Source organism: Meles meles, chromosome 15, assembly GCF_922984935.1.
Source record: "Meles meles chromosome 15, mMelMel3.1 paternal haplotype, whole genome shotgun sequence".
Taxonomy (NCBI): Eukaryota; Metazoa; Chordata; class Mammalia; order Carnivora; family Mustelidae; genus Meles; species Meles meles.
Window position 1 is genome coordinate 27,739,345 of NC_060080.1, and position 72,089 is coordinate 27,811,433.

Consider the following 72,089-nt stretch of genomic DNA (forward strand, 5'->3'; position numbering starts at 1 on the left):
CAATCATCTAACTCTCTTGTCTTCTGTTGGCCCCACAACAGAGATTTTAGACTGAAACTGAACTTGAAATCCCTTAGCTTTCTTTGGTTGGTCCAAAGTGTTCAGGTCTGGGACTACCCTTAGCTCTGTGAATAACCATGCCAGGCAGTTCTAGAAAATTAAATTTCATATCATCCCTGTCCTGGCCTTGGATGTTGTAAGATCAGGTAGTGAAAGGACACGGTTCAGTGAAAACTTAATATGAATTCATTAGATTCCTCTCTGAGCCGCAAAGATTGAAAAGCCTAAGACAACTAGCTGTGAGGTAGCTCCACAGACTCTGAATAAGGAGGGATCACCATAGGTCATAGAAGTAAGTATTCTCTCAGGACAACTTTTCATTCACCGGCTGGTCTGAAAATAATTAGCCTCAAGTGCTTTGTGCACAAGAGCCATAAAAATGTTCATTCTGCAGTGTGCTTACTGTATTCGTCATTAACTTCCAGGCATTTCAGATCTTTTCATTATATGATCTTGAGATCAGTGTATTAAGTTGAGAAACAAGTTGAGAAAGATTTTCCTGAGTGGAATTAACTTTAGAATAAATTCTACTGTTCTAAAAATGGTAGCAATAGCATCGTTCGTGACTTAGGTCGCTGTGGTATTGTAAGACAGCTGACATCTGGGCTTCTTGTTGTGGGACAAAAGGTAAAACTTAATTTGTGTAAGATGCTACAGACAGGTTTATGAGACAGGCAGTCGATGCATACTTTACTGGTGGTGGTGTGAGATCTGAATGAAAATATGAATATGAATTGTGCACGGATGTCACAAAATAGTTTGCGTTTTGTCGTTGTTTAGGTGAGTTATTATGCTCCCACACAGAATTTCAGGAGCATGAAGTTTTGTTTAAAAGATGGCATGTGGGGCCCAATTTATTGGCTAGGTATTCAGAATATAAACATTTCACAGGTTCTTCTCTCACAAAATTAGGTCAATTAAAGCTAAAGATAAATAAAATTTTATAATACAGTGTAAAACACTGTGGTCGCTCCAAGGAGTGCTTCCTGGAGGAGACATAAGGTGTTTGTAATAAGTGCTAGAAAGTAAAGAGATGAGGAAGAGGGGAAACTATTCAGGGAGCAGAAGTAGTAAGTGGGAAAAAAAATCTAGAAGCTCAGTTGAAGAACCAAATGTAGTTCAGAATTATAAAAGCAAAGGATAGTAAGATGGAGAGGAGTCATCGGGTTTATCAGAAAGGACTGTGATGTCATGTTTATAACTTGAGATTTTATCCTGAAGGCAGTGAAATATCTCTGTAGAATTTTACACCAAGAAGTGTAATAATTATCATGTTAGGTAGGTCATTGGCAGAGGTGGGGTGAATAGTTTGAAGAAGGCAGAGCCAGAGTGAGAAAACCAATTAGAATACCACAGTGGTAGTCCAACTAAGAGATGGCAGAGGTGGGGAAGGTCAGACCGAATCAAGAAATAAGGAAACAAGGAAAGATTTCTTTACCAGCTATATGTCTGTGAGAGTTGGTAGATGCTGAGAGGGTAGCAGAAACTGAATGTAATAAAATCTCTCAATAGTATAAGTTTTAGGGGCACCTAGGTGGCTCAGTGGGTTAAAGCCTCTGCTTTCGGCTCAGGTTATGGTCCCAGCGTCCTGGGATCAAGCCCCACATCAGGCTCTCTGTTTGGCAGGGAGCCTGCTTCCCTCTCTCTCTGCCTGCCTCTCTGCCTACTTGTGATCTCTGTATGTTAAATAAATAAATAAAATGTTTAAAAAATAGTAGAAGTTTTAGGCTTATATTGTGGGTCATTAAAATTCCTACAAAGCATGGCCAAAGATGATATCCAAGAAAAGGAATACGTAAAAAGTTAGAGAACAAGAGATGATTTATTGAGATTATATTTTGAAAGAAATCACCAAAAGTTTGTAGTTAAAAAGGAACTCTTGGGCGACCAAGATGTCCATCAGTAGAGAAAAGGATAAACTGTAGTACATCCAGACAGTGGACTAATACTCAGCAATAAAAGGGAGTGAGCTGGCAGGCTATGAAAAGACACAAAGGAGACTTAACTGCGTACTGCTAAGTGAAAGAAGCCAGTTTGCGAAGCCCATATACGATATGATTCCAACAATGGAATGTAAAACAATGGAGACACTAAAAAAGATTACTGGTTCCCAGGGATTCAGAGGGAAAGGGAGAGAGATGAACAGATGGAAAACTGTACATTTTGGGGACAGTGAAACTATTCTCTTTGATCCTATAATGTTGGATGCGTGGCATCGTGCGTTTGTTTAAAACCCATAGAACCATACAGCACAGAAAGTAAACCTTAATGCAAACTATGGACATTAGTTTATAATAATGTATCGCTATTGGTTCATCATTTGTAACAAATATACCACACTAATGCAAGCCGTTAATGACAGGGGAAACTGTATGTGTGTGTGTGTGTGTGTGTGTGCGCGGTGGGAGTGCTATGTGGAACTCTGTTCTTCCTGTGCAGTTTTTCTGTAAACCTAAACTGCTTTATAAAATACAGTTTTGGGGGTGCCTGAGTGGCTCAGTGGGTTAAAGCCTCTGCCTTCGGCTCAGGTCATGATCTCAGGGTCCTGGGATCGAGCCCCGCATCGGGCTCTCTGCTCGGCAGGGAGCCTGCTTCCTCCTCTCTCTCTGCCTGCCTCTCTGCCTAGTTGTGATTTCTATATGTCAAATAAATAAAATATTTTTTAAAAAATAAAATACAGTTTTTTAGAACAAAACCCTCCCCTCCAAGTAAATCAGGTCAGAATAATATCAGTTCATAGAAACATTTTTATTCAAATAGGAAAGTCTTTGGTCACAGGCTCCTTGAACTATTCTCCAATAGAAGAGCTCCTAAATTTTCTTTTCCTTTTTTTTTTTAAACAAGAACAGAAACTCTGCTGAGCTTCATAGTTGAGTCCAGTCGTTCTCATCAGATCAAGAATAATATTCTGCAGAGAATTGGCTAATAAATGACTGCCTGTCACCGTGGGGTTTTCCTCTTGACTTATGAATTCTTTAGATTTGCAAAACTGTATTTAGGTCTCTCCTCTTCAGACCCTGCAGTTCTGTTGTCAAAATAATGCAAATATTTGTTATGCCTGTCATATGCAATGTGCATGGCTAGGTATTACCTTGGCTTCTGGTACTGTTTACCTCCCAAGACCAGAGAGACAAGTCAAGGGAGAAGGTGACATTTTCTCTATAAAGATCTCCTTCTACATAGGTATCATGTCAACTGCCTTATTTTTTTTTAAAGATTTTATTTATTTATTTGACAGGCAGAGATCACAAGTAGGCAGAGAGAGAGGAGAGAGAGGAGGAAGCAGGCTCCCTGCTGAGCGGGGCTCCATCCCAGAACCCTGGGATCACAACGTGAGCTGAAGGCAGAGGCTTTAACCCACAGAGCCACCCACGTGCCCCGTCCACTGCCTTATTGACTGTCTCTCACTTTGGTCCTCCATAGATGATTTTCAAGATTACTAGGTGATTTCTGACTTAAGTGCTTGCTTCAGTGACATAGCTGGTCATTGGAATATCACATTTATTTTTTTTACCTTTTAAATTTTTATTGTGTTATGTTAGTCACCATGAAATACATCGAGTATCACATTTAAAATAATGATATTATACACCTATATCTTAACATTGCTGCTTCAAGTCAGATTCTTAGTCAATGTAATTTTTTTTTAACTCAGTATTTTTGCCCAAACAAAGCTAGATTAAACACTTTATTTTCTTGGCTTAATTTTAAATGATATAGTTATTCCTTAAATGAACTATAATCTTAATGGAGAAAATGCTGAGACTGATCAAAAGGACTTCAGTTGGGGTCCTATGGTGATTCTATGTGAAGAATTCTAAAATGCTTTGAAAAATGGGAGCACTATTAAAATGCATTACATTTTCCTTTATTTGAAGGAAATGACACTCATTTTTATGTTACTGGGTTGGCTTGTTAAAATCATGCTCTTTTCATTCTATTCTTACCATAATAAAAAAAGTCATAAAAATCAAGAACTCCTAAGGGGGAAAACTGTTTTTCTCTAGCTACTTTTTTCACCTCATAAATGATGCCAGAAATCATAACAAAATGTTAAAAATAAAGCACACATTTAAATGTTTAAAAACTTAAAGAGGTATTGATATTAACATATCTATATTATTCGGGTATTTCTTAATGCCTCCAAGTAATTTGGTTTAATTCTGAAGACCCAAATATAAATTTCATTAAACTGCCATCATTTTTTAAGTTAATCATAAAATTATCAGATACTTAGCAGTATCGGAATTTCTCCAGATTTTTCACCAACATTGATTGATGACAATGCTTTATCTCTTTTGAAAATTTCTGCCTTAGGGAAGATGAAGCCTCACTGGACAGTTCACCCCTTCTCTCCCTCCAATTTTCCAATAAAAAGTAAATGTACTTACAAAAGGTCTTCTATCAAATCACATGTCCATAGTAAAAGCTTAGCTTTAAATTCCGTCTTCCACTTACAGTTGGTAGAGGATGGATCTAAGTGTGGCATAGGTCTCATGTTTTCTTCCTTTATGTCCTTAATCTGATTGGTTGGTTGGTTCTTAGGTATGGATTTGCCTGAACTCATCTCAGTAGAGTTGACAGATGTAGCAAATAAAGATACAGGCTGCACTGTTGAATTTGAATCAGCTATATCCCAAATATTGTACAGGATACACTTAAATTAAAAATTATTTATCTGCACTTTGAATTTAACTGAGCATTCTGTATTTATCTGGCAACCCTCTTCAGCACAGCCATGTTGGAAAAGTTTACTTGGTTCCATCACATTGAGAAAGACCATCCATACATTGTCATGGGATCTTTTGTAACCTGGGTAGGATCGTATGCTGGCTATACACAGGAGTAGTGTCATTGGCCTTCAAGGAGCTACAGTTTAGAGCAATTACTGAGATGGAAGAGGCCATCATGTGTAGATTTCATCATGAATATGATAGTCAAGGACGCTGTTTCTGAGTCATCATTTAAAGGGTGTTGCACTATGAAATCTGTATTCACCTATTTAAATCGGTGTGTTTTGCTTGAGGTGTGTATACGTTTTTGTGTGAGATGTGTCAGTGCACTAAGATTGAACTCCAGAACGTATGTTTTGCTTGTATGCACTCTTTATAATCCATGGAAACCATAAAGAACAGTGCTTTCTTCCTTCCCTTAGAAGTCTTGTATTGTTATAACCTGGCTGCCCTGTAAGAAGGAAATCCCAGGGGCATCTGGATGGCTCAGTGGGTTAAGTCTCTGTCTTCAGCTCAGGTCATGGTCTCAGGGTCCTGGGATCGAGCCCCACATCGGGCTCTCTGCTCTGCAGGGAGCCTGCTTCCTCCTCTCTCTCTGCCTGACTCTCTGCCTGCTTGTGATCTCTGTCAAATAAATAAATAAAATATTAAAAAAAAAGAAGGAAATCCCACCAAAGAGATTTTTAAAAGAATATTTATCAGCTCCAATTAATTAAAAATGACATCGATCTAGTGGGCACTTAGAAGTTGATTCCAATCCTGTAATTCACTTTAGATCTTTCTTAAAGCTTTTCTTTAAAAGTTCCTTAGTTTACCAGACATTTTCTAGAAAGGAATCAGTAAACTAAAGGCATTTACTGAGGATGCTTCCTTGATACATATCTCACAGATTAACAATCTCCCTGTCTCCTGATTATTCCTTTATAAATGAGTTACTTTATCAGGTAGGTCAAAATATATAAACATATAAACTGATGGATGTGTCTACTTCTTAGTAAACTAGAACTCCTTCCCCATACCCTCACTGTGATTTAGTTAGACTTTCTTCAGCAACCTTGTTTCATTTGGATGACATCACTGCAAGGCTGTTAATTTTTCCAGTTAGTTTGTTTCATTGTTTTTAGTTCTGGGGAATTCTTTACCCCAGTTCTGATTCAGCACATTTTAAATACATTTGATCAAACAAGTTTTGCATATCCAACTTGGTGGCAAGATCTCACTTCTGGTTTAGTTCAGAAGATCTAGTTTCCCCACCCTCTTTGTCCATAGGTTTCTGTGGAGAAGTTTCTGGTCTACATCAAAACATGTCATAATTTTTCTGCTAGGAAAATTAATCTGTTTACCAGATTAATCAGAACTCTTTATTTTTTTAACTCTTTATTGAAGCCTAATATGCATACAAAGAAAGTATATACCTCTCTCGCAAACACATATACACAAACCCACACAAAATAAATGAATTTTCATAAAATAAGCCTTACCAGCACCTCAGAGGTTTCCCCACCAAGGATATCTGCTGATCTTATTTTTAGCAGCATGGATGAGTTTTGCCTAAATTTGAATTTTATATAAATGAATGCACTCTCTGTATCCAGTATCTTCTCAATATTATGTGTGAATGAATCCACATTTTTGCATGGATTGTCATTTTTATTCATTGTCATTGCTGTATAATGTTGCATTTTGTGAATACATCACAATTTATACCTTTGATACCTGAAAGGCATCAAAAGGCATTTGGATAATGATGCCATGAAAATTATTTTGCATGTCTTTTGATGAATATCATACATTTCTTTTGATACATCTCAAAGATAGGACTTTTTGAATTCTGATTTAATTTTGTAACTTAACATATCTCCTTTATTAGGATTAATACTGCTGAGGCTCCTGAACTGATAACATGGTTGAAATTTTATAGCATATAAACCTTAAAAATTGGGCACCTGGGTGGCTCAGTGGGTTAAAGCCTCTGCCTTTGGCTCAGGTCATGGTCTCATGGTCTTGGAATCAAGCCTCACATCCAGCTCCCTGCTTAGCAGGGGGCCTGCTTCTCCCCTCCCCCTCTGCCTGCCTCTCTCTGCCTACTTGTGATCTCTGCCAAATAAATAAACAAACTCTTAAAAAAAAATAAACCTTTAAAATCCCACTGTAACTTTAGAGCTGACAAAAGAAAACCCACTCAGGGTAATGGGACAGACATAATGCTTGCGTCCACTGTGTTAGACCTGATCCAAGTCAGCTAAACTATAAAACAGTCATAACAACATTATTGCTATTTATTTCACAGATTTGGCCTGGGGATTAAACAATCATCTTTGTTCTTCTATTTTTATAAGTAAAAGCTTTAGCAGATATAAACATATAATATTAAGGTTCTGCAGCAGTATCTTTGGATATCAAATAGCTTAGAAAAAAAATAGATCTAGCTATAGATTTGAATATTCATCTTGTGAACATATTTACTCAAAAACCATTTATAGTCAAAATTTGAAGTCTACATATTGTCCTAAAATGTCAGCAGGAAGTACTTCTCTATAGCTTAGCGGTGAACTCAAGTCCAAATTTGGTAATTTCCATTCAAATAGCCCATTTATCTTGCTTGGAGCCAGTGTCCTTCTGACTTACCTGAAGTAGTTCTAGATAGAGAATTTACATAACTTACCTCTTGAAACAACCTTTCCAGCTGATCTGTTCATCAACATAGTACGTGTTCTTGAACGTCTTTCCTGCATCACACACTACCAACCCAGCATATCTTGCCCTCCGCATCTAACACCTGTAATGTTTCTGTTTGTTTTAACTTACCTCTTCCTATAACTTACCATAAACCTGATTCAATCAAAAGTTCATTTACAGGGGCACCTGGGTGGCTCAATCAGTTAAGGATCCAACTCTCAATTTCTGCTCAGGTCATGATCTCAGCATTGTGAGATAGAGCCATTGTTGGGCTCCTTGCTCAGCAGGGAGTCTGCTTGAGAGTCTCTCCCTCTGCCCCTCCCCCTTCTTGCTCTCTCTCCCCCTCTCTCTTTAAAATAAATAAATAAAATTGTTTTTAAATTTTGATTTAATGAAATTAATCAAGCAGAGAGAGTCAGTTATATGATTTCACTTGTGGAGCATAAGGAATAACACAGAGGACATGGGAAGATGGAGAGGAGAATTGAGTTGGGGGAAATCGGAGGGGGAGACAAACCATGAGAGACTGTGGACTCCAAGAAACAAACTGAAGGTTTTGGAGGGGAGGGGGTGGGCAGTTGGGTAAGTCCAGTGGTGGGTATTTATGGAGGGCACGTATTGCATGGAGCACTGGGTATGGTGCATAAACAATGAATTTTGGAACACTGAAAAAAATAAAAATTAAAAAAAAATTTTAAAAGAGGAAAAAATTGATTTATAGTTCTAATGTAAACTTAATTTTCAAGGAATTAAACGCCCACATAATTATTTCTAGCAGTCCAGTAGGGAATCCTTGTATGTGCTGACTTTTCTAGCTGTTGTTCATTCTCTGGTATCCACTGCGGTTTGTGGTGATACACTGTTGGAGGTATGCTAAGTAATTCTGCTCTATCAGATATTTTCCCCTTTTGTTTATTTCTTGGTTTTATATGTGTATACAATACAGTGCTCACTGCCATATTCAGATAACAGTCCAAAAGGGCTGGGTTGAGTGACAAATCCAAATAAGTAAATATAGATGCCATGCTGTAGGGTTTTTATCCACTCCAAGGGTTAAGTAAAGTTATCATGGCTTGGTTTCTTATTCCCTGAGGAAAATCATTTTCCAACGGGTCCTCAAAGCTTGATACAAATTACCTCTTGGGTGACCTTGACCATCAGTTCTTCGTGCATATTTAGGATTGTCAGAATCTCATTTAGTTTCACAAGTACCCTACCAGATACCCCATTTTAATCTTACGTTATCCCAAATGCCATGGTTGATTTCACCAAACTCCTTGACAGGCTTAAGACTATGCTGTTTTCCTGTTTGGGGCAGACAGATGTAATGAATATGGAAACATGAAGTGAGGGACTCCCTAATGTTTCATTCAGCTAAGTGTCTGCCTTCAGCTCAGGTCATTGTCCTAGGGTCCTGGGATTGAGTCCCACATCAGGCTCGTTGCTCAGCGGGGAGCTTGCTTTTGCCTCTGCCTGCCACTCCCCCTGCTTGTGTATACTCTCTCTTGCTCTGATAAATAAATAAATAATTTTTTTTTTAAGAAAACATGAAGTGAATAAAGGCATTACTTCTTTTTTGTAGAAAAGACACTTATCTGAGTGAAAAATTTCCAAAAGGTGCAAAATCAAAATTACAAACATAGCAAGAAGTGGGCACTCTAACTTACTGGTTCTCTTTTGAGTATCTCTTTCTTCTTTATCATCTTACTTCTTCCCGTTCCCAGAGCAAACCCTATTTTCTACCACTGGAATCCCTCCTCTGTGTCCATGCTCGGCTGTCTTGCCTTTCTCTCTCCATCACACGTGCGTGGCCAAACACGGGTTCTAGTGAAGCTCAGTTTCACTTCTTTAGTTAGCCCTGTAACAGCTTGTCAGAAAACAGCACAGAGCCAGGCAGACGAACCTCACCTTAAATGTATGATTTACCCATGATTCTTAAGTGGGACTCTTGCACCATCCAGCCATTCTACTGCATTTCCCTACTTAATGGTTCCCCCTCCGTTATTTATCTTATTCTCTTACTTCAAATCTCATCATCCCTTCCATCTAGTCTGACTTTCAGCTGGTTTTTCTCTCATTGAGAGCATAGCAGCCATCAGAGAAGCCCTTCATTTCTGCATCAATCCCTGTGTCTGCACCCACAGACCCTGTCCTCTTTCTTCCACAGTGGACGAACACTTCTCCTATATGAGGCCATCCCTTCCACTAGTGCCCGGGTACCTATCTGTTTTTTCCTAACCAAAGCTCTTGCTCCTGCAATTCTTCCTTCCCCCATGCATCATTTGCCCCAAGTCCCCCACAGGATCTTCATCATCAGGAGCAGCAGGTGCTGAGCTCACTGAGACAGTAGTCTGCACTCACAAACTTTACTTTCCCAACTTATTTTTCATGATCCCACTCCACTCAGGTACTTGTCCATGCATAAAACAGAAATCCATTGGTCAGGGTCACCAGTAATTTTATCCTTGTCACAGTTGGGGGTCAGTTCTCAGCCTTTACCTACCTTATACTTTAAGATGTTTTTTGACATGATTGAATCATCTAGAAACTTCTTCACTTGGCTTCAGCCTCCCACGTTGTCTTGATTTTCATAGATCTACCACAGAACTGCTTTGTAGTTCATAGTTGTGATATCACTCTCATTCTCCTGACCTATGCATGTTACAGTGCCCTGTGCATTGCATTCCCTCCTTCGATGATCTTATCCAGGTCTGCATCTGGCTCCTGATACAGTTCAGTTCTTAAGATGCTCCCAATTCTCTCCCTAGCCCAAATGCTACCCTGAACTTCAGGCTTGAGTAGAGTTAGCTCCACTTGGCTCACACCTCGCATGTCACCACTGATCTCTCTTCCTGCCCCTCAGCCTGTTTCTCCCTGAGCATTCCTTTTCTCAGCAAATTGCACCACTCCTAACCCTGATACTCATGGCAGAATTTTGCCTTTGTCCTTGCTTCCTCTCTTTTTCTGGTATCCCATAGCAACACATCTTATGTGTGTCACCTTCCAGATAGATCCAAAATCAGAGCAAGTCTGACAGGTTCCCTGCTACAGCATTGCCCAAGGTACATTCTCTCTTGCATAGACTTGTGCTGAAGTAGTCGCCCTGCTGCTTCTCCAAGACTTCAGTTTATTCCCCACACCTCAGCCTCCAAAATATAAACCATGATCTGTAACATCCTTGCTCAGAATTATTCCGTGGCTTCTCATCACACGTAATAAACTTCAGAGTCCTTTCCTTGTGCTGAAATGCCCTGCAAGGTCTGGCTCCTGAGACCATGATAGCTTCTTTCCCTGACTTTCTGCCCTTTGCTCATACACCTGCAGCAAAACTGGCCTTGTTACTACTTCTCGAACAGGCTAAACAAGTTCTTCTCCTAGGGCATATACACCTTGTATTCACTCAGTCTAGAGCACATAAATTGCCCCCTCATTTTGTTCAGGTTTTAGTCTAAAAATACCTTCTCAGAAAATAAAATTACTTTTCTTACCAGCATATCTCAAATAGCTGCTCCCTTTCGTCTGCATCCCTTTATTCTGGCTATTTTTCATCCAAAAACATGTGTATATTCATAGGGCTTTTCTTCTCTGGTTATTTTTCACCCATCTTAGCCACTAGATTATACAATATATATGGACAGTACTGTATCTTATTTACCAATCTATCTCTAGCATATACAAATATTATCTGACATGTGGTATTTATTTTTTATTTATTAAATACATGTATTTATTAAATATTTATTATTATTAATAATTATTAAATTTTATTAAATTTTTATTTATTAATTTTTTAAATTTATTTATTAAATATTTATTAAATACATGTATGAACGACCACATTGGAATGAAAGAAATAATCATTCATCTGGGAATGTTCATGGTCTTATCACAACCCCCAGAAGCTAACACAATAAATCCCATTTTTGCAAGGACAGTTCTCTCTCTCCACTTTGGAAAGAGAAAGGGTGTTTCTTTTGTTTTGTTTTGTTTTCTTACTGAAATCAGTTTAAATAATCTACTTCAAAAATAGGTTCAGGAAGAATCTGGGTTCTGGAGTGATATCAGAGATGGGAGAATGGATAGTACAACATAGTTGTAAAGTTTGGGTCAGCTTCCCACAGACCTCTCTACATGTTCTGTGACCCTCATTCTGCTTCTTCCTTATTAATGGGGTTTCATGCAAGCGTGTGGGTTGAGTTCATGTGGCTGTCAACTATTACTTTTAGGATTTTTTGGAAAGTGTTGAAAGGGGTGCCTGGGTGGCTCAGTTGTTTGAGCGACTGCCTTCAGCTCAGGTCATGATCCTGGTGGAGTCCTGGGATCAAGTTCTGCATTGTGCTCCCTCTCACCTTCCCCGTCTCCTGCTTGCTCCCTCTCATTCTCTCTCTCAAATAAGTAAATAAAATCTTTTAAAAAAAGAAGGAAAATGAAACATGTTAAAAGGACTTGAGCAATATTGGCATTTATGTTGTCAGGACATAGGTCTTTATTTTGCTGTTTAATTATTTTATAAAAAGAATAGGTCTAACATATGTTAAAAGAAGAATATAAACAGTGATATTGAAACAAACATGTGTGTACTGATTACTGAGCTTCCGAACTAGAACATTTGTCTAATCTAGTCGACTGAGAATCATTGTGTGACCTGCCCTGCCTTATATCACCTTCCACATACATATTCTTTGTGGCAAACCACTGCCCTGAATAATAAATCATTTCCTTGGTTACTTCACAGTTTTACTGCATATTTATGTATCCCTAAAAAAATTAAGCTTGGTTACTTTAAATAAATAGCTTCATAGTGATTAGTATTCTTTTGTATTTTGCATTTTTCATGAAAATTGGTAGCAGGGGTAGATTGCTGGTGAGGAATTATTTTTTAAAATAATTTATACATTTATGTTCCTTTTTGTGATTCCCACCTTTCAAGGACACTAGCCTTATTCCTACCTCCTGTGACACCTGTCAAGACCCAAGCTTTGAAACAGTCGGAATCAGCATGTACAAATGGACAAATATGGCATCAAGGCCTATTTACCTCTGAATCAGGCTTTCTAGTCATACCTAAAGTTCAAAGATTTTTGTTTCTTGTTTTCCTTCCAGCCTAGGCATTAACAGAAAATACTTTGAATGAGTATTTGACACATTTTAAAAAAATATTTTATTTATTTATTTGACAGAGAGATCACAAGTAGGCAGAGATGCAGGCAGAGGGGGAAGGGGAAGCAGGCCCCTCACTGAGCAGAGAGCCCAATGTGGACTCCATCCTAGGACACTGAGATCATGACCCGAGCCAAAGGCAGATGCTTAATCCATTGAGCCACCCAGGCACCCCAGACACATTGTTTCAGGCATTCTCTATTGGCTTATTCTCCCCTTTGGGAAGTAACCCATTCTATTTCTTTCTTTAATTGTGACACCACTCTGAAACTGAACTAGGTCAATCTAGTCTTTATGAGCTTACACTTTATGATAGATTTAAATGGGGGACTTGTCTTAAACAATGATTAGAGATAATGTAAGTGTCTGAGTTTCGATGAATCTGAAACCCAAATATTTTACTTTGGCAAAAAGCAAGTACACCTCTCTCCTATAGTAATAGTAGTGAACACTCATCAGGTATTGCCATGTTCTAGGTACCTTTCTAAATTTTTTTCCTGAATTCATTTATTGAACTCTCACAGAAACCTTACGAGGCAGATATGAATTTTATCGTATTTTATAGATCATGAGGCACAGAGAGTTTCAGTAACATGCCTAAATTCATATAGTGAGTTAGTAGAAGAGGTGGAGTCATCGTTATCAGGAGAGGGAATCATCTAGAACATGGCCATTCATAGAGACCATAGAAGAGGAAAGGGACACTGGAGAAAAGAGATAAGAGAATATCACCTCTCGAAAACTTCTAGGGTTCATGAGAGATTACTGTTTCTTTACCCATTTTAATCTCTTGCAAGTGTCCATCCACATGTGCCCATTTTTGGTAACATAGCTGATTACATTTAGTGTTGGCAGAATCAGCTATTCAGGAATCAGGAAAAATAACCAGTTGTCCTGTCTGAGATGTTGGGTCATTTGGAGCTCTGGGTTATAAATATAGCCAAAATTCTTTAGAAATTTGAAGGGGAACACGGATGAATGAATACCATACCTAAAGCCCATGTAGGCTTATCAGTCCAGGTATGGGCTGTCCAGGTATGGACTGAGAATGTAATAGGTTCTGAGTTGACTGGCTTAACATATGTACAAAAGGAAAGAATTAGTGGAGGTATGTGAACACAGATCTAAATAGGAAAGAGCCATATACAGGAAAAAAAAAAAAAAAAGTGGGGGGAGGGGGGAAGGGGGGCACCAGAGGTCTTATCAAGGAAATTCGCTCATATGTCAAAATCTTAGAAATGGAGGTAGAATCTAAGAATGGGCAGGAGGTGGGATCAAAGAGTGGGCTGCTAAGGCAAGAAGTAGGAACCCAACAACTCGAAGACCAAGAATATAGCTAGTTTGACTTGACACTAAATTGGATAAATACTTCAGTAAAGCTCTTAATATTCTCTGTTTCCCAAGTAGTTTTTTCCAGTGCATGGGGTAAAGGTTGAATATAAAAAGAGCGGTTTAGTGGCCACATCTGCCAGGTTTAAAAGGAGCAAGGGGCAAGGAGCCAGGTGGACCATTAGCTTAATATGTCATTACAACCAGACTTGGCTCTATGGCCTCTGTCGCTTAAGTTAACAAATACATCATTAAAAGGGTCACCTTTCAGCTAGGAAATGACGGATTATTGCCTTCCCTGGTCCCAACTACCCCCTGTTCTGTCTTTTCTTACTTTTTCTAAAATCAAATGCTGATAGCAACGGTGATACAATTTTTTTTCTTTTTTTTCTAGGTTTTGTTGTTGTTGTTGTTCTTTTGTTTTTGCCTCTGACCTAGACAGTGGCTCAAGATGTTATTTGAAATGAGTGTCCAGAATCATAATTAATGTTTTGCCCTGCCTCACAAAGTCATAAGGATGTTCCATTTAGAATAAATTAATTGGGTAACAGTAAATTCTATTACTATTTTGTATGCTAAATATTTGAGAAAAAATACTGACCTAGTGAGTGTCTTTTATAGTTCACACTAGTCATGTTCACTATTTTAATGAAATATGAGAAATAATGAAACTGAAAACCTTAGAATTATACAAAAGTTTATATAGTTACTGGAGAAAGATAAATAAAGGGAAAAGTAAATTCAAGTTAACAAAAGATTAAAATAATTAGAAGTAGCTAATAGAAGCTCAACAGGAAGTGGATGCCTACCTCACTGAACCGAATTTTGGCAAGTTCACTGGCCTTTCTCAGTGGTGTGTGAGGGTGTCTGTTACACACATGAACAACACAATAAAGGAATAGTTAATAGACAGTGAAAGAATGGTAATATTTTAGAACTGGGGATGTTATTAGAGATTATCTGGTCCTCCTAGATATTCCTAATATCCTATTTTTAGGACAATTTAACCCAGAGAGGTTAAATGACATGCCTAGAATAAGACAGTTTGGAAGTGGAAAAAGGAACCATTTGGGCAAAGACCATGGCAGTTTCAAGGTAATTTTCATGAGAGACAGCTAATTTTGATTATGTGATAGTTCTTCCTCACTTAAAAGGGCATTTAACCTCTATAGGACAGTCTCTAACAAAATTGCCTGGCAAAAAACCTATATGGGAAAAGAGCTATTTGCAGCAAAAACATAATACTAATGATTCCTCCTTTAATTTCTCATTATTGTTATAATCTCCAGCTAGATTTCAGTGTAGGAATATCACACACACACACACACACACACACACACACACACACACACTCCTTTAATCATTACCTCTGTCACTGTCTCAAGTTTTAATGTAAAAAAACCCCCAAATCTAGTATTTTTTTTAAGATTTTTTAATTTATTTGACAGACAGAGATCACAAGTAGGCAGAGAGGCAGGCAGAGAGAGAGGGAAGCAGGCTCCCTGCTGACCAGGGAACCTGATGTAGGGCTCGATCCCAGGACCCTGTGACCATGACCTGAGCTGAAGGCAGAGGCTTTAACCCACTGACCACCCAGGCACCCTCAAATCTATTTTTTAAAAAAGATTTTATTTATTTATTTGACAGAGAGAGATCACAAGTAGGTAGAGAGAGGAGCAGAAGCAGGCTTCCCACTGAGCAGAGAGCCTGATGTGGGGCTCGATCCTAGGACCGTGAGACCATGACCTGAGCTGAAGGCAGAGGCTTAATCCACTGAGCTACCCAGGCACCCCTCACCTGAAGTTTAAAAACACAAATATTTCAGCCTTGATATATGTATTTTTCGCCATTCAAAATTTTGCATTCTGATCCTCTGAGGCTGAGAGCCTACCAAATTAGGCTGTTTCCCAAACCCTATCTTGAAAGAATAGCTTCTCTGAGCTGCACAATCCCTGCCATCTTAGGTTTCCAGAAGTACAAAGGATAAGATGGGACTGTCTTGTGTGAAAAGTAGGTCTACTGTCTTCTCCTCTGCCTCTGATGTTCCACTCTTCCTGTATTTAAACATTTCTTCTCTGCGTTTTCTAGCCTTCCACTTGCGTCTCTATGCAGTCAATAGTACTTATTAGATTCTCTTTCTCACTCACTAATTTTCCAGTTCTGTATTGCCAAAAATTTAACTATACACTGTGGAAAGATTATGCCTCAGTGAGCTCTGTGTCTACATTCCCTGCATCCAGCTGTGTTTGTGAATACTGACTGGTAAGTGCTACTTGCAACTAATGACTACATTTATTGACTCCTTTTTAAACCACTGCTACTTTAGCAGTATCTCTAAGGTCTTGCCATAAATGTCTTAAACCATGGGGCCACTTTTTGGACAACAGAAATCTGCCTAATATTAACTGTCTGACCAATGATTGTTCTTATGCAAATCTGAAGAATGAACCCTCTAAACATGCCATAAGAGGCACATTATTAATTTTACTTTATTGATTTTTAATCATTCTTTTTCATCTTTTTTTGAAAATTTGGTTCCTCACAGCTAGCAGAGGAATGAAAGAAAAGTAGTAAGCATATTTACTCACTAAAAATAATAGATTTGAGGGGTGCCTGGGTGGCTCAGTGGATTAAGCCTCTGCCTTCAGCTCAGTCATGGTCTCACGGTCCTAGGATCGAGCCCCGCATCAGGCTCTCTTAAAAAAAAAAAATAAACTTCAGGTGATCCATTTCCAATTAAATACATTCTTCTGTAACTTTAATCTTAGAATAAAAAAAAGAAACAACTAAGAACATACTCAGGTTAATGTAGAAAATTTTCTTGGTTAATTTATTAAAAGATCTCTGATCTCTGAGGAAAGTGTGGGAATAGTTCATGTGTAGTCATTTGTTAGAGTGCCTGAGAGGGATGTCAACTGTAGAGAAACTTCTTTTAATAATGAGAAAAATGTGATAATCCAGATAGCAAGTAGTGGATAAGAAACAATACTAAGCTTTTAGCCTTCAGTCCCATAAGATCAAAAGCACATGATCACATCTCTGTTACTTTGCTTTCGGTTCCATCTGGTGCCCCGTATCCATGTCCTTTCTCTCTCTCTCTCTTTTTTATGACATAAAAAATGTCATGCTACGGTCTACACTTTCATGGTAAGAATTTTGCGGTGCTCACCAGCTGTGATACCAGAGCCGAGTTTACAGAGGAATTACACACTGGCCCAGAAAATGGCCTGAGCAGAGGCAGAAGATCTCCCTTCTGGAACATCCATCTAGAGCAGGGATCAGCAAACCCTTTTTGTAAAGGGCCAGATAATACAATTTTTAGGCTTTGCAGGCCATACCGTCTTTTCCTAACTACTTGACTCTGCCGTTGCAGAAATGAAAGCAGCCAGAGACCATGCATAAACAGGTGTGGCTACATTCCAGTACAGCTTTCTTCTTGAGAACACATGATGGGCTGGATTTGGACTATGAGCTGTCATTTGCTGACCCCTGGTCTGGAGAGCCCATTGCCACTTTCCTAGTTCTGGCCCTCGATGTCTTACACAGACTCCAGCTGAACTCTCATTATTCTGTTCTTCACATGACTGCCAGAGGGATTTTTCTAACACATATGATATAATGTCATTTATCTGCCTGGTTTCTTTAGTTCCTACTTATTGTCTATGTCTGCAACGTGGGCCTGTCTGCTGATTCACAGTCAGCTTCACGGGCTGCACTGCTCAGGCAAGGCTCCAGATCACACCTGCTATTCAGAACTGACTCTACCAGATTTTCACCACGGCCCCACTGCTCCCCCCTTCCCTGTATTTCAGATATGGCCCAAACTTTAGTTTATCTCTCCTCATTGACACCAAGGCCTCTAGGACGGATGAGAATGAAACCTCCTTTGTCTCAATCAGGCACTACCTTACCAGGGTTAGATCTAGTGAGACAGGATCTCAGCTGTTTTAGGTCTTCTAAGATATGAGTTATTCTAACCCATAGCTTCACAGAGATTTTCTTGGTGCTTCTCGTAAGTCCTAGACCTTGAGCAGTTTTACTTTGCTACCTCTTCCCGCTGTCTGCTGTTCTATCATCAGGTTGCAACATTTACGAAACCCACTACCATGGTTTGCTCATTCCCATGTATAATGTACACCTTTTAAAAAGGTACATTTTTAAAAAATAAATAAAAAGTACATTTTTAAAAAAAACCTCCATTTGGTTATTAACTTTCGTCTTCACATCAATACTGCCATGTTAAGATCTCGAAAAGTCTTAAACTTCTCAAGTAATGGGCTTGCCATACTTCTAAAATTGCTTACATGGATTAATCCCTGGGAATTCTTTAAAAATGATTATTATCATGGTTTTTTAGATGAGGAAACTAAGAGAAAAAGGGTGGAAATACCTTATTTATGGTTCACACTGAGGAACTGGAGCCCCTCTCCTGGCCATTTCATAATATCCTTTTCTTGGCTGTCACATTTCCAGTCAAAATTAATCTAATTTTTTTCTCTCTAGAGATGAAGCACTGAAGTGTTCTTGAATTAAAACTTCTCTATACGTATGCATATTTCCACACACTGATATCAACACATCTATACCATAAATAATAGTTGGATCTTAAATGCACTTGAAAATATTGATGAGGGATTTGAAAAAATTTTCAAACACTGTGGATTTATATACATGTTAGTAAAAATGTATTTTTCAAGGATACTATGTTTTATGAAATAACACCTGAACTATGTATATATAAATATTTTAGAATATTTTAAAAAATAAAATGTAAAGATATTTAACATAGCATGTATAACATATATATTATTAATATACTTATATGTTCCTAAATTACATAATAGTTATGTAAAAATATTTTACATATTATAAAATACTATTACATATTAATAAAATATTATTGCATATAAGTATGTAAAAAGTAAAACTTAATTATTGGCTTATGAGTAAGAAAAGGACATGATATACATAATCATTTGTTCAACTCCGTTTCCTCATTCCTTGGGAGTATTAGCGGGAAACTTGGCGTTTATATGCATAGCTTCATTGATTTTTCTGTCCACTCTTGCAAAGGTAAATGGACAGTCATGATTGCATTTCCTGAGGTTGGTCTTTGTATTTTTCAGAGAATATTGCTGTGTTCTGCAGAGTCAGGTATTAGCCTCTCAATATCTTCCACGTGTGGGTAAACTCAAAAAGGAATGCTTGATGACATAATCTTGCTTGAGTAGTGATAGTGGCTTATGTTTATAAAACCTCTTGATCCCTCCCAACCGCACTACCCTTCTGTTATATTATATCCTCACAATGGTACTGAGGAGGATAGGAAAAATTTTGTCATTTCCATTTACCCAGGAGAAAACTAACACTTAAAGAGGTTAAGTAACTGGCGTGTGTATACTGATAAAGAAGAGTTGGGCCCAATTGTTGTGATGGTTGGTGGAAAGGCTTAACAGAGGTCTGATTTATCTTTGCTTCTAGAAAAATACAGTCCGCTCCATGCCCTTTAGAGACTCGTAAATAAATTTCCCAAAGGGGCTCCCCCATTTGTAGATATGTGATGGAATCTGCTTTCCTCCCCCTGTAGTTCATTTTACACGGGGTTTGCCCCCTCATTGGCCAACACTTACCCATTTTCTCATCCTGATTCTAAGCTTGCAGTTTGGAGCCTGTTTTAGTAGATCCTGCTAAGCAATCCTTATTTCTAAAACTTGAGTCTTTTCATCTGGAACATTAATTCTGGACATAAATGTATTAGTAATGACCCCTTCATTTATTAGTTCCTGGGAATCATGCCCTTTGTGGTTGCCTTTTTTCTTCTCTCCGAGGTAGCTCATATGGGTACATTTTTTTTTCTTTTTTCATTTTATTTATTTTTTCAGTGTAACAGTATTCATTCTTTTTGCACAACACCCAGTGCTCCATGCAAAACGTGCCCTCCCCATTACCCACCACCTGTTCCCCCAACCTCCCACCCCTGACCCTTCAAAACCCTCAGGTTGCCCCAACCTCCCACCCCTGACCCTTCAAAACCCTCAGGTTGTTTTTCAGAGTACATAGTCTCTTATGGTTCGCCTCCCCTCCCCAATGTCCATAGCCCGCTCCCCCTCTCCCAATCCCACCTCCCCCCAGCAACCCCCAGTTTGTTTTGTGAGATTAAGAGTCATTTATGGTTTGTCTCCCTCCCAATCCCATCTTGTTTCATTTACTCTTCTCCTATCCCCCTACCCCCCCATGTTGCTTTTCCATGTCCTCATATCAGGGAGATCATATGATAGTTGTCTTTCTCCGATTGACTTATTTCACTAAGCATGATACGCTCTAGTTCCATCCACGTCGTCGCAAATGGCATGATTTCATTTCTTTTGATGGCTGCATAGTATTCCATTGTGTATATATACCACATCTTCTTTATCCATTTATCTGTTGATGGACATCTAGGTTCTTTCCATAGTCTGGCTATTGTAGACATTGCTGCTATAAACATTCGGGTACACGTGCCCCTTCGGATCACTATGTTTGTATCTTTAGGGTAAATACCCAGTAGTGCAATTGCTGGGTCATAGGGTAGTTGTATTTTCAACATTTTGAGGAACCTCCATGCTGTTTTCCAGAGTGGTTGCACCAGCTTGCATTCCCACCAACAGTGGAGGAGGGTTCCCCTTTCTCCACATCCTCGCCAGCATCTGTCATTTCCTGACTTGTTAATTTTAGCCATTCTGACTGGTGTGAGGTGATATCTCATTGTGGTTTTGATTTGTATTTCCCTGATGCCGAGTGATGTGGAGCACTTTTTCATGTGTCTGTTGGCCATCTGGATGTCTTCTTTGCAGAAATGTCTGTTCATGTCCTCTGCCCATTTCTTGATTGGATTGTTTGTTCTTTGGGTGTTGAGTTTGCTAAGTTCCTTATAGATTTTGGATACTAGCCCTTTATCTGATATGTCGTTTGCAAATATCTTCCCCATTCTGTCAGTTGTCTTTTGGTTTTGTTAACTGTTTCCTTTGCTGTGCAAAAGCTTTTGATCTTGATGAAATCCCAATAGTTCATTTTTGCCCTTGCTTCCCTTGCCTTTGCCGTTGTTCCTAGGAAGATGTTGCTACGGCTGAGGTCGAAGAGGTTGCTGCCTGCATTCTCCTCAAGGATTTTGATGGATTCCTTTCTCACACTGAGGTCCTTCATCCATTTGGAGTCTATATTCGTGTGTGGTGTAAGGAAGTGGTCCAATTTCATTTTTCTGCATGTGGCTGTCCAATTTTCCCAGCACCATTTATTGAAGAGGCTGTCTTTTTTCCATTGGACATTCTTTCCTGCTTTGTCGAAGATTAGTTGACCATAGAGTTGAGGGTCGATTTCTGGGCTCTCTATTCTGTTCCACTGATCTATGTGTGTGTTTTTGTGCCAGTACCATGCTGTCTTGATGATGACAGCTTTGTAATAGAGCTTGAAGTCCGGAATTGTGATGCCACCAACTTTGGCTTTGTTCTTCAATATTCCTTTGGCTATTCGAGGTCTTTTCTGGTTCCATATAAATTTTAGGATTATTTGTTCCATTTCTTTGAAAAAAATGGATGGTATTTTGATAGGGATTGCATTAAATGTGTAGATTGCTTTAGGTAGCATAGACATTTTCACAATATTTATTCTTCCAATCCAGGAGCATGGAACATTTTTCCATTTTTTTGTGTCTTCCTCAATTTCTTTCATGAGTACTTTATAATTTTCTGTGTATAGATTCTTAGTCTCTTTGGTTAGGTTTATTCCTAGGTATCTTATAGTTTTGGGTACAATTGTAAATGGGATTGACTCCTTAATTTCTCTTTCTTCAGTCTTGTTGTTGGTGTACAGAAATGCAACTGATTTCTGTGCATTGATTTTATATCCTGACACTTTACTGAATTCCTGTACAAGTTCTAGCAGTTTTGGAGTGGAGTCTTTTGGGTTTTCCACATATAGTATCATATCATCTGCGAAGAGTGATAGTTTGACTTCTTCTTTACCAATTTGGATGCCTTTAATTTCTTTTTGTTGTCTGATTGCTGAGGCTAGGACTTCTAGTACTATGTTGAATAGCAGTGGTGATAATGGACATCCCTGCCGTGTTCCTGACCTTAACGGAAAAGCTTTCAGTTTTTCTCCATTGAGAATGATATTTGCGGTGGGTTTTTCATAGATGGCTTTGATAATATTGAGGTATGTGCCCTCATTCCCACACTTTGAAGAGTTTTGATCAGGAAGGGATGCTTTACTTTGTCAAATGCTTTTTCCGCATCTATTGAGAGTATCATATGGTTCTTGTTCTTTCTTTTATTAATGTGTTCTATCACATTGATTGATTTGCGGATGTTGAACCAACCCTGCAGCCCTGGAATAAATCCCACTTGATCATGGTGAATAATCCTTTTAATGTACTGTTGAATCCTATTGGCTAGTATTTTGGCGAGAATTTTTGCATCTGTTTTCATCAAGGATATTGGTCTGTAGTTCTCTTTTTTGGTGGGACCCTTGTCTGGTTTTGGGATCAAGGTGATGCTGGCCTCATAAAATGAGTTTGGAAGTTTTCCTTCCATTTCTATTTTTTGGAACAGTTTCAGGAGAATAGGAATTAGTTCTTCTTTAAATGTTTGGTAGAATTCCCCTGGGAAGCCGTCTGGCCCTGGGCTTTTGTTTGTTTGGAGATTTTTGATGACTGTTTCAATCTCCTTACTGGTTATGGGCCTGTTCAGGTTTTCTATTTCTTCCTGGTTCAGTTGTGGTAGTTTCTATGTCTCTAGGAATGCATCCATTTCTTCCAGTTTGTCAAATTTGTTGGCGTAGAGTTGCTCATAGTATGTTCTTATAATTGTCTGTATTTCTTTGGTGTTAGTTGTGATCTCTCCTCTTTCATTCATGATTTTATTGATTTGGGTCCTTTCTCTTTTCTTTTTGACGAGTCTGGCCAGGGGTTTATCAATCTTATTGATTCTTTCAAAGAACCAGCTCCTAGTTTCATTGATTTTTTCTATTGTTTTTTTGGTTTCTATTTCATTGATTTCTGCTCTGATCTTTATGATTTCTCTTCTCCTGCTGGGTTTAGGGTTTCTTTCTTGTTCTTTCTCCAGCTCCTTTACGTGTAGGGTTAGGTTGTGTACTTGAGACCTTTCTTGTTTCTTGAGAAAGGCTTGTACCGCTATATATTTTCCTCTCAGGACTGCCTTTGCTGTGTCCCACAGATTTTGAACTGTTGTGTTTTCATTATCATTTGTTTCCATGAATTTTTTCAATTCTTCTTTAATTTCCTGGTTAACCCATTCATTCTTTAGAAGGATGTTGTTTAGTCTCCATGTATTTGGGTTCTTTCCAGCTTTCCTCTTGTGATTGAGTTCTAGCTTCAGAGCATTGTGGTCTGAAAATATGCAGGGAATAATCCTAATCTTTTGATACCGGTTGAGACCTGATTTGTGACCCAGGATGTGATCTATTCTGGAGAAGGTTCCATGTGCACTAGAGAAGAATGTGTATTCTGTTGCTTTGGGATGAAATGTTCTGAATATATCTGTGATGTCCATCTGGTCCAGTGTGTCATTTAAGGCCTTTATTTCCTTGTTGATCTTTTGCTTGGATGATCTGTCCATTTCAGTGAGGGGAGTGTTAAAGTCCCCTACTATTATTGTATTATTATTGATGTGTTTCTTTGATTTTGTTATTAATTGGTTGATATAGTTGGCTGCTCCCACGTTAGGGGCATAGATATTTAAAATTGTTAGATCTTCTTGTTGGACAGACCCTTTGAGTAGGATATAGTGTCCTTCCTCATCTCTTATTATAGTCTTTGGCTTAAAATCTAATTGATCTGATAGAAGGATTGCCACCCCAGCTTTCTTCTGATGCCCATTAGCATGGTAAATTGTTTTCCACCCCCTCACTTTAAATCTGGAGGTGTCTTCGCGTCTAAAATGAGTTTCTTGTAGGCAACATACTGATGGGTTTTGTTTTTTTATCCATTCTGATACCCTGTGTCTTTTGATTGGGGCATTTAGCCCATTAACATTCAGGGTAACTATTGAGAGATATGAATTTAGTGCCATTATTAGCCTGTAAGGTGACTGTTACTGTATATTGTCTCTGTACCTTTCTGATCTACTACTTTTAGGCTCTCTCTTTGCTTAGAGGACCCCTTTCAATATTTCCTGTAGAGCTGGTTTGGTGTTTGCAAATTCTTTCAGTTTTTGTTTGTCCTGGAAGCTTTTGATCTCTCCTTCTATTTTCAATGATAGCCTAGCTGGATAGAGTATTCTTGGCTGCATGTTTTTCTCGTTGAGTGCTCTGAATATATCATGCCAGCTCTTTCTGGCCTGCCAGGTCTCTGTGGATAAGTCTGCCGCCAATCTAATATTTTTACCATTGTATGTTACAGACTTCTTTTCTCGGGCTGCTTTCAGGATTTTCTCTTTGTCACTAAGACTTGTAAATTTTACTATTCGGTGACGGGGTGTGGACCTATTCTTGTTGACTTTGAGGGGGGTTCTCTGCATCTCCTGGATTTTGATGCTTGTTCCCTTTGCCATATTAGGGAAATTCTCTCCAATGATTCTCTCTAATAGACCTTCTGCTCCCCTCTCTGTTTCTTCTTCTTCTGGAATCCCAATTATTCTAATGTTGTTTCGTCTTATGGTGTCACTTATCTCTCGAATTCTCCCCTCATGGTTCAGTAGCTGTTTGTCCCTCTTTTGCTCGGCTTCCTTATTCTCTGTCATTTGGTCTTCTATATCACTAATTCTTTCTTCTGCCTCATTTATCCTAGCAGTGAGAGCCTCCATTTTTGATTGCACCTCATTAATAGCTTTTTTGATTTCAACTTGGTTAGATTTTAGTTCTTTAATTTCTCCAGAAAGGGCTTTAATATCTCCAGAGAGGGTTTCTCTAATATCTTCCATGCCTTTTTCGAGCCCGGCTAGAATGTTCAGAATCGTCATTCTGAACTCTTGATCTGACATATTACCCATGTCTGTGTTGATTAGGTCCCTAGCCTTCGGTACTGTCTCTTGTTCTTTTGTTTGTGGTGATTTTTTCTGCCTTGTCATTTTGTCCAGATAAGAGAATATGAAGGAGCAAATAAACTGCTAAAAGGGTGGCAAAGACCCCGGAAAAATGCGCTGTAACCATATCAGAAGAGACCCCAAATTGTGGGGGGGAGAAAGGGGATAAAAACAGTTTCTGAAAAAAAAGAAAAAAAAAAAAAAGAAAGAAAAAAATTTAAAAAATAAAACAAATAAAAAATATAAAAAAGAAAGAAAAAATATATATATTTAGATGAACTAGTCAAAAAATGTTAAAAAAGAAAAGGGTAAAAGTTTAAAAAAAATTTAGCAGAAGAAGAAAAAAGAAAAAAGAAAAAAAAATTGAAAAAAGAAAAAAAAATTGAAGTAGCCGCAAGACTAAAGAATCATGGGGAGAAAGCCATGAGTTCCGTGCTTTGCTTTCTCCTCCTCTGGAATTGCTCTGCTGTCTTAGGAATTGAATCTGCTTTCTCCTTGATAGATGAACTTCGTCCTGGCTGGATATTTTGTTGATCTTCTGGGGGAGGGGCCTGTTGTAGTGACTCTCAAGTGTCTTTGCCCGAGGCGGGATTGCACCGCCCTTACCGGCGGCCGGACTAAGTAATCGGCTCGGGTTCGCTTTTGGGAGCTTCTGTTCCCTGAACGCTTTCCGTAGAGTTCCGGAGGACGGGAATGAAAATGGCGGCCTCCCAGTCTCCAGCCCGGAGGAGCCGAGAGCCTGGGGCCCCACTCCTCAGTGCGCCCCCAGAGGACAGCACCCAATCACTCCCGTATCCCCAGCCTCTAGCCGCGCTCCGAGCTCACCCAGCCCGCGACCAGTTCAAGGTAACCCCGAGCTGAGAGTTTAGTGCTCGGCTCTGTCTCTCCAGCCGGCTTCTCCGTTCTAATACCTGCGAGCTCTCCGACACTCCGACACCCCCGATCCTTCTGTGACCCTGCGGGGCCTGGGGCCACGCTGGCCCCGCGTGGGCTTCACCCCGGTTTAGCCCCTGGAGCAATGTCCCTCAGTGGAACAGACTTTTAAAAGTCCTGATTTTGTGCTCCGTTCCTCCGCCGCTTGCCGGGAGCCGGCCCCTCCCCCCGCGGTCTATCTTCCTGTCGTTTTAGATTCACTTCTCCACCAGTCCTACCTTTCAGAAAGTGGTTGATTTTCTGTTTCTAGAGTTGCTGTTCTTCTTCTCTTCGCTCTCCCGTTGGATTTGTAGGTGTTTGCAATGTTTAGATAAGCTATCGAGCTGATCTCCTGCTACCTGATGTAGTCTCAGGCTGCTACTTCTCCGCCATCTTGACTCCTCCCCTCTCATATGGGTACATTTTGACCCTACAGGTAAATGTGGACAACCAGGCTACCCTGCGTAAAGAATATGAAAATTTGTTCAAGGATAACTAGGTGATTTTAGCTTCTGAATTAATTTATTTTGCACAGCATGGCTTTTAAGTGTCAATTATCTAAGTCATTTTTTTTTCTAGCCAAAGGTTAGTCTAAGCAGTAAGACCCTAGAAGCACATGGCTGCCATTAAAAGTCTTGTTAGACATTTAGGAAATATTGCTAGGGAGGACACAGAAACACAAGAATATGATGGTATCAAATACAAAGAGGGTTATAAAACCCTAAAGCAAGGGCAAAATAGAAGAAAGAGAAGCCAGAGAGAGTGAGAATTAGGATGACGGCCCAGAGCAGCAAGACGGTTGGGAAGTCAGAGGTATACAAAGGGATCTTTTGGGAAATTGCCAGAAATGAACCTTGCTGAAGGCTGCTGGTTTTGCATTGAAAAGGACTAAAGACCAGATGAGAACTCATGAATAGCATCATAGCTAACACTTGTTATACAGTGTTGGATAATCATCTTACAGAAAACCCATCCTGGGGGTTATGCCAAGATTATTAATTAAAAAAAAGAGCAACTTATTTGAACTAAAATATATTAAATACATATAACATCTCAAAATGTAAGCCCACAGCCTGGCAAATTAAAAATAGAACCCAGCTGTGACATTCACACAACAGTAAGTCAATATATGTTAGATTTAAAGTACAAAATAGTTTACTGTAGGAATAAAAGTATACACTATTTCTTCATATCGTAAGTCAACACCATTTTTTTCTATTAGAAAAATTTTGTTTAGGTCACAAAAATGTATTGTGAATCCTCTACCATATTCTCAGTGCTTCCATCATTTTAAAATGTGTTCCTAGTAATGCATGTAAATGGCTTAAACATGAAACCAAATGACACAATGATGATATACAGCTGAGCTTACATTGTATACATCTTTTATGACATGTTTCGCTTGCTTTAAGTCTCTATCACTTGCTTTAAGTCTCTATGGCAGTAAACATCAAGGAATAACTTTTTACTATTTGAACTGAACACAAACTAAAAGCAGAGAAACTATTTTTAAAAACTGTCACCTATAATATGGTGCCTATACATTATAATGGAAATTGTACATATTACATGTTCAGGCATTCATTATAAAGGGTTTACAGCAAAGAGAAAAAAATACAAGAACGAAAATACAAAAATACAAGATACATTACATTGTATCTGATTGTCACTTTTTATTATATGTATTGGTTATAAGAAATCATTCTTGCCTGACAGCCATTACTTTTTCCTATCAGATTATAGAAAAGCTAAGGCATCCAAAGAAATAACCCATTATGTTATTTCATGAATGGAATACCAAAATTGCCTACATTTTGCCTAGACCATGAATATTTACTAGGGTTAGAGCTGTAAGTGGATCTACTTCAAAATTCTCTTAATTGGAACAAAAAGTCAAATGGACAACTAAGAAACAATTGCTTATACAGATATTAAGTGTTTTCAGGGGAACTAAGAAGGTTTCAGAAAATTGTGAATATCTTAGGTTCTCTAAACCAGCTTGACTGAAAGCGGTCTAGTATGAAGAGTAGCTAAAAATAAAATGTTAGCTAAGGGTCCTAAAGACGACTGTGGAGCACACATAATAGAATTAGTGAGGTGCCAGATGACAGGGCAGACTGAAAGGTCTGTCCTGTAGAAAGCTGTTATTGGTAATGAATTCTTGAGAAAATACTCTCACGTAGAATGTTGAGACAGTTGGGTAGAGTTCTGTTGTTGTTGTTATTGGAAATACTGCTTATTTTAGATTCCTTTTATTAATGGCTGGTTATTAAGCCCCATGGCTTATATATAAATAAACCTAACTGGGTTAAGACAATAGCATTTGGATTTACGTTCCTGGCCAAAGCATGCTTCTAAAGAACGAAATGCCCAAGTAACATGAACCCTAGTTACTGAAATACACAACTCTCCCTGGTACTGAAACCCTGTTGTAGAAGTCACAGGGCATTAATCCTAATGTTTAATGTATTCTATTTTACAGGGAGAAAGTCATGGGAATGTGCCCCAAACATTTCAGCATATATCCTAGGAGCCTTTTAAAATAGAACATTATCTTAATTAAGTGCTTAGCTCTTTTTAAAAATAAGACATTTAAAATTCAGATTACTTATACCAAACAGGGGACTATTCAGATGATTTCTGAAATTCTAGAAAGTATGTAGATGGTTGTTATCTCACAGGGAAAGTACCACTGAATTTGAAAAGACAGAATAATACTGATGACATGTGCATTTATAAAAGAACAGATGCTGTTCCACAGTACTCAGGAAGGGGAGGTGCTTCACGTTGCTTAACCAGTCTGGGCACAAAGGTCTTTACTATGCTTTGTAGAGGTTTCCAGCCCTTACCTTGTCCCTCATCCTCATTCCATTTCCCTGGAGCCAAATAAACAGAAACATATACATTATGTTTTTTTAATCACACTTCTAGTTCTGAACAGCTTCCACTGCTATCATGATTGACAGTCCATTCTAATATCAGTTCTTTAGCTTTTGATCAATTTTTTTTTCCTCATTTCAGAATTCAATAGGGGGTCTTTGGTCTAAGTGCTTAACATTCTTTAGTCAGCTAAAACCCTGGGTTTCCACATTGTTTAAGTGCTTCCTCCCTTGGCTACACTGTTTCTGTTGAACAAGGAGCCTGCCGCCCCCCATAATTTACATAAGTACCCAGCGTTGGGTACTTGCCTTGACCTAAAGAAATGGAAACAGATAAATGGGGTCCATAAAGTCCATATGTCTTTCTTAATTTATACATGGGGTATTAATTTAATCGTGTGTTTCAAAAGCAAAACAATAGCCAGAATATTAATTGAGAACCTGCAGTGTAGCAGGTATATAGAAAGTTTTATCTTAGTATAATCACATCCATGAGAGGATAGTATTATCCTCTCTATATTTTTAGCCAAGGAGACAAACTTTTAGGTGAAAAGGTTAAATAACTCACCTGAGGTTGCCTATTAATAAATTGTGGAACCAGAAAAAAATCATCAGCATCTACAGCACCATGATGTTTAACTTCAAAATTTTTACTGAAAATTAACTTAAAAATTATCTAAATTTGTACAGGTAAATGGCCTATGAACACTTTACCAGTAGTAAACACACACACACATAAAATGCACTGATCACTATAAGAGGAACCTAGTGGTAAGTCTGGCCCCTAGTTAAGAGAAACTAAGACCATGAAAATCTGGATTTGACCCAGCTACTCTTCTCCTCTGTGTCTCCATTGTCCAATGTATCATGATTTGCTAACATGACTTTCTGTGGCCTTGTTGCTTCATTAAAATAGATGCTGGAGCACAGTGGTTAGGAACATAGCTCTAGGATCTCACAGGCCTGCAATTCCTGAGCTGTAGGACTTTGGGCAAGGGACTTGGAATCTTTGAGTTTCATCATCCTTATTTATAAAATAAGTAACAGCTATTTCATTAAATTTATTTGGAAGATTAAGTGGGGTATTATTCATATGCTCTTAGAGTTTCTGTCTTACAGGAAGCACTCAACGTCTATTACTGCTGTACTATTTGTAGTTGTTATTTTTTATTTGTAATAGTATAGGAGGCATCATTCTCTCTGTTAGCTGCTCAGAGATGAGTTCTGTTGGCAAATATTTAATCCATTTAATCCTGCTGTAACTGTATCTGTTTCTTGTGCTGTTTTACAAACACACAAGCATACTGGAGGTGTGGCTTTTCTCCAGTGTATGTATGCTCTGAAAAGACCTCGTGGAAGGTACCCACTGCTGAAGAATTCCTATGGTTGACCAAGAAAACTTTTGCAACTACAGGAAGTTTATAAATTATTTTGGTGTAGATCCAATGGAGAGTATTTTTTGGCTGTGTACTATTCAGATATCTTGTAAGAGCATATGCTTCCTAAGAAACCTCTGTGATGGTAGTTTCTTGCTGCACACTGTGCTCCATAAATCTGGGCTCTGGTAACTGAGGGTTGAGATTTTCTATTTTGGACACCCCAGGTTTGGCCATCCCACAGGTGAGTTACCTATTCACAATGATACAAGTGAAAGAGATGATTTAATCTAAACTGCTCATCAATTTAAGACAAAGGAAATGGAACTCCACTTCTGACAATGGTGGAATAGATAGGGTTTCTGTTTGTTTGTTTTGTTTTGTTTTGTTTTAAAGATTTTATTTATTTATTTAACAGAAATCACAAGTAGGCAGAGAGGCAGGCAAAGAGAGAGAGGAGATGCAGGCTCCCCGCTGAGTGGAGAGCCTGACGCGGGGCTCCATCCCAGGACTCTGGGATCATGACCTGAGCTGAAAGCAGAGGCTTTAACCCACTGAGCCACCAAGGAACCCCTGGAATAGATAGTTTTAAGACCAAATCTTCTACTGAGAACAACTAGAAAATGTGGATTGAATGTAAATAAATTGTTTGAGGGAATTATAGAGATATTAAGATAGCAAGCATATGTTTGGATAATATCTAGAAAAGAAGAGAGAATGTGCCACTCTTCCTTGAACTGACTACAGATGTTTAAGAGCCAAGAACTAACTAGAACTTTCTATAGATTACAGGATTAGGGGAATATAAATAGAAGTTCAGGACCTACTAAGGAAGAAGGGTACTGTTAAGGGCAATCAAAATATAGATCATACCCCATAAGGACTGAAACTAAGCTTTGCATCTTCAAAGTCACTAGATTGTGACTAGCCTAGTTGTATATCAGAGAGAAAACTGAATTCCCCCTATGGAAGATTACATCGTAGGGAGCCTTAACATAGCTCTATAATATTTCGTATATAATGTTTACTTAGTACTTAGTCAAAAGTAATCAGGCATACAATTGAATGTCATCCTGGATCTAAACTGGGAAAATTTTTTTTAAGATTTTATTCATTTATTTGACAGAGAGAGAGAGACAGCAAGATAGAGGATACAAGCAGGGGGAGTGGGAGAGGGAGAAGCAGGCTTCCCACCAAGTAGGGAGCCCAATGTGGGGCTCAGTCCCAGGACCCTGGGATCTGACCTGAGCTGAAGGCAGATGCTTAATGACTGAGCCACCCAGGATCCCCTAAACTGGAAAAATTTTAAAAAGACAATAGAAACTGACTCCTATAAAGTCAGATAATGGAGGTATTTCTAGCATCTTTAAGATATTATATGATTAATATACTCAAGTAATTAAATAAGATTGAGAATTAGAATTTCATCTGGAAACTCGTAAAAAATAAAAAAAATCACATTGTTTGGTTTAAACATTTACAATAGTGTATGTCATTTTTATGTCAATAAAGCTGGGAAAAATAAAAATCAAGAACTAAATAATGTAATAACTGAAATAACTAATGGATAGGATTAATATCACATTAGATACTTCTAAAGTGATAATTAGTGGGCCAGAAGATGGGGTAGATATATAAATACCGAAAACATGACTAGAAAAAAAAAGAATGAATTGTTACCAAAAATAATATTTTGGGATATAGTAAAAATGCCTTGTATATGATGAAAAAGTAAAAGAGAGTAAAGTTGAAGCAATATTGATGAGATAGTTACCAACAAATTTCAAACCAGCATGATTGTAAAACAACAACAACCATCCTAAATATAATTACAGTAAAACTGCTGAAATAAAAGAAAATATCTCAAAAGCAGTCAAGGGAAAAAAAAACACATTTTGTTCAAAGAAATAACAATAAGGTTAACAGCTGACTTTTCAACAGAAACAGTGGTAGTCAGAGGAAAAACAAAATGATACTTTGAAAGGATGGCAACATAGTAATTGCAAAAGAAAAAAAATTCTATATCAGGAAAAATTATCCTTCTAAAAATGCAGGTTAGAATAAAGACTTTTGTTCAGAAGGAAAAAGATTTTGTATATGTCCTACCTGTGCTGTAGAACAGAGAAAATGTTCTTCAAATAGAATGAAAGCAATCTCAGATGGGAAATGCTTAGACATTTATGAGATAATGAAGAGCAATTAAAATGCTAAGTAAGTGAAAGAATATTGATAGTATAAAGGCACCTGGGTAACTCATTCGGTTAAGTGTCCGCCTTCAGCTCAGGTCATGACCTCAGGATTCTGAGATCAAGCCCCACATCGGGCTCTCTGTTCAACAGGGAGCCTGCTTCTCCTTCTGCCTGCCCCTCTGCCTGCTTGTTCTCTCTCTCTTGCTTACTCTCTCGCTCTCTGTGAAATAAATAAATAAATAAATAAATAAATAAATCTCTTTTTAAAAAATAATATTGATTGTATAAAGCAGTAATAAACTCTTCGAGACTTATAATAAGACAAAAATACTTGACAATAGGGACATAGAATTCAGGATGATCATTAATAGAATAAAATTTTCTCAGATAACGTAGAGAATATCAATAGTACTATTTCATTAGAGGTTAATAAATCATAGATATTAGTGGTAATCTCTAGTTACTAAATGAAGTGTGTAACTAATGAGTGAATGGAAGGAAAAAATAATGTAACAAAATCACTTTAAAAAGCTAAGAGGCAAACAAAGAAACAATATATGAGACAGAAAGGAAATAAATAACATGGAAGTTCTGTCTATCTACATAGGTAATTGCATTAAAAGTAAATGAGCTAGGTACTCCATTTAAATAGTACAATAATAATGATGAGTGTATTTCATGGGAAAATACACCAGTGTGCTTTGTATAAGACCCCATCTTAAATATAAAAACATAAGAATGATGAAAGTAAAATGATACAGCATTAAAAATAGAAAAAAAGATTGATAAATTGAACTAACTTGGTAGTAGCTTTTGTTCATCAAAGAACATCATTAAAATAATATAAAAGTAAATCATAAAATGGAGAATGTATTTGAAACCCCTGTGACTGACATAGAGTTTGTGTCTTATTTATAATTTTGTAATAGAAAAGAGAATTCCTACCTGATAGAAAATGGTAGAAAAAAATGGTGAGAAAGTTTTAAGCACTGCTATTTAAAGTGACGGTTGCTACATTTTGGGAAACTTTGTTATTCTACTAAATTTGGAAAGATCAATGAGTAGATAGATAAGCAGATACCTTAAGACCCAGCATGTTTACTATTAAGTATATTCCATATATACACATACACACGTACTTCACACATTTGTGCACCAAGAGACATATATGAGAATATTCATAACACCACTAACCAAAATAGTAAAAACAAATGCTTTATCAGAATAAAATTAAATTACAGGATATTCATTGGAATAATATGGAACAAAAACAATGAATGTAACAACACGAATGAATATACCAAACAAAATGTTGGAAAAAAGAAGCCAGGGAATATGTGTGTAATCATAAGCCCTGTATATAATGATCAAAGAGAGGTACAACTGATTCACAGTGTTAATAGTGAGAGTAATGATTACCTTCGAGAAAGAGCAACTGTATAGTTATGGAGGAATTAGTGGGGGTTTCCGCAAGTATCATCATATTCTAATTCTTTTTTAGAGTGGGGTTTCTTCTGTTATTGCTATTGTTATTATTTAAATTCAATTACCCAGTGTGTAGTACATCATAAGTTTCAGAGGTAATGTTAAGTAATTTATCAGTCGTGTATTACACCCAGTGCTCATGACCTCCTTAAGGCCCATCACTCAATTACCCTATTTTCCCCACCTCCCCTCCAGCAACCCTCAGTTTGTTTCCTAGAGTAAAGAGCCTCTCATAGTTTTTCTCCCTTTCTGATGACTTCCCATTTGATAGTCTAATTCTTAACCTGGGTGATAGTTACACGAGCTTGTTCTTTTTATGATCATTTATAGAGCATACAGTTATAATTTTCCCTAGCTGTATTTTTGCATTTTGCTCCAAAAAAGTTTGTTTTAAATATAGCAGACCAAACAGAACACGGATTTTTTTATAATAAGTATACTCAATGCTTTCTCAAGCTCTCTTCCTCATCATTTTCTACGTTTCTGTTGTTTTTTTTTTTTTTTCATAGAAAACGAAGCCAATGCTTTTATATAGCAGTTGCCAACTAATGGATAGAGTCTGACCTTGTATGCTTTATAATATGCATGTTGTGTTTAGAATATGAAGTCTATTAGAATGCTTAATGGATATAAACCTTGTACTTCAACTCAGTTATGTATTTTCCTTTTAAAAATGAGTTCTGTTTCAGCAGCTAAGATGTCTTATTTAATATTCGCATCCTTAACCTTTAACATATCCTAGCATAGTCAACAAATGTTAAGAATTCATTCATCTAGCTCATCTATTTTCATCACCTTTTATGTACCATGCACTCTTCTACTGTCGTTGATGTTGACATCGGTGATGAGGACAGAATAGGCTGCTGATCTCATGCAATGATTGTAGATAGCTGTTCTCCCTTAAATCGCCTATGGAGAGGCCACTTTTTTCTTTCATAATGCATCACTCAAATTCTGAAGTTCAAAAGAAAAAAAAATTCCTAAGGAATTCCTAATAAGTATGTCCCCTCCAAGGACGTCGTGAGGTAGACAGCATTATGGAAAGGGTCTATGAGGCACCATTCTCTTATTTAGAAATGTTCCTGGCTAGAGGTGTCATATGAAAGAAATCTCCACAGTGAATGACAGTTTCTTCCAGGCCAGAGTTATTAAGGATCACAGTCTTAGTCTTGAGCCTCTAAAGGTCCCAGGAAGACAGCTGAGCATTTCTGTAATATAGAGCCTCTCAAGTCAGTGTTGCTGTGTATGTAAGGAGATGGAAACGTGGCTGAGGCTGCTGGTGGTAGGGTACAGTGCTTCATTTCAGCATTTCGATACAATGGTGAAAGATTGAGAGCTGAGTGGCATCCTGATCAGGAAAGTAAAAATGTTACCTTGCTGTGCAAAACAAAATGTTCAGTCTTTGTCACCTCTTACTGATGAAACAAATTAGCCTTATAGGGAAGATTGAGAGAGCTGCCTATGAAATTTTGAATGCTGCCAAAGACTCCTTTATCCAAAAGTAACTGCTCTAGCCAAGTGCAATCCACAGGCTCATTTTTTTGGAGTTCTCTTCTTAAGACCTCTCGTAAAATGTAAATACTTTTGGAGGAATTAACACTAATTCGGTAACACTGAAAAGTTAGTGGCCCATAATTATTTTATGTTTTTCTAAGAATAACTATTTTGGCTACCTGTGGAGAACAAAGGAGAAAGGTGGAAGGCTCTACAAAATGTAGCACAGGGGAAAAGGTTATAGTTCTGGTGTCAGGAAGACCTAAGTTTAAATCCTCGCTCTGAAACATTTGGCTAATATGATGGTGTACAAATTACGTGATCACTCTGGACCATACATTGTATGGAAAGGAGAGACAAAGTAACAAATGAAATGCACATAGCATTATGCATAGTGTAGTGCTTGGCACCAAAATAATTGCGCAATATAGGTAATTTCCCAACTTGAAGAGAGGAGATTATAAAAAATGAAATGGCTAGTTTCTGGAGAAAAATGTAGCTATTTTAAAATGTAACTTGCTGTTCAATGGTAAATTCTTCCAAAAGATGGAGGAAGTTATATGTCAATAGAATTCCAAGAAGATAATGCCCCAGGAGATGTTGCAAATATCAAAGAAGGCAAAACAACCAAAAAGAATGGAGAAAGGTTAAACAATCTGTTGGTAAATTAATGTTAGATTGCTAGCAAAAGGATAAGCTAACAGACTGGGGAAACATGTGTTGACATGATGAGTGTGAAAAGCCGGGAAAGCAATAATGTTGGAAAAGACTTGAGAGATTGGTTGTCATCCAATTAATTAGCTGCAACACATGCCTGTGTGATTTTACACCACACAAGAGATTTCTCCCACGTGACAATGATGTGAATGCACCTGGCATATCACATTTAACAGGGCCTCTTCAGTCCCTCAACACTGAAGGAAAATCAGAGCGATCAAGAGCAATGATTAAGGGTCTTAGCAGGCTGTTCTCTAATGAAAAAAATGAAGCAACCAAGTAACCAGACCTTGATGGGGATAGCCAGATGCGAATGAATACAAACTTGTTATAACACGACTCACTATTACATAGCCAGAAAATCACCAGCCCAGTCACATTCTCCAACACAACTCCCTAAAGTAAATACAGGGAATCAGACTGTTGGATCATAACACGGAAATCAGTGCTGTCCTTTTTGGCCAGCTTCTGTTGGCACACCAGGGTCTGCTGGGTATCCTGATGGGACTCTCTGGACAGGATCCTTTCAGTCCCTTCCCCTCCTTCCTTTCTGAACCACCTGTTCCATCTCAAACTACCACCTCAGGGTGCTTTACTCTGAACACATCAGACTACAGAGTATTGTTTAAACAGGTTCTGGAATTTTCTATTTCTCTGCCTTTATTCATCATATTTCCTTAGCTTAAGTTTTCCTCCTTCACTCCCCACCCATGATGGTCATTCTCTCATTCTCTTCCCTTTTCAGATTCACTTTTCCTGCTGCCCAGTGGCTAGCCACTCTGGGATGCATCACCTGGACTTCTTGCCCTCTGGCTTCCCATTGGATTGGCCAATGCGAGGTATTGGCAGGAGATCTGAGACTGGGAAGGGAAAGATAAAGAGTTTTGTCTGTGATCCTCTGTCTAAAACCACAAATTCCCTACTGTAATAATCTTTTGAGTTATAGTTATGGCTAACCTTGACCCCAACAACCTAAGAAAGGTAAGTACATCATGTACTTGTTGGCCCCAGAATGCTATACCACTCATTTGTCCCCCTAACTCTGCCTATACATTTGCAGTAGTTTGTTCATTAGATTTTTTTTTCAAATCTCTCTCTCTCTTTTTTTTTTTTTTTGAGAGTGCCATCAGTTCCTTCTCATATATGAAATCTTTCTGGGTTTTTCTATTTGAAACATACTTCTCTTCCTGTGCTCTTGGTATAATTATAACAGCTCTTACAACAAAGAATACAACAATTTTTCTATCACTTATTTTGGTTTTTATTTTGATTTTTGTATCTGAACTTGGTGACAGAAAGTTAATGATCAATTAGAGATCACTCCACTCTCAAAACAGTGTCAGATTTACAGGGAATCTCTGTAACCCTGGTAAGGTGCCGAGTAACCTATGCTCTGATCATGAGTCCAGTCTATTCAGTTGCACATCTGTAGTGAACATAGTGATGCCAGACCCAGACCCTTCTTTAATGAAGGGCATGTAGCTTCACTTCCTGATATTACAGAAGACAGCCTTCACATGATGCCATTACTCAAGGTTATGACCTTCACGGAGCTACACATACTCAGTGACAGTTTACTGTGGTGGCGTAGAAGTTCAGTCATCTCATCCAGTGCATGGCAACTCTGAAAGGCCTTTCCAGTGTCTCTTGGCTTGGCTGATGCCTTCAGTAGCCCCGTGACCCAACTCCACTTCTCCCTCTGTGCTCACGGATTCTCTTGCCTTCCTTCCACAGATGTTGATCCCAAGGCAACTTCCCAGTAAACCGCCTGTACACTGAACTTCATTTCAGAGCCTCCCAAGGGATCACTGCCTGCAAAAACACCTTACTTCTCAGTAACCAGTTACAGCTGATGTGTCTGTCTCTTCTCCCTGTCCCCTGGCTATCTTAGTGCTTCCTCCTTCTATTTGTGGTCTCTACATTATATTGCTGTAGTGTCGTTACAAACTTAGTGACTTAAAACCACATGTTTATTATGTCAGGTTTTCCAGAAATCAAGAGTCTTGCCCAGTTTTGTTGGGCCCACCAGTCTCACAAGGTGTCAGCCAGGGCTGCAGTCTGAGCCAAGGCTTAGGTAGAAAAGGAGCCACTTCCTAGCTTACATGGTTGTGGATAATATTCATGTCCTTGTAGCTGTGGGATGGTTTTACTGTCATCTGGAGGCTATTGTTAGCAACTTAAAGTAGACCTTTTACATGGGGAGATGGAGAGGAGAGGGAATTGAGGGAAACTGGAAGGGGAGATGAACCATGAGAGACTATGGACTCTGAAAAACAACCAGAGGGTTTTGAAGGGGCGGGGGGGTGGGTGGGAGGTTGAGGAACCAGGTGGTGGGTAATAGGGAGGGCACGTACTGCATGGAGCACTGGGTGTGGTGCAAAAACAATGAACACTGTTATGCTGTAAATAAACAAATAAAAAAAAAATCCAGAAAAAAAAAATAAATAAATAAAGTAGGCCTTTTCACCTGACCCTTCTTCAAAGCCAGCAAGGTTTGCAAGGTTTGCCAACAAGGCTTGCTAAGAGTCTGTTAGCAAGATGTGTTTCAATCTTTTTGTTTGTTTGTTTTAAAGATTTTATTTATTTATTTGACAGACAACGATCACAAGTAGGCAGAGAGGCAGGCAGAGAGAGAGGAGAAGCAGGCTCCCCGCTGAGTAGAGAGCCCGATGTGGGGCTTGATCCCAGAACCCTGAGATCCGAGATCATGACCCGAGCCGAAGGCAGAGGCTTTAACCCACTGAGCTACCCAGGTGCCCCTCAATCTTACGTTATCGTGAAAGTGACATTCCACCATCTTTGCTGTATTCATTGATCAGAAGCAAGTGATACTTCCTGCCCTCACTCAAAAGAAGAGGGTCAGAAGACATAAATAGCAGGAGTAGGGTCACAGGACCTCCCAAAATTTTCTTCGCCACACTCTGGCTCTTCTGAGGTTAACTAGGACCTCGTCTATCTAGAAACATCAAGCAGCTATTCTCTTCTGGACATCTCTGGGAATCTTCCTGGAGAGTAGGAATCAGGGCATTTCTCTCTTGGGCCAGGCAAACTCTTATTTATGTTCCCTCCATATCAGAAAAAAATATATGAAGGCACAAAAAGGAGAGTGGGGAGAATGGAGACTCTAGTAGTGTTGCGGAAGTGGATGGAGTAGGGTGGTGGTGAACTGTTGCCTAGTCCAAAATCCACTCAAGGGTTTTCTCTCATGTTTGAGGGAAAGAGGGCAAGTAGAGAGAGTGAAGAGGGTTGGGAAGGGAAGAGAAGGGTAGAAGAAACAATGGTGATGTTAGGAAGTACATTCTCTATCACAGACATTTAGAGTACTAAGCAGTTCCATTTAGCAACAGCTGGCATTTCAACAAATATTGTGATTGACAACTGAATCTTGAATTTTCTACATTAGAATCTAAATCACTCAGCTTGCGACTAATTCTCATACCTGCAGAGTAGAACAGCAAATTCTTCAGAGTTGCTTAAGGAAGAAAAATTGTGGACGCTCTTACTAGGCTAAGAAACAGCAACACATCCTCTCACCATTTCATAAATTTAAGGAAGCATCTCTCTAACAAAGCCTTAAAAACAGTCCATGTTCTGAAACACAAGACTGCATGTTGAATAGGTAGTTTTGCCCATTGGTATCTGCCCCTTTTCACAGATACTCATTGCCAGAGCTTACCGCAAGCGTGAATGAATTAGGCCTTCACCACCCAGCTTGGTGGGGAGTTGGGGAGCTGTCACAGAGTTTTTGAGCCTCTAAGTGGCTTCTGCTATTGCTCTGACATGAGTTTACCTTTCATGTCCATAAACTCTCTCTTTAAGTTGTTTAACGTTATGATCTAGCATTAAGAGCGTCAGCAGCCAACTCTAAAATCTTTACATATGTGAAAAGAATTCCAGGCATATTATGAGCAAAATAATCTAACTTCGCCCAGTGAGAGTATTGAAGGTATTCTGTGATATTCTTGGATTGCGTGACAATGACGCACACACACTGTAAGCATCGTGTTTAAAATGATTGAGTGGGAATGGGAACTAAACATATTTCGAAAATCTTTTATGTTCCAGGAATTGTATTATGTACTTAACGCCATTTTATTATGTTTTTATAATCACCTTGCAGGGTATGTATTAAAATTTCCATTTTATAGATGAGAGAGCAGGTGCTTAGGTTAATAAACTGTCAAGTGTCACAAAACTGTGGGGACTGACCCAGGATTTAAGCCCAAGCCTGTGTTCTATAAATCCTATTTTTCCACCTGCCATGTTGCCTCTTGGAATTCATAAATCATTTGCATAGACCTATGAGATACATACACACACACACACACACACACACACACACACACACACCCAGTTTCTGGCACAGAGATCCTATAAAACCCTGTTAATTTCCTAAGTGATAAGAACACTGGGAACATCTCTTGTTCTACTATTTGTCATTGAACCTGTTCCTGACACAGGGCTCATAAAACCCTTGTAAGTTCCTAAGTGATAAAAGAACCGGGAATATCTTTTATTCATATGTGGTGACTCAGGGTGGGTTCCTGAATGGCTCCTGGATGGGGGCTGGTCACCAGAGAGAACAAACCATGATTAGTAGCTGGGACTTTCCATCCTCATTCCCTATCTTCCAGAGAGGGGAAAGAGGCTGGAAAGGAGTTAATAATTGATCATGCCTACATAAGGAGGCTTCCATAAATTCCCCATAATACAGGGTTCACAGAGCTTCCAATTTGGTTGACCACAACCACACTGAGAAGCTAATGTACCCCAACTCCACAGGGACAGAAGCCCCTGAGCTTATGACCCTCCCAAACCTTGCTCTGTGTTATCTCTTCATCTGGCTGTTTGTCTGTATCCTTTATTATACCCGTAATAAAGTGGTAAACTTAATTGTTTCCCTGAGTTCTGTGAGCTGCTCTAGAAAAGTAATTGAACACAAGGAGGGGTCATGGGACTCTCCAGTCAGAAGCACAGGTGATAAGCTGGGTGTGGAACTGGCCTCTGAAATTTGTGTGTGTGAGAGGTCGTCTTGGGGAACTGAGCCCTTACCTGTGGGATCTGATGCTATCTCCAGATAGAGAGTGTCAGAACTGAGTTGAGTTCTTAGATATCTTGAGGTGTCTGAGCATTACTTGGTGTGGAGAAAAACCTCCACACATTAGGTAACCAGAGTATCAGGAGTGACGTATTCCATGTGAGTAGTAAAGGAGACACGTGGGTGAAAGAAAGACACAGTAGGAAAGAACTGGGTTTTCCCCTACACAGGAGAAGAAAACCAAGTCTCTAATTTATAAGCCCAAAGAAACATTTCTTGGGACAGCTGAGAGAAGTAAAAACAAAACAAAACAAAACCCACATAGGAAATGAGGAAGTTTCTCCTAAACTTTCCTTCTTTCAGAAGAAGTAGTTTAGAAGAATCGTTCTATTTACCCTCTGAGGACAGTGGTTTTCTGTCTGGAATTTGAGGCACTGTATCCCCCACAAGCAGACTTAGCAAAACACATTGCCTCCCCCTTTTTTCATCCCAAATAAAGATGAAAAACCACTTCTGTGACACCAGTTGAAGGGCTCCCTCCAACGCATTACAAACAATAACTGCCCAACAGCCATTCACCCCGTGTATAAATTCTGTTAATCAGAAAACACTCACTGGAGAGTTAAAGAGAAGAGATGTGAGGGTGTGTAGTGGGGAAAAAAGGAACCATCAGGCATCAGCCAAAATCTTTCCCTGGAAAAGACTACCTTTGTCATTCACTCATAAGAGAGAATAATAATACATAGGAAGGGAGAGAAATCCAATTGTGGGAGGATCAGAAGCCAAAGCCTGTAAGGGATGGATTAGTGGAAATTGGGTACAATCACTAACTGACTTATATGGAAAAAAATAAGAAAATCCCATTGAGGTAAAAATGATTTAACAGTACAAAGCCTGTAACATGGAGGCGTTTGGTCAATCATAACTGTGATGATTTCTATTATTCTTCCTGAACAGTTCTTTATATATGAGAGAGGCATTAGCCAGCCACAGTGAGCTGATGCTTCACTGATAAACTCTAGAGAAAACCTCTTATGTACACAATACATGTAGAGGTTCATGTGGCTTTTCCTGTGAATTAGGTATCAAGGGAAAGAGTTTATTTTCTTAAGCCCATTAATTGGAAAGGCATATGACTTGAACTACAGGGAATAGGAAGTTTTAAAGGGTATAGTCTCGTGTTCAGTAGTGCTTCCCCCTCACTAGAAATTTAGGCCAAAGGTCAAAGAGGCGTTCATAGCAGAATCTACAGAAAGGAGGGACATCACCTAGCTCAAGAGACAATTTGACGTGGGCCCCGAGTAGTTTAATAATTTAGGCAAGTTTTGTTTGTCTGAAAGAAAATAAGGCCCAGTGCCTGCTATGCAAGGCTGGATGTCTCAAGGAGAAAAAGTAGACAGCAAAGCATCGGAAAACTAGAAGGCCGTGTTGATCAGAGGTCTTGCTGTTGGGTGGAATGCTCATGAGGTGTTTCGGAAATGTCTACGTTTATGGGGCCACGAGGCAGATGAGGAGGCTTTTTGCATTCTCTTATTCTGTCAGGTCCTTTTTCATCCAGTCTCAGTTGCTTTTCTCAGCTAAGCCCCTTCTCTACCTCCCGTTTTCCATTGGCAGAGTTCTTACTTGTTTCGTTGGTTGGTTTTCTTGAACTATGCATGGTATACAAAATCTTCAGGAAAATGAAGACAATTTGACAGCTCACCTTTCTTTGCAGGGCTTATCTTCAAGTTTGAACAACTTTGAGCTGCCCTTCAGTGCTTAAAACACGGTTTCCCATACCTGGCATTTATCATTTCTTCCCTGGAGAAAGTGCATGATGTGGACTTTCATTGCAACATGCCAATAACTTTTTTTTTTTAAGATTTTATTTACTTATTTGGCAGAGATCACAAGTAGGCAGAGAGGCAGGCAGAGAAAGAGAGAGAGGGGGAAGCAGGCTCCCTGCTGAGCAGAGAGCCGGATGTGGGGCTCGATCCCAGGACCCTGAGATCACGACCTGAGCTGAAGGCAGAGTCTCAACCCACTGAGCCACCCAGGTGCTCCTCTTATTCTCTCTCTCTCTCTCTATTTTTTTTAAGATTTTATTTATTTATTTGACAGACAGAGATCACAAGTAGGCAGAGGCAGGCAGAGAGAGAGGAGGAAGCAGGCTCCCTGGGGAGCAGAGAGCCCGACGTGGGGCTCGATCCCAGGACCCTGATATCATGATCTGAGCCAAAGGCAGAGGCTTTAACCCACTGAGCCACCCAGGTGCCCCCATGCCAACAACCTTTTATACAACTCTGAGGTATCTTAATATTAATCCGTATGTTGTCATTGAGCATTCCTATTTACTGCTTATCCCATCATATATGTGAAGGTGCTATATTCATTGCATCTACCTTTTGGATTGACTGTTCTTTTAGGTAAATAAACCTAAGAGTTTGCTAAATGACTGATTGCTCCTAGTCTTTCTAGTCAACTCCCCTAACCTAATATTATCGTGGCTAGAGGGCTTTTTGGCAAACATACCTGTGGCACCTGAGTTAAATATGTCACCGTGAGGGTCCAGCATAAAAGGGTGAGGAATGGCATGCTTCATCAACAGCAGCACATGAATTCTCGTTGATGGTGTAGATAATAGCACAGCTGTAGTCTGGTGACAATAGGTAGGCATCGTCACTGTGTGCTGGGTTGGCAAAAATGACAGGAAAATGAGAGTTTTGATCTATTCTGATGGGAAAGCTACAATATGCTTGCTAATTATACAAATTTAATTCCTTCTTTATACATTCCCAAGACTGCAGTCTTTTCTCTTGTGACTCTTTAGGTAATGGGCAATTATGAAAGAGCCGTGCAAGCAAAAATGCTTTGAAAAACAGAGATTGAGAATAAAGGTCAAAATACACTCTAAAAAAATATTTTTTTTAATTTTTATTAACACATGATGTATTATTTGCCCCAGGGGTACAGGTCTGTGAATTGTCAGGCTTACACATTTCACAGCACTCACCTTAGCACATACCCTCCCCAATGTCCATAACCCCACCCCCCTCTCCCTACTGCCCGCCCCCGAGCAACCCTCAGTTTGTTTTGTGAGATTAAGAGTCTCTTATGGTTTGTCTCCCTCCCGATCGCATCTTGTTTCATTTTTTCTTTCCCTACCCCCCACACTCTCCACCCTGCCTCTCAAAATATGCTTTTAATATAGGGGTCGTTTTTTTCCATGATACTGTGTTATTCTACAGAATATATTTAGTCAAACTGTGAAAGTCTTCAATAAAATTCTCAAGTAGAAATTCAGTTAAATAATTAAATGTTCAATAAATGTTCAGTGACAAAAATACTTTTGGAAAATTGTGATGTACTAGATAAGGAGACACTCACCTTCTTTCCCACCGAGGAACTTCATGGAAACCAGTTGTATACTTATGAGGCTTTGGAGCAATAGAGATATAGAAAGAAATGGAGGAACATATGGGGGAGAATGGAGATTTTTATGGGGAGACCGGAGAAGAGGAGCATACGGTCACAAGGCAAACTCTTTGCCTCGTTAGAAAACCCATGAACCAGGCTATAGCCATCAAGTCATTTGGGATTTCTGTTAAATAGTTTTAACACCCAACTCTCAGGGTTCTTACAATGCAGGAGCTCTTTAAGGAGAGGATCACAATATTTCTAGTGTGATTACTGCTATGATAAAGGATAGTGCCCCTAATCCTGCCTGAGGAATTCATTTCCTACAGGGACACACCAGCGGAACATGCACATTTCTCTGCCACTTTGTATTGGCTCCAAGAATCAAATGGGATTAGTACTCAGACCTTGTGTATAAAACTTGATCTTTATATCTGAGGAGCAGCCTGAGGGTAGGATGGGCCATGGACTCCCAAGTTTTCACTTTTCCTGCATTTAGAGAGGAATCGTGTGTTACTCATTTTCCATAACAGAGTTGGAGATATAATGAGGACACCTGCATTTGAGACTCCAGTGGAATCAGATGTTGAAACATAAGCTGTCCTCTTTGTAGGGAACACCGTGTGGCAGTGTCCTGAACACCCCTCCCCTGTCCTTCCCTGTGGGTTTCTTCATTGCCTTTACTTGTCATTTTTGAGATTTTATTTATTTATTTGACAGACAGATCACAAGTAGGCAGAGAGGCAGGCAGGGAGAGAGAAGGGAGGAAGCAGGCTCCCTGCTGAGCAGAGAGCCCGATGCGGGGCTCAATCCCAGGACCCTGGGATCATGACCTGAGCCGAAGGCAGAGGCTTTAACCTACTGAGCCACCCAGGCGCCCCTACTTGTCATTTTTGTAAGCTATTGGCCGATAGTCCCCATATCTAGTTTACAGAATAAAAAACTAAACCCAGAGAAGGAAAATGACTTCTTCAAGATCAACAACTAGGACAAGGCCAAGCCATTCCTCCCCATCTTAGAATATAACCTAACTTTCTGACAAAATATCAGATTTCCCAAACATTTTTTATGGAATCAGCAGTTCTAAGTTGTGTATTTGAATAGAACAGTTTCGGGGAAGGCCTGTAGTTCCGCTATTTTAGGTCAGGCTCTGTGCCTTGGCAGCTAGGTACGTCTCATACTTTGGAATCAGGTTTTTGTACTCAAAGCCCAGCTCCTGCCAGGAGATATTACGTGATTATACACACCGAAAGTTGGGGAGGTGGTATAGACTTTTTTCTTTATTTCTAAGCATTGTAAATAGTAGTCAGAGAGGTGAAGATGGAAACCATTGATCATGCAGGCTCTTTCAAAATGTCATCAGCAGTAGTATTCAGATGGATTTAGAAACCACAGCTAATCAGTGCATCCTTTGGCTAGCCAAAGACAGTGTAAGTTACGGTTCTTTTATTAATAAAAAAATACAGTCCCTTTTTTGGTCAAGTTTCTTCCCTTGTAAAAGGTTGTTTATTGCTTTTTCCTTTAATATCCTGTCTTGACCATTTTTTTAAATTCCCTAATTTAACAAATTGTATGCTCCTTGCCTCAAAAATTTTTAGTTCTCTCAGGCATGGCCATCAGTTTCAGGAAAGGCTTTTTAATCTGTCTGGTCAATTAGCTACATTCCCAGGAATAAAAAAATTTTGTCTCCCAAACAGAGAAATATGAAAATTACAGTGGTTTAAAATGAATTTTTTTAAAAAAAACTTACTTTTCACATACTGAAATTCCCCTCAATTTCTTGTCGAAACCAAACTAGACTCTAAAAGGAAATAAGAATGGATTTTCTCAGAAGGCAATTTAAATTGTCCTTTACTAACAGTAATTTCACTATAGCAATCAGTTGGCATTTGTAAGGGTGAGGATGTAGTCTGATATCTTTTCAGTTCATTCTTTCAATTAGACATTGTAAACAATAAGATATAATTAAACTTATATCATATAAATAAATAATGATTAATCTATAATTAAGTAGAGGTGGGCCAAAAGAGGTATCTGTTCAGTGAAGAGAAATTATTTATTTAAAATAATCAGGATTTTGTATGAAATAATTTTTGGTATAAAAATTAAAAAATTAAAAAAATTAAAAATTAAAAAAATAATTTTTTTGTATAAAATAAAATAGCTTGTAAATAACTTACATTTGGGGGCATCTGGGTGGCTCAGTTGGTTAAGCAACTGCCTTCCGCTCAGGTCATGATCTTGGAGTCCTGCGATCAAGTCCAATCAGGCTCTCTGCTCAGCAGGGAGTCTGCTTCTCCCTCTGATCTCTCCCCTCTCATGCTCACTCTCTCTCATTGTCTCTCTCTCTCTCTCTCAAATAGACAAAATCTTTTAAAAAAACAACCTTAGAGTTGTTGGGTTGGGTGAGGGAAAAATGTCAAAGCTATGCACTTCTCTTATATTTTAATAATGTATTCCATCATTTCATAGAGCTCATTTCTACTAAGGTGCACTGAAGCATTTAAACATAGTTTAGCAATGTTTTTAGTGCCAAAATTTTGTTTCTGGATAACTTTCAGAGTCTTTATAAAATAAACATATATATTACACTCATTATGTTTTACATATTATTAATATATGTAAAACTTTTACTTTACCAAAAGAAATAAGAAATGATTAAATACCATCACAATCCTTAGCTCTTAGTCATAATCTTTTTAAAATAAAAACTCTCTTCTGAGATTTTTCAACAAGAGAGATGTTTTCAAAATTTTAGACTATGTCTTAATATATAGGTATCATTACTAATGAAAACTGTTAGTAACAATATAAAAACATTACTCTTGTTTCTATTAGGAAATCCTCCTTTTCCCCATCACAACCTTGACTTACACTGTCAAGCAGAAAGATATTTAAGAATTGACAGTGGGTAGTAGCAGAGTTTCATATGCAAGGGTTGATACCCGTTCAGTGGAAAACAATAACCAACATTTTCATCCTCATTGTTGTTGAAATGTGCTATTCATGGAATTGAAAAATGTTCAACTTATTCAGGAAAAATGCAATTATTGTCTTTACCTCAGAAAGCACGTAAGAGCAGGAGCAGTGAACTAATGTGTTACTATGTTGGTAAAGCATGTTGTAATTTACAAAGTACATCCCTTTTGATCTCTTACCTCTGTGGAGACAAGTACCATTTTTTCTCATTGACCACTGGAAAAACCAGAGCTCAGGAGCATGTAATGAATGGCAGAGTTCCCACACACAGTCGGTGTGTGTGACCAGGTGTGGTCAAGACTTCTGCTTCATAATCCACTGTAATTTCTCCTGAGAAGAATGAACTGGGTTAGGGAGAGGGGTGTGTTTGGGGTCTTTTGTTGGCTTTTTAAAAATTCTCAACTCCAGTTTGCCCCCACACTTTGAACATGCCCGTGGGCTGTGGTGTAGGCTCAATATAAGTATCAACATGTTTGGTTCTTCACCTGTTACATGGCCCTGAATAAGGTGTGCAACTGTTTTACTTGTGACCCCCCCAGTGATTTTTACAGGAGCGGAATAGGAGCAGGGGGTGTGAGATGATTCCTGAGGTCCTTCTAGCTCTCTCCCACATTCTGGGATTCTCCTGGGCCGAGAGCAGAATGAATGCTCACAAAATGCATGTCGAGTGAATTAATCCACTTCATACAAAAGTGAGTTATAGAGCTGCCATCTTTGAGAGAGAGTCACACTGACAGCATGGTATGTCGACGGCACCCCTCACGGTAGTTTTTAGCTTGATGTGATCTGGCAAAACAAAACATTTGCAATTTGTTTTTCTCTACGAATAATTTTAGACTCTGAGTTTTGCAGGCTTTGCAAAGAATAACCATGATGTGCTTTTCAGCTGTCCATCAGGTCAGCCGCCTTTCAACTTCCTTCTCCTGCCGCCCAGAAGCAATGTCCTTGCCTTCCACACAGAATGCCTCTTTCAAGGTGAGAACTAACCCATGACATTTATACTTCAAGGGCCCTTTCAAAGTCCACACGTTCCAAGTTAGAGGAACAGGGGTTAATTTGATCTGAAGGTTTAAGGAAGGGTTTTAAGAAGAGGCAGCGTCATGGGTTATGAAAGAGGAGGTGAGGACATTCCAGAAGGGGTCAGAAGAATGTTGCAGAAGAGATGGTGGGAAGGAGTAGCCTGTTTACAGAGGCGTGGGAAGGAATCCCTGTGGAGATCAAGGAGAACTGACCCAAAGAGGAAAAAGGAAAAAAAAAAAAAAAAAAAAGCATGAACCTTAGGAGGAGGTCAGTAAGGGAGAGATCTTCAAATGCTAGGTTGAATTAATTAATTTTTTTTTCCTTCTTTCCTTCTTCCTTTCTTTTTCTGTTTTTCTTTTTCTTTCTTCTTTTTTTTTTTTTTTCCTTTCTTCTTTTTTTAACCTGCAGCCTCTGGGCAGGGAAAAAAGTGCATTTTCAGCACTTCCCTGAATAGAAGGAAGCTTTTAGGAAGGGAAGTTCAGATTGTTTATCTTCCACTTAAACGTCTGTTCTCACTTTTGACCTATAAAGAGACTAGCAGGGACTAGGTGGCTCTCCTGGAGTTGAGGCCCACGTGTATCCACGTGTGCTGTGGCTACAGCAGGCCTCTTTAAAGGCTGTCTGGGGAACATGGGCATTCAGGCGTCTGCTGACACTTTAACTTCTAGGCTGAACTAAGTGATACTGGTAGGGAGATCTAGAGCCCTTTACGTGCTGGCCTTGAGCCCGTAAGCCTGGGAAGAGGTCTTTCAACTTCGTCCTGTTAATTGTTTGTGTGACTGGAATGGCGAACTGGAGGAAAGTAATCTCCAAGGCCTGAAGGAGATGTGCCTTCTTTGGTCCAAGTAAAATACAGTTTATTAAAATACTTTTAATGAAATTACTCAAAATTCTACCTCACATTATTTGGCTTATGTATCCTTTCACCATCCTGTAATGACTAAAGTAAAATAATCTACCAGATTAGTGGCTACTCAGTGGAAAACAAAGATTCACGTTCGCTAATATTTTCACACTGGTCGACATCATATGTTCCATGGCTACTGATCATCAAGGGAATGCTTTATCTGCACAGAGGTTGAATACTATAAAAAGTGTATATGAAAATAAGCTTTTCTAGCTAAATCAGATAATTTAATGTTTTTTAATGCATCATATCATTTTATCAGTTTAATATTAGTACACAATGGTAATGATTTCTATAGTGCCTTAAAATATTGATTTGCTGGAGCCACAACCAAGGTGGGAGTTTGGAGCTATAGATGTTAAGCTTATGGACTGATAGATAAACAATTACTCTTGGCCTAAAGCAGTAGAAATAAATGTTTGTGCCAGAATTTTGCAGTAGGATCCCATAGTTGATTTTATAAACTTCTTCCTGGATAGAAACAAATAGATCTATTTCTGTAACAAATTGAAGTTCAGATTGACACGTCCCCCGTCTGAAGAACAAAGTGATTGCTTTACTGGGCTTCCCTTCTTCCCTCCTTTCCTCCCTCCCTCCCTTCCTTCTTTCCTCCTCCTTTTCCCTTTCTCTCTCCTTCTCTTCCTTTCCTCCCTCCCTCTCCTTCTTTCCTCTCTCCTTCCATCCCTCCATCCATCCCTCCCTTCTTTCCTTTTATTCCTTCCTTCTCCATTAGGAATGTTGCCTTTCAATCACATCACCATGGTCAGCTGAGAAACTGCTTCCAAAATTACTTTGCTCCAGCCTCTGTTAATGTACGCCCTGCCGCTTCTAATAGATAGAAAAAAAAATGGCAAGAATACCTTGGGTGAATATCAGAACACTCCTTGACTTTCCATAGGAAGGTTGTACGCCAGGAATAGTGATACATTTTTAGTTGCCTCACGGCATTTAGGGCAGGTGGCAATCTTGTAAGACATTCTTCTTCCGAAAGTCTTACCCAACTCTTAGGCAAGTGCTCAGCTTCTACCTAAATGCAGTTCCCTGATAAGACTTTGCAAATAGCCCTCCAGTGCTGATTTTCTTAGTCCATCCTGTAACTGACACGATCTTTCTGTGTTCCATTTGTTTCCTTATGTCTTACACCAGCCTTTTCCTTTATCTTTACCTTCTTGTTTTCTCTTTAATTAATACCTAGCTTCTCTTTATGCATCATTTCAAAAGGGTAAACAAACATTAGTCTTAACTTCTATCTCCAGAAAAAAAAAAACAAAAAACTTCTATCTCCAGAAGAGTGAATTATCATCTTGGCTCAGCAACATTGTTTACTGAAACTCAGGCACCCAGAAGGAGTGTAAGCACATTAGCTTTGGAGTCAGACAAACCTTAGCACGAATCCTACCTCGCTAACTTGGAGACCTTGAAAATCTGAAAAACTTCTTGATAAATTCCTTTCACCCCTAAAATGGGAGTACATAATATTGACTTCTTTGGGTTTCTGGGAATGTTAAATGATACACATAAAACCATTAGCACTGCCTACGGCATGTAATAAAAGCTCAGTAAACATTACCATACTTCCCTCATCATCTTACTGTGTTTTGGGGTATCTTTTTGTGTGTTGAAGCTGATGATTTAGTAGAAAGAATATGAGCTTTGAAGGCCCAGACATATATGTTTATGTTCTGCCTCGACCACTGTATAGATGAGCAATCTTGGATAATATATTAATCTTGGTGTCTCGTTGTGATCCTCTATGAAGTTACAACTACCTACATAACTCCATAGTGAGGATAAAATGTCACAGTGAAGGTATGTAACAAATATAATGGCTGACATATAATAATTACTTGGCAAATGACAGACATGGCCACTTCCCATCTTCATTATTGTCTTTCGAAAGACCTGGGACAGCCTTCTCTATGCCATACAACTAACTTCAGCACCAACCCACTAATTCCCCTTTTCTCTGTGACCCACCATTATTTCAGATAACTTCAAAATTACCCTGACATTCATAGACATCACAGGGAACCAGGATTGGAAATTTATTATCATTGAGAATTATTTTAAGATCTTAAAATTTGAAATTATTCTTTCTGACTACCATGATTTCGTTTCACACTCCATCAGTTCCCTTATCCTCACCATGACTTCTCTACCCTCTATCCCTCCATATTGAGTCCATTTGTTCTCCTCTAACTCCACACCAACCATTCTACTTAATCATTTCTAGTGCTATTTCCATCAATATTGTTCAACTTAGCCATTTCTAGTGCTTTATTCTTCTCAGTCTTGTGTTGCCTTGTGAATCACTCAAATCAACCATCAATGTGGACCTCATCACTTCATTTTCTGTTTTTGCAAGAGATTCCATGGGATTAATTTTAATTATTACCTTAAATTTTGAATTAAACTTACCAGTGAACCTTTTCGGGACTGCAGTTTTCTTTATAAGAAGGTTTTAAAAATCTCAATTTTAATTTCTTTGGTATAAGGTTATTCAAGATTTCTATTTTTTACTACTGAATTTAAAATTCAGTAGTAAATTTTATCCACTTACGAAATTTACATCAATCACCATTTTCCCTGGGAAAACTTTTTTGATTTATTGATTTGACATAATGTCTCATTCTTTGGAATTACCTAACACTTAATTGGGCTTCACTTAAGACATTTACTTGATATCATTTGAATTATACCCATGCTGGCAAGCTTCACAGGGAAGGAAATCTGATTTAATCATCTTTGTACTACTCATCACGTCAAGTACATGAACAAAATCAATAAGTACACTTTGAATTCAGGTAGCATTGTTGCAGAAGATATATTGTAGCATTTTTAAACTTCAGAACTAGATTCTTTTCCTTAGTCTTTGGTATAGCTCCCCCCCAATAAATTTCTAATTATTCTTAAATGACTAAACTCAGAAGCAGTTTCCTAGATACTCTTTTCTGAAGGGATGCTAGTTCAATTGTCTAAGAAGTACTAGTGAGAAAAATTTATATTAAATAAACGAAACCTGGTTACAGGTAGTACATTTTCTCTCACCCCTTCTTTCACACCATTACAGGACTCCTCACTCCAGCATTCTACTTAATCATTTCTGGTGCTTTATTTCCATCAACATTATTTGGTTTAACCATTTATAGTGCAAAAGGTAGAAAATTGGCCACAGTTTCTTAATAGTGATTCAAGAATAACCTACCATGCTTTAGCAGTGGGACAAGACCAGGAGTTTTGTAAAAGGTTATGTGTTAGCATGTTGCCTGGATAATTTAAAGCATATTGGAGTTGTTTTTGTTTTTGTTTTCGTTTTTCATTTTGGCATGGTATTCAGCAAGAGCAGCAGTTTTAGCCTTTGAACTTAGTAAAACTTTATTTTTTTTTACTAAAACTTCTTTAATTTCTTCATTTATTTTACTAAAACTTCTTTAAAGTGCCACATATTTGACATCATTAATGCATTGCCTTTCTAAAAGACAGGATATTGCCCTATGGCTCCATACCAGGTCGATGATTTAAGCCCAATTCTGTGAGAAAAGTCATATGTGTCAGACAATGAATCATTAGTACACATTTCGAGAAGAATTCATGTCTTTCTTGAGGCTGTTCTTCTGTCTTGGTCTAGCTGTGTTTGATCTGCAGCTCATGACAGGACAACAGTTAAGTGGGTGGGAATATTTGTCCAGAATATTCTATTTCTCTTTCCTTCTCCTCTTGCCCAATCTCAGAAGTGGACAAAAATACTGTTTTTTCTTAGTTCTCCCATATTATGAGAAGAAAGGCAACCTTACAGCACTTAATAAATTCAATTTCTTGAAACAGGCTGCAGGGTGAGGCTTATGAATAACAAGGATAGAGGAAAGGGGAAATTTGTGAGGAAAAAAAAATTTGTGAGTAATTTTCCTGAGATGGAACGATAATTCAGAATGCCACAAATCAATAAAACACAGCTATATCTGTGGGAAGAAGAACTTCTGGAAAGAATATGTATTGTGTATGTGTGGTTCTGTTACCAAAAATGCTCACAGTGAAACCAAGAGTAGAAAATGAGAGGTTTTGGAATTTCACACAAACTACAAGAAACATCTGTCCCATGCATTCTAGGACTGAATGCTGATGCAGTCGGTGACAGACCGTTTTACACCGTGTTTTGTGATCTCTGACCTCTGAGTTTATTTAGGTGTACCTCTGCCTCCCCTCCCCTCACCCCAACCTATATTTAAAACTTGTGTTTAATGTTACACTGGTCTCTGGTGCATGTAACAACATTGTACTATTACTTAATAAAATAGTTTATAGCTCCCAGGAATCACCACTTCAACTCTCTATTCTGCTCCTCCTCATGCCCAGAAATATAAAAGCCATATGCTTCAAACCCATATGAAATTGGGGGAGTAATAAAACATGATCTTTTATTATATTATTTATAATCAAGAATGCTGTTAGGAAAACAAAAAAAAAGCTCTTCTCTTTCATGCCTAGAGTTTGTGTGACTAAGAGGAGGAAAGCTAATGATGCATGTGATACAGTTGTGGACAGTGACTGACCTTTGATTTTGTCCACCGGTATTCTGAGAGCAGTCAGTTCCTTGGCCTAAGGAAAACAGCATGAATGTGATCCCAGAGGCATCTCGGTTTAGTCCCCTACTCCTCTGCGAGACGTAGATAAACAGCTCTCTTTGGACGTAAAATGGAGTGGGTTTTCCTGCAGGATGCTGTCCCTATCCAACTCAGCGGACAGCTGCTGCAGGCAGAGGTGGGAATACCTGACTACCATTGGCCCGCAGAGTTGGCGGAGTGTCAGCAACCATGAGGACACCTGAGTCTTCTGTGTCTGATGCCATCTCCCACAAAGATGTTCTAGACAAAGTGCCAAGCTGTAAATGTGACTGGCTCTCATCGTGCACAGGAAATGATGCCCTGGTCCTCAGCAGGGATGCTGAAATGACCATATCTGGGCATCTCACATAGGTGCCCTGATGACTTCTATCAAAACCTCTCTGTTGACTTGATGTTTGTCTCAGCTTATTTGAGACTTGGCTGTAGGGACATGACTCCCATACTCAGTTTGGGCCCACATTCTACCACTGGACCCTTGTACGTGGGTGGTGTGAATGATACCATAGGGCATCCTTTGGTATCTTAATAAGAGAATATTGGCTGATACAAGAGGTGAGAATAGGCCTCACTAAGATTTATACTGGACACGAGGCATCCTACCAACCAGTTCCTGAGCTGTAACCTCTTCCCAGTCAGTTCACCTGTTCATCTTGCCACCATTTCTGTTAGAAATGTGGAAGTGAGGGTCAAATAAAAATCTGTTATCAGGTAATAATGCAATTTTAGGTAAAGCAGGCATTATTTGATAGTTAAAAACAATATTGAAATACAAACCCTGAAAATGTTACTGCTAAGAGATTTGTTTGGAATTTGGTGGTGCGGGCACAGGACTTCATTACGTTGCTGTGTTTTACATTTTCCCTTGACTAGCTAGGCTGTCTGTTCCCCCTTTCACTCCTGGCCATTTGTCTTCCCTGCCCCCATTTTAAAATGTTACTATGTTAAGAGCCCCAGTGAAATCATTAATACTGTAGAGTGTTGCTTTTTATTCTGAGGTCAAACCTACTGGAATATACTTCTGGCATCTTAACAAGTCCAGTGAAAATGTCTATTTCCATGCAATGTTTTATTTTACAATTCTTTGCTTCCATGTTGTTTGTCCTGTTTTCACATTTAGTCAGTTTTCTGTCCCTTGTTCCCTGCCTGTTGAATTTTTATGAACTCTGTTCTGTGGGTGTTATCTATTCCTTTTTCTTTATTTTCCAGGTTTACTAATAAATAATTCCTAGTTTGGGATATGGCTAGAAAGGTTGTTAGACATGAAATAAAAAGCACATAGAAAGGTATGCCATCTCTTTCCCTGGAAAGTTTTCAGTGTATAGGACAGGTGTAGGCAGGTCTACACCATGTCATGTTCCCAGGAATGGATTAGCATTCTTAGGAGTGCTAAGCCAATCTTGTTTTTATAATAATTTTCTGTTTGGTGGTTCAGTATGTATTTTATGAGTACTTTAAAAAAAACATTTTATTTATTTATTTGTCAAAGAGAGAGCGGGCGAGTGAGAGAGCACAAGCAGGTGGAGCAGCAGGGGCAGAGGGAGAAGCAAGTAACCTGACTTGCTTCTTCTGAAGCAAGACTTACTCTCACTGAGCAAGTAACCTGATGGGGAATTCGATCCCAGGACCCTGGGATCATGACCTGAGTCGAAGGCAGATATTTAACCGATTGAACCACCCAGGCGTCGCTATTTTATGGGTACTTTTAAAAAAATTTATTTATTTATTTGACAGAGAGATCACAAGTAGGCAGAGAAGAACGCAGAGAGAGGAGGGAAGCAGGCTCCCCTCTGAGTAGAGAGCCCAATGTGGGGCTCGATCCCAGAACCCTGGGAACATGACCCAAGCCGAAGGCAGAGGCTTAACCTACTGAGCCACCCAGGTGCCCCGTTTTTAGGTGATTTTATACACAACTATTTCCATGATTATACTTCCTAAGGATTAATTAAATTTGGCAAGTATTTACTGATTTTTTTTTTTTTACTTCATATCAGGCACCATGGTAAGTACTGTAGTTCCATAGGAACAACATGGTGACACCATCTAGAGAGAAATTGTAACAACAGCACTTGGGGTATTTCATGATTAACCAAACACTTTCACTTTTATCATCTCACTTGATTCTCATAGCACTCTGGGAATAACAAGGATGGGTATTAACATTCCCATTTCACAGAGAAGGAAAATGACTTAAGGACGCAAATCGAGTTTCACAAGGTCACAGCTAATAAGGGGCAGACTTAGGGCAGTGAGCAGGAGGAATTTTTATTTAAAGTTGATCTAGGAAAGATAGTAATCCCTAAATTCCAATAACTACATGTGACTGAAGACACTTACTTGCTTTATCAGAGCTCAAGATTAGTATTAGTATATTTCTGATTATGGCCTTCTCCATCGTCCATCTTACAGAAATAAATAACAGCAAAAAGAATTGTTGTAAAGGCAAGCTATGTGGTGACGCTATCCATAAAATATTATTGTTGTTTCTCAGTCTTATCCCAGAGGGATAGTTAAATCTAAGAAACACTAATTTATATGTCAGACCAATAGCATATTCCAATAGGAGATCAATTTAAATGGACATTTATTTGTTGATTTTTATTTTTAAAGAGACACCAGTAGAATAAAAACCATTTCATAAAAGAAACAGTAATATTTTTCTTTGCTCCTTCTGGTTCATGCTACAATTCCGTCTGGCTCTCTCATGCTTAGTACAAAGGCAGAGGAAAGTCGAAATACCTCTTCATCATTAGTATTACCTTGTTTGTTTTAAAAACTTGATACCTAAAAATTGGAAGGGGAGGCGAACCATGAGAGACTATGGACTCTGAAAAACAACCTGAGGGTTTTGAAGGGGTGGGGGTGGGAGGTTGGGGGAACAGGTGGTGGGTAATGGGGAGGGCACGTTGTGAATGGAGCACTGGGTGTTGTGCAAAAACAATGAATACTGTTATGCTGAAAAAAAAAATTATAAAAAAAAAAAACTTGATACCTGATAATTTTAACTTTATTCACATTTAATTCATAGCCTTTTTTCTCCTTTGGAGAAAAAAGTGTTTAACCTAAACACTGGCAGCGTTTGACACTCTTGACCACTTCCTGTCTCTTCAAGGTGTCTCCCCTCAAATTCTTAATCCTGCATTGTCGAATTATCTCCCTTTCTCCGGTTCTCTATTTTTCCCTCATGCTTTCAAATGCATCATCAAGACCTTGAAGTTCTGTCCTTACCCCTTTTCTGAAAGATCTCATCTTCTGATAGTATATCTATTTTCATGATTTTATCAGTCAGTCAGTAGGAGTGACTTTCTAAGTCACACATTTAGTTTGGAATTCTCTTAAACCCAGTTCACCAAGATAGATGCAAGATAAAATTATCTTGCATCCTATAACTGATATTTTGCTGTTTATAAGAAAGCAAAACTGACTATCTCATTTCATTCTTCAGTGTATTTCACTCAGTGGGACAGCCTCCCTTCATTTCTATTGGCAATACCCTTGATCTCCCAGTCATAAAACTCAAGTTTCAACCCATATTGATCTCCCTTCCCTTTTGAAAACACATTTAATCAGTTTCTAAATCTTGCCAATTTTTATCTTTAAATTACAATTACTTTTGTCTGCCTGTTTTTATTTACAAGGCTACCATCAGGTACTCTGTTTTTTTTTTTTTTTTTTTCACTGCTGTCAGATTTATTTTCTACAATCTGGCTATTATCAGTTGCAACCGTGATCAAAATCTGTCAATATCTTCTGGTGCATCAAAAGTCTGACAGGCAAGTCTGCCTACAGTGTCGCTTTCTCACACTTACATACTTCAACTTATATCCCAGTTCAAGTGTTTTATATTTCTCCTAGATAGACATTTTGCCCAATCTTGGTTTTATGGCTTTATCCATGCTGTTTTCCCAATGGATGAGTTCTCATCTCCTTCCTACCATACAATAGGAACTCCATGAATCCTTCAGTTCATTTTATTTACCATATTCTGTGTAAGTCAACATTGACCATCTGGAATATGAAAATCTAGCTTGCCTCTCTTTTCCCATAGTAAATCATCTGGCCTTTTGTCTTATATGCATTATATACCTTAATATCCTAGTTGTACTTGATACGTACATCTATTTCCCATCTTCCCAACTAATTAATAAACTACGTATTATTAGGGATCATGTCTTATCTCTTCTTGTAGCTGCCACAATAACTAATTCAGAGCATGTTGGGTACTAAACAGTTGACTGGTTGCAGATAAACAAGATAAATTCTTACTGTGAATTATTTGTATTGATAAACTATATATACTTGCTTTTAAAGATTATTAACAGGATTATGCACAGTGATAATTCTTCATCAATGGTTTATAACCATTTTAGGCACTCAATAAACGAAAAACAAATAAAAATCCATTAGTTAGCTTCAATTAGTCTGGCAGTTGATCAAAGCCTAAAACTGATGACAGACAGACATGAACAACATTGTTACAGTGTCTGGTCTTTTAATCCAGGCACAGCCTTCTCTGAACTACATCCATCCCCTTCCTTTCTTCTAAATGGGACAATTATTAAGGCTTTTCCTAACTTATTATGCCCGGGGAAGGTAAACTTAGAGAGAGACAAAAAAAGGAGAAAAGTAGCAAGCCCACCTTATGTGAGATTTGAGCAGCAGTGGCCGGGGTGGGGTGGGGGGTGGGGAGTGTTGGCATTACATGAAGTATATACTCTATTCAGTATCTTTTAATCAGATTCTTGTAGGTATAAACAACGTTCTACACTATATGTTAATGAATGTCTTTCTCCATTAGTCTGTAATCTGTGGAGACCAGGAGATATGCATTATTCGTTTCTGAATCCTCAATGCCTAGTAGTTTGCATATGTAATTTGGGTCCAATATTCATTCATTCATTCATTTTCTCAGTGCACAAGAGGATAATACCTTGCCTTCTCCTTATCCACATATTTAGTGGATCGCTTATGTTCCAAGTCACACAGCTGACATTAGGTAACATTCAGGACTTACACAAACTGATAAGAATAGACAAGGAAGAGGGGAGAGAACCTCCCCTACACAGCCACATATACCTTCTGCCCTTCCTCCCACTCACTAATTTACTAAAAAGAAAGTAGCAAAAGACTAGAAGTAGTAGTTCTTCAGGCTCATGACCTAGATTATGCCTTTTCCACACCTCATGAAATATAAAGGAGAAAAGCAGACTCCCAGACCCATTTCTCTGGAGTGGTGGTTCTCAAGCAGGAGTGATTTTTGCCCCAGGGGGAACACTGGGTAATATCTAGACACATTTTTGGTTGTCACAACAGTGTGTATGTGTGTATGGGGAGCATCTAGTGAGTGGAGGCTGGGGATGTTGCTAAATATCCCATGTAACACAGGATAGCCCCACAAAGAACTTTCTAGCCCCAAATATAAATAGGGCCTAGACTGAGAAACCCTACTTTGGACTCAGTAGATAGACTGGGACCTTGGATTTTGCTTTTTGTTCTTTTAATTTTTAAATTAAAAAAATTTAAAATTTAAATTCAATTTAGTTAACATATCGTGTATTACTAGTTTCAGGGATAGAATTTAGTGATTCATCAGTTGTATATAACACTGGATTATATATATCCCAATTCTCCCATCCCCCTACCTACCTTCCCCACGGCAACCCTCAGTTTGTTTATTATGATTTGTCTCTATCTCCTTCATCTTATTTTTTCCTCTTTTCCCCTATGATCCTGTTCGTTGATTAACTTCTACATATTAGCGAGCTCATATGATAATTGTCTTTCTCTGGTTGACTTACTTCACTTAGCATGACACCCTCTAGTTCCAGGGGAGAGGTTGATTCTCAGCTGGACTTGCCCTAGTGGAAATGCGCCTCCAGTCAGGGAGGCAGGGATCGGTGTAAGCGGCTCTGGACTCCTCTAGGTGGCGATGTTTTGTTTCCTGAAGGCTTTCAGCACTTTTGAGCAGGATGAATATAGCCATACCCCACTCTCTAAACGCAGAGCTGAAAATTTGCATCCCCCCTCTGCAGTGAGCCTCCACAGAAAAGCAGTCAATCACTCCTGTTTCCCCAATTTCCATCAGAACTCTGGGTTCATGTAGCATGTGATCTAGCATTTTTATCTCAGGCATGCGACCGAGTTTCAAAACTCCAAATTTCAGCGACCCACACTGTTCTTCCCAGCTTGTCTTGCCATGCTTCTACCTTTTTTTGGACCCCTCCCAGGACGGCGGTCCCAGAAAGGTGCAGTGGTTCACAGTTTGTGGCAACACACAGCCAGAGCTGGCACCTAGACTCTGGTTTGACAGCTGGGTTCCTCACTCCTGTGCCTGCATAACCTGCAACACTAACGTTCCACCCATTCTTCTTGCGACCCTGGGGATTCTCAGACCACATGGTCACACCTGGGATTCTACCCAGCTCTACCACCAGAGCATCTTTAAGCTAGGCATGTCCCTCACTGTAGCCAACTTCTAAACGTTCCAATTCTGCACTCCACTGCTTATAAAAACTTTGCAATAGCTCCTTAGACAGTTTATCTTGCCCCTGCCTTATCCTCAGCTCTATCATTCTGGAATCAAGTGTCCACAACTCCTCCCTCCCAAATAGTGGTTACTATTCTACTTGTAGACTTGGAACATTTGTTTTCTCAGATCGTCGATTGATTTCTTCAGCATTCAAGAAATTCTTGATCATTGATAACTAGCTGGTTGAACTTGAGGGATGAGACAAACTTAGGGTCCCCCTTCTCCTGCACCACCTTAACTCTTGTGTTCTGCATTTTAACATACACACTGTATGTTCTTTTTTTTAATGTTTTTTTTATTTTTTATTTTTTTTAATTTATTTTTTTGTTTATTTATAGCATAACAGTGTTCATTGTTTTGGCATCACACCCAGTGCTCCATGCAGTATGTGCCCTCCCTATTACTCACCACCTGGTTCCTCAACCTCCCCCCCCCCCCGCCCCTTCAAAACCCTCTGGTTGTTTTTCAGAGTCCATAGTCTCTCATAGTTCATCTCCCCTTCCAGTTTCCTTCAATTCCCTCTCCTCTCCATCTCCCCATGTCCTCTATGTTATTTGTTATGCTCCACAAATAAGTGAGACCATATGATACTTGACTCTCTCTGCTTGATTTATTTCGCTCAGCATAATTTCTTCCAGTCCCGTCCATGTTGCTACAAAAGTTGGGTATTCATCCTTTCTAATGGAGGCATAATACTCCATTGTGTATATGTACCACATCTTCCTTATCCATTCATCCGTTGAAGGGCATCTTGGTTCTTTCCACAGTTTGGCGACCGTGGCCATTGCTGCAATAAACATTGGGGTACAGATGGCCCTTCTTTTCACTACATCTGTATCTTTGGGGTAAATACCCAGCAGTGCAATTGCAGGGTCATAGGGAAGCTTTATTCTTAATTTCTTCAGGAGTCTCCACACTGTTCTCCAAAGTGGCTGTGCCAACTTGCATTCCCACCAACAGTGTGAGAGGGTTCCCCTTTCTCCACGTCCTCTCCAACACACGTTGTTTCCTGTCTTGCTAATTTTGGCCATTCTAACTGGTGTCAGGTGGTATCTCAATGTTTTTTAATTTGAATCTCCCTGATGGCTAGTGATGATGAACATTTTTTCATGTGTCTGATAGCCATTTGTATGTCTTCGTTGGAGAAGTGTCTGTTCATATCTTCTGCCCATTTTTTGATATGATTATCTGTTTTGTGTGTGTTGAGTTTGAGAAGTTCTTTATAGATCCTGGATATCAACCTTTTGTCTGTACTGTCATTTGCAAATATCTTCTCCCATTCCGTGGGTTGCCTTTTTGTTTTGTTGACTGTTTCCTTTGCTGTGCAGAAGCTTTTGATCTTGATGAAGTCCCAAAAGTTCATTTTTGCTTTTGTTTCCTTGGCCTTTGGAGACATATCTTGAAAGAAGTTGCTGTGGCTGATATCAAAGAGGTTACTGCCTAAGTTCTCCTCTAGGATTCTGATAGATTCCTGTCTCACGTTGAATTCTTTTATCCATTTCGAGTTTATCTTTGTGTACGGTGTAAGAGAATGGTCGAGTTTCATTCTTCTACATATCGCTGTCCAGTTTTCCCAGCACCATTTATTGAAGAGACTATCTTTTTTCCATTGAATATTTTTTCCTGTTTTGTCGAAGATTATTTGACCATAGAGTTGAGGGTCCATATCTGGTCTCTCCACTCTATTCCACTGGTCTATGTGTCTGTTTTTATGCCAGTACCACGCTGTCTTGGTGATCACAGCTTTGTAGTAAAGCTTGAAATCGGGTAACATGATGCCGCCAGTTTTGTTTTTGTTTTTCAACATTTCCTTAGCAATTCGGGGTCTCTTCTGATTCCATACAAATTTTAGGATTATTTGCTCCAGCTCTTTAAAAAATACTGTGGAATTTTGATCGGAATGGCATTAAAAGTATAGATTGCTCTATGCAGTATAGACATTTTAACAATGTTTATTCTTCCAATCCAAGAGCATGGAACAGTCTTCCATCTTTTTGTGTCTTCTTCAATTTCTTTCATGAGTGTTCTGTAGTTCCTCGAGTACAGGTCCTTTACCTCTTTGGTTAGGTTTATTCCCAGGTATCTTATGGTTCTTGGTGCTCTAGTAAATGGAATCGATTCTCTAATTTCCCTTTCTGTATTTTCATTGTTAGTGTATAAGAAAGCCACTGATTTCTGTACATTGACTTTGTGTCCTGCCACGTTACTGAATTGCTGTATGAGTTCTAGTAGTTTGGGGGTGGAGTCTTTGGGGTTTTCCATATAAAGAATCATGTCATCTGCGAAGAGAGAGAGTTTGACTTCCTCCTTGCCAATTTGGATACCTTTTATTTCTCTTTGTTGTCTGATTGCTGTTGCTAGAACTTCTAATACTATGTTGAACAAGAGTGGTGAGAGTACACACTGTATGTTCTGATAGAGATGATACATGACTCTCAAAAAAGCAAACTTCTCCTTTGAGTAATTATTTTTCTGTGATTCAGTTGCGTGAAAAAATTATGCAATTATTATGCAAAATTAAAATTATTTTGCACCAGTATGTATGATGCTTGTTGATATGAAATGCTTAAAATGAGCTTCACAGAGCCCCAGCATGACATATTATTACTGGCAGGAAGCAAGCCAAGGTTAACACCCTCACCATCTAGTCAAGTCTGACAGGCTTGTTGGCTCCATTGTCAAGGCGTATGCCTGCACAATTACAGCATGCAGTCTGCTTCGGTGTCCCACAAAAGAAAAGTACCGTAGCAGATAACTGCTTCTAGGATCCCTGCTGTCAGAGAAAATAAGCAAGTTATAACTTCTCCACGGTCCTAGAGAGCATTTTCTATGGTGTCTATTGCTGTTTCACTCGGATGCTACATGTTTCCCTCTGATAAGTGGTCCAGCTGACTTCTGACCCCATCTTGGGTCATGCCATATTGATTCCTGCATGAAGTAACTGTTGGGAAATAATACTCTTTCTCCCTGCTACAAAACTTACTACTACTCTTGATATGCTAACAGCTTCTAAATTACTGTTTGGAGGAGAATACCGTTTCTTTTTGTGCAATATGGAGTGTCAGCCACTAAAGAAGGGCTCTTCGTTAAGGTACTGAGCAGGTTCTTCTTAGTCTCCTTTCTCCCCTAATGCCACAGTCTCAACCATACCCTTTTGCACCCGTTACATCATCAACTATTTACAACCACAGCCATCTTTGCTGACCTGAGCAAGAACCTCTATCCTTCCTTCATCTTTATTTCTGACATCCTATTACCTGAGAAAGTTATTTTTACCTCCATTGTACTGCCCATACTCCCCTTCCTACGTACTATCTCTTCTTCAGTTTAACCATGGAAAACTTTGCTTTTAAAATTTTTAGAATTTTAAAACTTTTTTAATTTTTAAAATTTTTTTTAAAATTTAAAATTTTTAGAATTTTAAAATTTAGCATTTTAGAAGGTTTGCTTCTAAAACCCTAATTTGGGTTACTTTCCATTTAGTTTCCGCATAGGTTTTGTCTTTTGCTTCTCCTCTAATTTACCTTTTGTACTACTTTGGGTTTTCTTTTGCCAGGAACTCTCATGATGTCATTCTGTGTATGTAATTCATAAATGATTCCCTATTCCCCGTGGAGAAAAATCCAAACTCCTCAGAAGAGTCGGCCCTACTTCCCCCTACTTTGGCCTACACTACCTCCTTAGTTTTCTAACAGACAGCACAACTTACCTGAATGAAGTGTGTTCTTCTGTTTCTCTATTTGGTCTTGCATTATTCCTTTGGCAGGAGCTACACTCTTTTTTCTTCTCCATTAGACAAATTCTTGTTGACACTAAGGTGTAACGCTCAAATTAGGTCTCATGTTTCTTCTCTGACCTGCCTGGGCTAGATGTTATCAGGTCTGTTTCCCTAGGGAGCACTGCAAGATATTTGTATGCAGGAAGTGTGTTGAGAGCGTATTCTTAGAAGCAATTATCTGTGGGAGTAGAAAAGTGAGGAGGAAGCAGGGTTTTTCCAGAGAGGGGAGCTGAATGGTGCTGCAGTCACAACAAAGGCCTCTGACACTGTTACAGGGAACTCCTAGCTTGCATGACTCTTCAGAGTTGTCCTGAATGAAGGCAAGGGGACTGGACCCTCATGCCTCAGTGTTGGTATGTCACTGTATATGGATTGTCCCAGAAGTGGTATGACATGAGGCAAAGCCTGGGAAGGTCCTAGAGAGGGACTTTGCTGAGAGCTGTGGATAACTCATTCTTCAACAGCTGACGGAATGAGCATATCAGTCTTTAAAGAATGTCTGAGGATGTAGGCATGTAGGAACCCACGGCATCCACTAGGACAGAAATAGTCATACCTTCTACTCAGACCTTAATTACAGAACTTAGCATTTTGCACAGTGACTATTTATTTACATCTTTTTCTCACTGAACCAAGCTAATGTTTTTGAAGGGAGTGCATTTGAGGGTCAGGCTCATGGATCAGGGAAATATGGGATAGGCACCCCAGTGTAGTAAAAATATATTGTATTAGGCTTTTCTTCATTCAATATAAAAATGTAGCTACCTTGATGTAACCGATGGATAGCATTGATTTGTATATTAAGATCTTAGTTCTAAATGAGACTGACTCTGTTTCTCAATTAAAACAAACAAAGTTTTCAATAGGCAATATTTATTTTTCTCATTAATAAAGAACTTAGATTTTTTTTATAACATCAATAACATATCATTGTACACTCATAAGAAAGAAAACCCTTGTCATATAAAAGTCCAGAGAAAATGAGTGGAAAATAATATTACATGAAAATTATTTCCAAAAAGCTTAGCAATGCTCAGCTGCAAAGAGAACAAGTTTAATAATCCCTTAGTGTCTGGTGCATACTCAGATTCCTTCTTACTTGTAGAAGAAAACATTATTCTAAGATCAAAGATATATATTGAAACAAGAAAGCTGTGGCCTTTGAATATAGTTCATTTAGTTCTCATCATTAGATGATAAAAGATAATGAGTCCATTGTTATAAATGAAACTATTCAGGAAATGTAATAGAGTTTCCTAACAATATATTTAGTGTAGCATGCAATTACTCATTTATTGTTTATACTATTCATCATGAGTCAGTTGATGGCAACATTAAAATTTCATCTTGAACACTGCCTGGCTTCTCTTTGTTTAACTTGTTAGATTCTAGATGTTTTATTCCTAATTATTGCTTGTTTTGTTCTTTTGAATGCAAGAGCATAATAGGAAAAATAAACTTTTTCTCACTTCCCATTAAAGATACATTGAATTTTCATAGACACCAGGTACTACTCTTGATACAATTTACTTGAATTTAGGCAAAATGATGATGTAACTCTGAGTTACTATTTCTGAGCCTGAAGCTCAGAAATGATTTTACAAACCAGGTAACACCTGGGGCCACCAGAAGCTGCAAAGAATAGGAAGTATTCTCATCTAGAGCCTTCAGGGGTATTTGGCTCTGATGACACCATGACACCTTGATTTTGCATTTCTGAGCCTAGAACAGTGAGAGGATATATTTTTCTTGTTTTAAATCCTAGAAAATGAATATGGATTTTGATGCCCTCTTGAATTATTATTTTTTTTAAAGATTTTATTTATTTATTTGACAGAGAGAGATCACAAGTAGATAGAAAGGCAGGCAGAGAGAGAGAGAGGGAAGCAGGCTCCCTGCTGAGCAGAGAGCCCGATGTGGGACTCGATCCCAGGACCCTGAGATCATGACCTGAGCCGAAGGCAGAGGCTTAACCCACTGAGCCACCCAGGCGCCCTTGAATTATTATTTTTTAAAAATATCATGTATATGACCTCTCCATCCATATTTTAGGTATTTAAAGCTTAGAAACTTAAATCAGCTCAGTGTTGACAAAACTTGGGGCTGCTGGATCTGAGAGAGCCAGCGTGCACTTGTGCTCCTTCTAGCTCCCGAAGAACTGGAACAGGTCAGACAGGTTAAATGCAGGGAGGCAACTAAGCAATTAACACAACCCACAAACCGTGAAATCCCCCACCGCCCCGCCTTCTCACTCAGGAGGAAGGGATCCACGCCTCAGAGGAGAACTCTTAGCTCCTATTATTTTAGAGATGAGGACATTGCACCTCTAAGCTAAGACTTATCCCCAGTGACACATGAGTTAATTCTGGACCCAGATGCTCTGGTTCTTATGTTCTTCAGTTGGCTAGGAGGATAAATGGACCCTGACACAGAAATGTAACCGTCAGTAACTCAATCAAATGTAACTTTGCATCAGGAAGAGGGTATTTTTTATAAATTAAAGTTATTTATTTATTTATTTGACAGAGATCACAAGTAGGCAGAGAGGCAGGCAGAGAGAGAGAGATGGGGAAGTAGGTTCCCTGGTAAGCAGAGTGCCCAATGTGGGGCTCGATCCTAGGTCCCTGGGATCAGGACCTGAGCCGAAGGCAGAGGCTTTAACCCATTGAACCACCAAGGTGCCCCAGGAAGAGAGTATTTGTGAAAACATAATTGCATTTGTCTTAAAATATTTCCTCCTTCTATCCCTTATCATGCTAATTGTACATGACATTAGTTAGATTAGCCAAATATTTGCAGATCACTTTCTATGCACTCTACATTTTCATTTCTGTTATCATCTTACATCATCATCATGATTTCAGATAGATTATGCCATTTGTCCAAGATAAGTTGCACTTGTTTTTTAGTTCCCAGTCCATTTTTCAGTAGCATAGCAGCAAAACAGGGTAACCATGTAATTAATTGATAAATCTGGGCTATTTAAAGAGAGAAATGAGGCACTATTCATAGATATACTGGACAATAAGCATAAACCAAGACTGTTCGAGCACAATAGGACATAAGGTGCAAGGTAAGAAGAGTCTGGGAGTTTCCCACCACATTTCTCTAAGTTGAATTTTGAACACTTTAGCTAAAAGTACTCTTCCCAGTATATAATGTAGTTGTGCTTTAAGAAGGAAGTCTCTCTCTAAGAAGTGCATTGTTCAATTCAAAGCTGGGATGCAGTGTATTCCGAGATAGAGCTGGTGCAAAGATTGTTAAGAATACTTTGAGTGTTCCCTGAGAAATCAAACTTAGTGACCGTGTCACCTATAAATTTTGTTTAGTTCACCCAAGACGTGGTCCCCTTTAGTAGCTCTTGTTTTGGTGAAGTGCTCCCCCTCATGCACAGTTGGCCTCATTGTCTTATGTGCTTTTAAAATCCTTTAATCATACCTCTTTTTGGACACTTGATTTGTTACACTGTAAATTTTTACAGCTGTGTGTGTCCTTCTCCCTCAGTAGAAACACGTGTAACTCCTCACTTTGTGCCATCTTTGGTACAGTGACAGTTGCTCAGCGCAGGTAAAACAGGATGGGGGAAAATTCTTGTGGACAGCAGATGACCATGAAGAATGGACGCTTATCTTTCTTGAAACAAATACCCATCAGAACCTAGAGCAGAGGGGGAGAATGTGCCATGTTAGTAGTTTGAAAGGGCTTATAGAAAATCTGACATATTCTATTTTAATAATAGTGATAGCAACAAACATAAAAACAACAAATATAAAGTATTTATTATGTACCAGGTACTCTTTTTAAGATACCTTCACATTACTTGGACACTAAAAACTGTGACAATCTTATCATGACTTTTCTGTTCCATAATCTTCAGTAGCATAATTTTCCTATTACAGAAGACTCTTGCCCAGGAAGATAAAATTTGCAAGTAACTGCATTGGTCATTATAGGAATTCCCAAGACCCATTACCTCTTCAGTAGAAAGTATCAACAATACACTACCTAAGACTCCTTGACCTTCACCTCAAAATACTCTCCTTGCTGTTTCCACCAATCCCAAATTACCAGGATCTTTACCCAATCCTCATTAAGGTGTGCACTGAAAAACCTGCTTTCAACCAAACTAGCATCTCAATAAACCGAACACTAGCACACTATCAGACAGTATGGAGGTTTTGTTCTCCCAGGTAAGCCATCAACTCAGCTTTGCCTTATCAAGATCTTATGAATAGGTTTGCTCTTCTGGGGACCTCTCAGCAAGCCCATTACATATAACTGATGCAGTCTTCACTGCAACTTTATGATATTTAGTGTATTCTTATTCCCATTTTGCAAAGGAGAAACTAAGCCCAAGGTTATACAGTGGGTATATGGTAGAGTTGAGACCTGAATCTAGGCTCTCTGATCCTACAGTCAGTCTATATGTACTGTATTCCTGCAAGTCATTTAAAACTACTTTAATTGGGGGGTGCCTGGGTGGCTCAGTGGGTTAAAGCCTCTGCCTTCGGCTCAGGTCATGATCCCAGAATCCTGGGATCGAGCCCCGCATCGGGCTCTCTGCTCTGCGAAGAGCCTGCTTCCTCCTCTCTCTCTGCCTGCCTCTCTGCCTACTTGTGATCTCTGTCTGTCAAATAAAAAAAAATAAAATCTTAAAAAAAACTACTTTAAATGGCCTCATTTGGAAGAAATTTTAAAGCATCAGAATAAAACACATATTAAAAAATTAATAAGATTAATTAAAAAACTAGTAAGACAAGATTAATAAAGGAACATTTCAAACATATCATTTATGTAAGTTAATTATTCTTTTACTCATATGCTTGTATAGTTTTTCTCCATTTTAAGGGGCAGTGATAAGCATTCTGATATTTTCAATGGTCATGATGCAGGAAAAGTGTTTTAACATCTGAAAATATTCTGGCCATTGAAAAAATAACCATTGTATTTATCACTCCTAATGGCCAGTATGTTTTTACATGAGTTTCAACTTGCATCTACTGTTCTAGGGAAAGGCAGTTATCTACTACTTATTTATTGATGGTATTTCTTTGGAATTAAAAGACAGTGGATAACTGAATAATATTTAAAAAAAAAGAATCCTCTAAATGGGTTTCAGTGGAAACTTTATCATAGGAAGGAGGAAATGGGAAAATAAATTTGGGAAGAGAATACCCAAGGCTAGACTTCTGCCCCCAAAATTGTTATAAACTGAATTGAATAAAAAAGTTTATCTTCATAAATGGAACAAACTTGAATGGTTTGCTAATATCATATATGATAGAACTAAGGTCCTATATAATGTCAGTATGATAGAAGAATGTAGCAAAAATGTGCACAGAAAAATAAAAACTCTGGTGTTCAGGTCTGAAAAACAAATGTTAAATGCTTTCTAACAATTACAACTAACTCAGAGTGATTTAGTCAGCCTCGTAATGTAGGAACACACCAACCCATCAGGTATTTAAATAGAACATAGATGACCCTGTTTTGGGAATATTCTGTATGACAGTTAAATCAAATGATGTCTACATCCATGCTGCTAATAGAACAATGTGGTTTGAAAGATCCAAGGCTTCCACTCAAGTTTTAGTCATGTGGGATGTTGCCATTCCTCATCTGATGTATCTATTAGTACATATTTTTAGATACTGTCAGAAATGTTTGGCAAAACCCCTTTACCTACTTATATGCATATGCACATAATTTTGGTCATGGCCAGATGTCCAAAAGAGAAGGGAGGACAGAAAGAATTTACAGAGCTTGTTCTCTGCATCAAGGCTGGAAAAAGAAAGGAACATTTGTTTTAATTCTTGAATGTCTTTGGGAATAGATTCTGTCCCTCCTAAACTTCATGGTAGAATTGGATCATCTAAGTGAGATCAGGAGTTCAACCACTGGGCATATGGCTAATTTATTGTGTGCCCTGAGGTACAGCTTTCTGAGGATAGGAGATTCTGTTTGACCTTCAGGAACAGTTTGTTCTGAGCAATGACTATAATAATAGTATCAGGGTTGCCAGTGACCAAAGGGGTGACTCATCCAAGGGATGCTGACAATGATGTGGACCTGGGGATGCCAGGATTCCAGCATACTGAATCTCAATTCTGCATTCAGCAATGACAGTATTGTCAAAGTAAGCCATGTTTAGAGGACTTAGAGGGCATTAAGGAATGATGGCCAGAGCAAGGGCTATTTCCACTACAGGGCAACACTACTTTGGGGCCAAAGCATCTTCATCCCTTGGCCACGAGAATGCCGGGCATCTGACATGAAGCACTGAAAGGGCCTTTTTCTTCTTTTCTTAACTTGAAACTTAAAAAAAAAAATTTGGTGATAGTTTTAAAAAACCAACTGCTGAATATAAGAGGCTGAAACAATTTCTTGGCTCTTTAAGAAGCAAGCATATATTGGCACTGTATTTCTGTTTCTCTTACAAGTTCTTTATTATTATCATTAATATTCTTATTATTTTTATTGGTAGACATTACTGTGATTTTAAGATCTGCAGAGACTCTGTTACGTTGTTACCGCAATTAGGATGCTGAACAGTTCTGTCTTCCCTAAAGGCCTTCAAGTTGCCCTTTGTGGTCATATTCTTCCCCCATCCCTAACCTGTGCTGTTCTCTATCCCTATAATATTGCTTTTCCAGAAAGCTGGACAAATGGAGTCAGTCGTTTTTTCACTCAGCCTAATGCTTTTGAGATGCATCCCTGTTATTGTGTGTCGATACTCCCTTTCTTTTTTTTGCTGGGTGGTATTTCCAGTGTATGAATATACCATATTTTATCTATACACTTGCCCATTAAAGGTCATTTGGGTTATTTCTTGTTTGGGACTACTGTGAATTGCTGCAGTTAACATTTGTATAAAGGTTTTCTGTAAATATAATTTCCATTTTCTAGGGAAAATATTTAGCAATAAAATTGTTGGGTCATGTAGTGTCTTTAACTTTGTACAAAATGTATTTAGAAATTAATATATATTATTACATATTTATAAATCTATACATTAATTATATATTATGTAATTTACATATATAACTTTATATTACACATAATTTATAAACTTCTTGTAAAATTTATCTATTAAGATACACAATTGACCCTTGAGCAGTGTGGGGATTAGGAGCACTGACCACTCCCTCCACAGTCATATACTTTTGCCTCTCCCAAAACATAATTACTACTTGCTTCCCAATGACCTGAAGCCTACCAATAACATAAACAGTTGATCAGGACCAGATGAGCAGGCAGCCTGATGCAGGAGGGACTCTATCCCAGGAGCCTGGGATCATGACCTGTGCTAAAGGAAGATCCTAAACCAACTGAGCCACACAGACACCCTATCAATTTTTTCTTTGTAGATCATGTTGTTTTATGTCATATGTCAGAGCTTTTTGCCAAAGCTTAGGTCAGATTTTATCCTATGACTTCTTTCTACAGCTTTACTTTTTACATGGAGAGCTGTGATCTATTTTGAATTAACTTTTCTATGTAGTGTGAAATTTGGATTCAGATTTATTTATTTATTTATTTGGCATCTAGATGACCAATTATTCTATTTGTTGGAGGAAAACAACAACCTCCCTGTACTGAAATACTTTTGAACCTTGCCAAAGAGCAATCAATCATATTTGTGTGGGTCTGTTTCTGGACTCTTTATTCTTTTCCATTGATCTATGTGTCTTTCTCTTCAGTACCAGTGTCTTGACTTCTAAAGCTTTATATTAAAACCAGGTAGTATGAATCTTCCAATTTTATTGTTTTTGAAATTATTTTAATATTTTAC